Here is a 56,752-nt window from a genome sequence, read left to right as displayed (position 1 = left end):
ATATGGGTGGGAGGGGTGTTGTGCCCAGATGTGAGTGTATTTGTGCCTAGGTAGTCGGGGGCCTCCTTCTGCCCGCGCCGTCATACATCTGCCTGGCAGTCTGCCGCCTTAGCAAACAAGGGGGTTGAGTTTAAGAAGCTGGGGTGTGTAGGAGGAATGGATGGAAGTGTGTAGGCGGAGGGGTTGGGGCTGGAGGGGGAGGGGGGCGGAGGGAGCAGAGAGGGGGCGTGGTCCTCCTTGCAATATCCCCGCCCGCCCTGCCGAAGGCTTCCCCTGATTGGCTTCTCCACCGAAGGGCTCAGGTTACATTTGCGAGCGGAGCGGAGCGCGGGAGAGAGGACCCGAGAGCAGAGCGGCTGTTTCGACGCTGGTCAGCGGGCTCCCTAAGGTCCCAGAGTCCCCACCCAGCACCACCCAGACCCCACCCCTGCCCTGCGCCAGCCTGTGCCCCAGCCAAGGACCCCCAACACCAGCATGGACTGCTGCACCGTAAGTTAGAGGGCCGGCGGGACCGGCACTCACCTTGATCTGGGGCAAGGGACCCCCAAACCCCCCCCCCAGAGGGAGAGTAAGGGATGGAAGTGCATTTGAGGGTGCAGAGGACCCAAGAGCAATAAGGGGTGCCTGTTGAGACGTGGATGGTGGGTGGTGGAAGGCGCCCGCCTGACTTGGAAGCCCTAGGAAAAATGCTCCCCAACTCGCGGGGGCGTCTGGGCGCCCAGCCGCCAGGCAGCCTGGGTTGGACTGGGAACCCGGCAGGGCTCTGCAGCAGGGAAGCTGCAGGTTAGACGAGAAGAGGAACTTCCCCCGGAGAGACGCTGTAAACTGTAGCGAAGCTGCGGCGGCTCCTTTCGGTCTCCTTTCCCCTTGGCTTTTGCCCTCACCCCATTCCCCATCCCACTGCCACCGCCGTGGGTGGGCAGACAGGATGATCTTTATGACCCTCGTGCACTGTATAGAGCAGGGTGCGACAGTCGGTCATATCGGTTAGCTCAGTAAGGATGATGGGCAACAGAGTGCCTAGTGAGTGTGGTTCTGGGAAGGGGTTGGCCCGTCGTCCCCCAACGCCTTCTAGCCCTGGAGGGGGCTCGGTGAAGTGACCGCGAGAGAGCCCTGCTGGCAAGGAAAGGAAGTGTCTGCAATTCGTCAGCGCCCACAGAGACCTGGATGTGCCTAATGAATGCCAAAGTAGGTTGCTGTTAAGGTGACTTGGGTACGCAGGTGCCTGGCATAGGACCTGGCCTCTTGCACGCTGGAATACAGTGATCATACATATATAAAATGTGTTTATTTATTTTTAAGTATTTATTTTTAGCCCCTATATATGGGGAAAGCCTACTCCAAAGTCCTTGCGTTCTCTGTCATTCAGTCAACCCAGCTAATGATGCAAGAGGTTATGACTTTGTCTGCCCCCCACCCTCCACTTCTCAGCTTACAAAAGAAAAAAAAAGTGAGGTTTGGAAGGAAAGAATAGCCCAGTTTATAAGAGGTGAGACTTCCCTATGTCTGGGTACCAAGAGGCAGAAAGAACTTAGGGACACATTGCTGTGATAGTTATTGTGATTTAATAATAACAATAATGTTTGTCAATTTGTGAATGCTTACTGTGTACCTGACTTTATATTTAATCATCACAACAACACTGGGAGACCCTGCCCTAGATCGGCAGAGCTGAAGGACTAAGCAGGGGGCAGCCCCCGCTGTCAGACTGTGCCAGAGGGTAAGAGAAGGGAGAAGAGGTGGCAGGAGCAGAGGGCTGGGACAGGGCTGAGACTCAGCATCTTCCCACCTCATCTCCGTTCTGTGGAGGTGGACTCCGAGCTGGAAGGGAGCTGGGACATGGAGAGAACAGAGTGCATCTGGGGTCTAGAGGCAGGGCCCTCTTTTTTTTTTTTTTTTTTTAAGTAAGCTCTACGCCCAGGTGGTGCTTGAACTCACAACCCCCTCAAGATCAAGAGTCGCATGCTCTACCGACCAGGCACCCCAAGGCAAGACCCTCTTCGTTTTTCATTCTGGGGCTCTCCTTGCTGACCACCTGACCTGGTGTTTGGGAAACACTTAGTCCTGCCTTATTTCCTTCTTACCCTTTGGTAGGGAGGCTCAGGCAGAAATGAGGAGAAAACCTGCCTCTTTTTTTAAGAGACAGAGCTGGGGCGCCTGGGTGGCTCAGTCGGTTAAGCCTCCGACTTTGGCTCAGGTCAGATCTCATATTCGTGGGTTCGAGCCCCGTGTCAGGCACTGTGCTGACAGCTAGCTCAGAGCCTGGAGCCTGCTTCCAGTTCTGTGTCTCCTTCTCTCTCTGCCCCTCCCCCTCTATGCTCTGTCTCTCTCTGTATCAAAAATAAGACATTAAAAAAAAAAGAGGCAAAGCTATGGATTCAAATGTACCAGTTGCTGATTTACATAGCCACATATATGGCTTTCCTACATTCACTTTATATGAAAAGACAAAGAAATTTTTTTTTGACTCCCACTCCTTTATTTTGCTTAGTTTAGTTGAACTTAGAGGTCTAGCCAACTATTTACCCATCCTGAGGCAGTCCTTAACAGTCAAGCTTCTGAATCCCATCAGGATGTGTTAGCTCTGCTGGCCTCGGGTAAGTTACAAAATGTCTCTGAGGCTGTTTTTGACCTCTGAAGTGGGGATTAAGTGAGGTGATGTGTGCGAAGCACTTAGAACAGGGGCTGGCATATAATAAGCATTAGGGAGGGATAATTCTTAAAGCTTTTAGGATTTGGGACCTAAAGAAGAATTTATTCATCTAGGCTAAATTCCAGTTGTGGCTGAAGAAACAGAGATCCTCAGGGGTGAAGGGACCCACTTGGGACCAGAAGTTCCTGTTTTAGCCACTGGTGCACTTTCTACCTCCAGGTCCTACAGACCACTCAGGCATACAACCCTCAAATCTTGGCTTTAGAAAGCACCATCCCAAGAACCATGACCCTTCCCGGATTCCTTTTGCTCTCTCAGCAGCTCTTCCCTGAGAATTCAGCTGGAGGGAGAGGAAGCTGATTGGGGGAGGAGCAGTGTGTTTGGTGTCTTTTCCTCTTGTTCCAGGTTTCCATTCTGTAACCAGCTGGGTTGGGTAGAGGCAGCAGGTTGGCCTTAGCTGCTGGCCACAGATAGGTGGGTCAGGAGTGGGTTTGTGTTGTTGTTGTCGGTTTAACCATTGCCCTCTGTTGAGGAGAAGCTTTACTGTTCCCTAAGGATATCCCAAGAGAGGCCTGAGCTCTAAGAATAAAGGAACCCAGAAGAGTTGTTTCTGATGACAGGTGCAGACTAAGATGTCAGAGAGAGCAGGCTAGACCTGCAGAAGACAAAAAGAGTATCAGTCCCCTCCACAACCACACTGGCTCCTTGATAACTCCTTTTAAATGCATTTAAATCAATCGTGAGCATCTTGAGCACAAATTGCAAAACTCTGAACCCAGGAAATGAAAACAGCATTGTGAAGCATGATAATCGGAAGCCATTTTTAAAACAGTAGAAATCCTTAGGGGAGGGGGAATCAAACCTAAAAAAAACTCGGACAATTCCTAGAAGCCAGAGGGTCAGATCAAAAGTGAATGCCTTTTTAACTCTGTAGTAACGATCTGCATCCCAATCCACACTAATGCTTTAATATTAAGCAACAAAGGGGCACAGGGACAGGACGGAGGCCCTCCCCATGCCAGAGCCTTCCCTCTAAACTCAACACCATCCCCTTTCTACTGTCAGTTAGGGCAGGTTAAGGGAGACAATAACTTGCTGTGTGGGGGTTAATGTGATTATTATAGGCCGAACCATATGAAATTGTTTTTGTATGACCACTTTCGGCCTACAAAACAACTATTTCACATCAACTTATTAAGTAAAAGAATCATAATAATAGATATTGTTTATTGAGTGACTAGACTAAGCCAGAAACTTTGTGTGTATCATGGGGTTTATTCTTTCTCACAACCCATAGAGGCAGATATTATATTAATGATTTCAGATGAAAGAGCTGATATAAGACATTAGAGAACTTGCCCCAAACCACGCAGGTAGCAAATGGTAGATAGAGCTTGGTTCATTTTCTTGACCGCCTCTGCTTATCCTACGGAATAGAGGTTAAACATATTCTCTGGACTATGACATACAAGGGTCTAAATCTTGGATACATTAGTAACCATCTGTATCACCTCATGTAAGGTTTATAAACACTTAAATCATCAGTTTTAGTTGGGGTAAACTAGGATACCAATTAAAGGTGCGTCATAGCTTTGCCAGGAGTAAATAAAATGTCTGTATAACACTGTGTTACTGAGCCTGAAACAAGGAAAGCGCTTAATGGGTAGCTACTGTCCTAATCCCTTTCTTCTGGCGCACACAAGGCAAAGGGCTTCTTGCTCCTCCTCATCTCTCCTCTGTCCTTTTTTTGTGTAGCCTTCTCAGCTTCTTCTAGACCATCTCCTCTCTTCTGAGTTTGAGTACCTCCTGGGGAACATTAGAAAAGGAAGAGTTCATGGCAAAGCAGCCTCTAGGCCTCTAGCCCTAGGGAGAAGGAGGCTGACACCAGGGGCTAGCCCCACTCTCACCCTAATTCCAGCACTGAGCCCTTGTGTGATTTTACTCAGGGAAGGGACTGGCCTGATTCTTTTACACCCTGTCCCATGGAATCCTGGACTCCTGCAAGGAGACTTTCAGAGATGGAGGCACCCTCTAAGGACAGGGGGAGGGGCAGTCACGTCCATGAGTCCCTCTCGTCATTTATTTTGCTCCTCCCAGCCCACCAGCCCTCAGTTCTGCAGCTCCCCAGCGCCGCTGATGGTGAAGGGCCCATCGATCACTCTGGGCCATCTGGCTGTCTTGTACCCCGTTCCATCGTGCATGTCTCTTTCCAGAGTTGGGAACACAGCCATGGCCACCTGACCCCCTGACCTGGCCTTTTTGCTTGTCGCTCCCCTGGAGGGATGCGCACACACGCGCACGCACACACACACGCGCGCGCGCGCACACACACACACACACACACACCAGCGCGTGGCCTTTACTCAGCCCTTCTCCGCGCGATCGCAGCTCCCCGCTCTGCGCCTCCCACTCGCGCTTCTCCCTGGTCGCAGCCCCGCAAGGCTCTCCTCCTACCCCATCCTCGTGGGGTCTCGGCCCAGTCACCCCACAAGTACCCCCTGCCCCGCCCTCCAGGAGAGCGCGTGCTCCAAGCCAGACGACGACATTCTAGACATCCCGCTGGACGATCCTGGCGCCAACGCGGCCGCTGCCAAAATCCAGGCGAGTTTCCGGGGCCACATGGCGAGGAAGAAGATAAAGAGCGGAGAGCGCGGCCGGAAGGGCCCGGGCCACGGGGGAACGGGCGGAGCTGGGGGCGCCCGGGGAGGCGCGGGCGGCGGCCCCAGCGGAGACTAGGCCAGGTGAGGCGGGCGGGGCGCGGGGGGGCAGTAGGCTCCCCCCTTCCCAAACCTGGGACCTGTGGAGAGCGACCCCGGCCCTCCCCTCCGAAGGGGCGCGGACTAAGGGCGGGCTGTGGGTGGAGAGGGAGCGAAGGGTGGGAGACTAACCCCCGAGACGGGCGGTGGGTGGCTGGGAGGAGGCTGAGGGTGCTGCGGGTTCCGAGAGCTCACCTGTTCCTCTCTCTACTCCCTCCGGTCTGCCCCGCCCTGCACCGAAGAACTGAGCATTTTCAAAGGTAATGAATACGACTCCGAAGCGGGTGGGAGGCCTGATTGGGAGAAAAGGACCAAATCGTCCACCCTTACCTCTGCCTGCCCTCACCTCCTCCCAGCCTGAGGGCTTCCCGATACATCTGGAAGCCTGAGGCTGCGACAGGGACACACCTGGACCAACACAGATACGCAGCCACCCCCATTTGGCTGCACAAACCCGGCCTGAGGCTATAAACACACTGCGGCGCACACACGCACTGGCTTATTTTCAGCTCAGTGACTCGGGTTGGGGGTTCTGGGTGACTGGGGTCCCCTGGCCCTCCCCGCCCTTTTGTCCTGGTTCGGGAAGGGAGAAGGAAGAAGGAGAGGAAGTACCGGGGAGGGCAGGTGCTCAGACCTTCTCTGTCCTCAGTTGCCAGGAGAGACGGATGGCGCGTCCCCTTCGCAGTGATGAGACTTCCCTGCTGTGTTTGTGATCCTCTCCTTCCCACCAACCTGCCAGCTTCAGGAGCCCTCCTTGCGTCCCCAAAGACTCCCACTCCCAGGCAGGCTCCATCGAGAGTCGCTAAGTCTGTGCCCTTTTAGTTAGTCCTCCAGTCTAGAATGGTCCCCGTTCTCCCTTCCTTCCCACCCTAGCCCCAAACCCCGCGCTCCCTCGTCTTCCTTCTTTTGCTTCTCGCCCACCTCTGCCCAAACCCCGCATGCAGCTCTGCCTCCGCAGCCTCCGCGCACGTCCCTGCGCGCACTGCGGAGGGCGCCCTAAGCGTTGCCCAAGTATACTCACTTAAAAAAAAAAAAAGTCCTTTCGTTCTGTGCGCAGCCCAAGGGGGCGCTCTGCGTCTCTGCGCTGTTCGCGCCCCAACCTAGCCCCAGAATTTTGGCTCTGGGGTGAGGAGAGAGGAGAAGAGGGTTTTCATGAGGTAGGATGCCTCTTGCTCTGATCGTAAGGCAAGTACCTATTTCGCATCCTATAACCCCACGCCTGCCTGTAATCTGCTTCCCCTACCCCCAGCGCACCCGGAGAGCCGCCTCTCTAGCTCTCACCTTGTTTATGCAAACGCCGAGCTCCTGGGAGGCTCGGTAGGAGGAGTCTGCCGCGGCCCCGACCCCGCCCCTGCTAGCCCTGCCCCCGCTGGGCTCCTGGGGTTGTGGCCCGAAGGATTTTTATCTCCGTGTGTGCATGTGACCGTGCTGGGTTGGAATGTGAACAATAAAGAGGAATGTCCAAGTATTCAGAGGGTGCCAGAGGGGAGGGAATTTGGGTGCACAAGGCCACCACCACAAGCTTGGGCAAGTTTCACTTGATCAAACCAAAAAGTGGAGGTGAGAAGAGGGGACAGGGGAAAGAGGGCCTACGTTAAAACCTACTCTATTCGAGCCAAACTTCCCACCTACAGCATCACCTCTAGGACTCCCAGCCCATTCTTTCTTTTACTGGTAAAACAGGAATTTGCTATGCTGGCAGAAAGAAGAGGCAGACAATATGGTACCCAAAGGCTTTAATTCTTGATATTCCCCCCTCAAGGATAGGAGGAGAAATCAGACAACCATAGGGAGCTTGGACTTGGTGGTCGTCACACTGCTGGCAGAGGAGGGTTTCTCCAGGAGCCCTTTGCTAGAATCGGGCCTCATAGAAGTGTGCTCAGAAATCCCAGGAGCAATGGCATCCTCCCTGGTAGATATATGCAGATTTTTAGTGAAGGCTGGAGGCATCCTCAGAGATCTGCCCCCCCCCCAACCCATCCTCTAACCTGAGGACTTTAAATTTTTACTGGGCATGAGAATCATCTGTGAAATTTGGGTTGAAATGAAGATTCCAGGCCCATCACCCTCCCCTCCCCCAAGATTCTGCCTCAGGAGGGATAAGAAGCAGCCTGAGTCTGAATGTTTAACAAGCTCCTGGTATGTTCTATCCAGGTAATCTGAGGACCACACTTTGAGAAAGATCGCTCTGATCCCTATTCTGGACCCAAAGGTTGGCCAACTACTGCAGTTGACACAGGCAGCTTTTGCCACTCCTTTCCTTACAGGAGAACTGAGCTCAGCTGAGGGCTTAAGCCAAATCCAATTCCTGGCATCTACATCCTGTACATGGAAAGGCCTTAAAAACTGAAAATTCTATGAAGCAGAGGGTAAGGGAAGCTGTGAGCCAAGTCCCCCACCCTGCAAACCGCTCACACACAAATACACTTGCTGTTCTGCCCCCCACACCAAATCCCAGAGCTGAACAGCACTCCTTACCCCCAAACACCCCTAAAGATGTCAGAGTTTGAGGGCTGAAGTCACCCACTCCTAACCCAAGCCCTTTTCTCCCTTTCTGTACCCTACCCCAGCCCTCCAGCTCACCGAATGTCACTGCCCCCATATGTCTCCTTGGGCCTTTTCCTCCTGTCTTTCTGGAACCTTATCAGGCAGAACGCAGCAACTGACAGCAACAGCACGCCCAGGAGCACCCCAATCAGAGCCCCAGCCACTCGGCCTTTGGATGGGTCTATGGAGACATAGGAAGCTCAGAGCAGCAGACCTTCCTTGGCCTCTCCCCGGATAGTTCCATGCAGCCTCTCCAACCCGGGTCTGCCAGCTAGGCCTCTGCCCAGTGTCCCCTACCAGTCACAGAGAGGGTCAGCTCACAGGATGCACTGCCCATCTGGTTGGTGGCCACACAGCGGTAGGTGCCCGAATAGGTCAGGGAGAGATTGGTGAGAATCAGCTGGCCAGACACCTCATCTAGAGAGTAAGGAGGAAGCGTTCCATCATTCATTCAACTCACAGTGAGCACTTACTATGATGAAAGCATATTTTACTACATCCTTAAACAATCCTGTGAAGAAGGGACTAACCTCATTTATTAAAAGTGGAGAAACTGGCTCAAAGAAGGAAAGTAACTGTCTAAGGTGACTCAGAAAGAAAGTGCCAAAGCCACTGACACTTCTGTGTTCTTTCCACCCCCCACATCTGCCTTTTCAGGGGAAGAAGAGATGGCAAGGAATTGGGGAGGGAGGCTTACTAGCTGATATCAGGTTCCTGGTTAGAGGGGGAAACCTTGATTGTTAGAAACTATAGCCTCTGGGGTGACTCAGAGCTCACCCAAATGGCTTCCTAAGCTTCTTACTTTCCCTTTAGAAGGCAGAGCATACACCAGATGATCTGGAAGTTTCTCTGGATTGATAAAGGAGTTGGCTGGGGCAAGGGACAGGGTTCTAGAGGAAGCACAAGGAGGCTGAGAAGCCAAGGCTCTTACCCAATTATATGGTTCCTCCAAAGAAACTGACTGTGATTCAAGTTAGTCCATGCTACTCTGCCTCAGTTTCCGCTCTAGGTAGTTTGGAAATGATTCACAACCCTTAGGAAATCCTTAAAAGTGGGAATCATAGAGTGCCCCCTGCCTTCCACTCTCTTCCAAGATATCAGGAATACAGTTAACTTAAGAGTGCTCCCTGGACCACAGAGCCACAGACTGCAGGAAGACAGACAGGAGGAAACAACTGGGGACACTGAGAAAGATGGGGGGAAAGGCATAGCAGTTTGTCTCATGCCCACAGTGTGGGGATATGCAGTCTAGAGACCAGATTTGCTGGGGTCTTGAGTCCCCTCTTCCCGGATGTCCTGGGCACTTACCTTGCACCATGCTGCCAGGAGAAGGTGTAGGGGAAGATCCAAGCCGGACCCAGTTGTAGACTGGCCTGGGGGCTCCCTGGGAAGAACTGCATTTCAGTGCAGCAGAACCCCCCACAGAGGTCTGACCACTCTTACTGCACAAGGGACTACTGGGGGGCACTGCAAAAATCACAGAAAGTACTTTAGCAATCTGTTAGCCTCACTCCCATGAAATGCCAGAATTCCTGCTCCAACACTCCTACCAAATAGTAGCCCACTTCTGTTCACATTCCACTGCATCCCCAGGAAATGATTTCCACTATTGGAAATTCTGATTGTTAGAAAATTCTTCCTCATGTTGAGCCAAAATCTGTGTTAATATAACATCTACCCCTTTGGTCCCAATTTCTGCCCTCTAGGCCCACAAAGAGAAATGAGAAATCTCTCCTCCACAGGACAACCCTTCAGATATTTGAATGCCATTGTTAAACACCTAAACCTTCACTTTTCCTTCTAGACGTCCCCAGCCTCTTTAATAGTTTGTTTGCTCATCCACGAGCACAGCACGCTCTAGGTTGGAGTAAGATAGAAACTCTGAGCACAAAGTTGCTGCTTTGTGATAGGGGCCCTTGTTTCTTTAAAGGCCACTCTTCTCTGCCACCGACCTAGGGAGAGACGGAACCTAGGCTACAAATGAGACATTCCCTCAAAGACAGAGATGTTGGGGCCATGACTCAGATCGCTATGTATGGGAAGGGCTTTCTCTCTCATGAACATTTTTGTATCTGGGGACTGAGGGAGGAGTCATTCTTCATGGAGGGTGGGGCAGGAATATGACCACCTAGATTAGAAGACTTTGGGAAGGAGGCATTTTCCCTTGGGGTCCCCAGTGCAATTGTGTGCTTGGGCTGGAAATCAGGATATGGGGGGAGGGGAGAGAAGGTTCAGCAGATTTAGCAGGGCCAGTGCAATCTTTCACCAAACGTGGGTGGCTGGTGGGTCCCCAGCCGGGCTTACCCAGCACAGTAAGGTTGATTAGCCCCAACCCATTTGTGTAGAAATCTGGCGGGTTATTAACTTGGCAGAGGTAGGTTCCAGTATCCGAAGGGTGGGCATCAATCAGTTTCAGGGTGGCTACCCCTCTTGTGGGGGGGTTCTGAAGCAGGCTGGCCCTCTTTGCCTGAGAACCAGTTGGATACACGCGGCCATTGGTGAAGTACAGGATCTGGGGAGGAGCAAAAGATGCACATCTGTGCCTTTTTCTGCCTGGTGTCAACTCTACAGTCCTTTCTCCAAAGCAAGTATAAGAGGCCCCTCCTTTAGGGGCGCCTGGGTGGCTCAGTCAGTTGAGCTTCTGACTCCATCTCAGCTCAGGTCATGATCTTGAGGTTGGTGGGATTGAGCCCCCCACATCCAGCTCTGCGCTGACAGCCTGGGATTCTTTCTCTCCCTCTCTCTACCCCTCCCCACCTCTGAAAATAAATAAATAACCTTAAAAAAAAAAAAAAGAGGTCTCTCCTTTACACCAGATAGGGAAGCTGATGCTCTGGAGACCAGACCAAGGAGGTCTATCTTTCCCCAAATACCGTCCATCCCAGGTGTTACTTGAGCTAGATTTATTGCTTCCAGCTAAGCATGGCTCTTGATGGTGGTGACAGGGTTGGGGGAATTAATGCAAATATTCCTGGAAGGGGCATCATTTGATCCTAGGAACAGTCACCAGAGCTTAGCCTCGATGGATTTATGAACGGAAACTGGGACTGCGCTAGAACAGGGGACGTCGGAGGTAGGAGAGAGGAGGCTGGGATCCACAGAGCCATGTATGATACAGGGTCGTGCAGGCTGTGGTCCTAAGAAGAGCTAGAAAGAGTCCACTCAGGTTTTCATCCGTGCATAGTGATCCCCAAACACACCCTCTCTGGCCCCCGCATCCTCATCCTGGGTGGGCCCTCTGTGCCAGCCCCTCCCAGCCAACCCCACCAAGGGGCAGGAGGGCCGCTGCCCCGCTCCGCTTGAGCGCAATAGCTCTCGACTCACCGGGTGGGACGCAGAGAGGGGCTTCCCCGGCGGCACAAAGCTCCACTCCAGAGCGAAGCTGTCTCCCACCGACGTGCTGTAGCTGCAGGGCAGCTCGGCGTTCTTACCCACAGGGGTGCTCAGGGGCTCAGCGGGCACCTTGACCTCCACGGCTATCCCGAGGTCTGGGGGACACGGAGGGAGGCCGGCGGGAGGAGTGCTCGGATGGCGCCAGGCCCGGGGCTGGGGTAGGGCGGAGGCCCAGCCCCAAATCCCTGAGGTCTGAGGGTCGGGCCCAGCCTTGGACTCCCAAGGCGAAGGCTGGGAGCTCCCTCCCTCCTGCAGAGCTCACCTACCTCCCCTCAATCCATCCCTTCTCGAAACCTGAGGTTTCTGGGAGGGAGGAGCACACACCCCAGCTGGGCTGTTTTGTGGGTAAAAGGACCGAGCCTGGGCCAGGTATGCGGGTGTGTTTGTCAGGGAAAGGAAAACAATAGTCGGGTGGTGGTTAAACCCTCCCGGGAAGGCCCAACTTGCCTGCCGGCTCGCGTGTGCCTGTGTCCCTCGCCCACCTGGCCTCGATGCCCTCTCCCAGCCTTGCCCCTGCCCCTGCTGCTCCGAGACACCCCCAGCCCGCCAGGCGGAACTGAGCAGGCCCCTGTAGCCTGCTGCGGGGGCGGGCAGCTGTAACCCAGGTCTCTCAGGGCCTCTTCCTCACCCTGGCAAGCGAAGCTCAGCAGGGCCCCACAAAGGAACAGCCCAGAAAGCCGGGCCATGGCGAAGTCCTGCAGTGCAGCCGTCTATGGGTCGATCTGGGTGGTCTGGGTGTCTGGGTGTCTGGGTCTGGGGGGAGGGAAGGCAGCACCCACAGGGCAGCCTCCTCGAGCTGGGCAGGAGCGAGACTGGCTATCTCAGAGCAAACAAGGGGAGAGGCCCGTGCCCTCAGGTAAGGAAATGCTCCTCCCTCTTCGCGGGCCAGTACTGGAATCGTTCTAACCCTGCTTCCTTCTTCTGTCCTTTCCCCCCAACTTCTGAAGCTGTCAGGCCCTGGGGCAAGGGCTGGGCTTGGGTGGGCACCCGATGGGGAAGGGGTCAGACCTGGGGCTCTCTGTAGGCAAAGGGTGTCCCTGGAATAAGAGGGGGGCATTCTGATAACCTGAGTTGGCAAAGGACATCATAGCTTTGGGGCCTCACCCCAAGCATGAGCCCCAGGCAGAACAGAAGATCCTTTCTGACCCCTTCAGAGATTCTTATTTCTTCCAAGCCCTTCTTCTTTTCTCTGAGATCCCTTCTTGGCATCTGTGTCACCACTTGCTGAGAGGAAAACTAGAGCCACCTCCCCACTCCCAGAGCCACTCTATTTCAGGGGCAAAGAAACTGAGTCATGGAGGAGACCCCATTCTTGATAGAAATGGGTGTGGCAGAATTAGGGCCTACACCATGTCCAGCTTTCCCGCACTAAAAAAAGGTCACTGTCAGATCAGCAAGATGCTTTTGTTAAGGACTCAGTGGTCTGGGAGAGGGAGGCACAAGTCAGGTGGCTCTTCCACAGCCCTTAAGAGGAAGCAGGAGGGTAAGAGCACCCCCACCCCACGCTGGGAGAACTCAAGTCCTAGCAGACAACTGGGCACCAAATTTCATCCCCTTACTGCTCTGACTGGATTAGGATCTTCCCAGCCTCAGGCTCCAGGAGCCTTCCCCATGCCACCTGATTGCAAATGACCCTTTCAAAGACTCTCTAGAAGAGCTGTTCTGGGCAGCTGCATAAAGAAGCGCTCCTGGGTTTGAAATGGTGATTTAACTGTCACTTTCCATACAAACACAATGCATCTTTATTAAAAGTTGTAAAATATAAACAAAAAACAGACATTTCAAGTTAGTTTAAAAAATACCTTCCCTATCCCCTGCCCCGACAAAACTCAGCCAAGCCAGTGGGACAGGTTATCTGAATGCAGGGAGCTGGCTCTGGAGGGAAGGAAGATGTTAGATGGGGTGGAGTACAGATGGAGGGGCCTGGGGGGCTCCCTGACCGGCAGGCCCCTCCGGGCCCCCTGAGGGCAGGTAGCCAGCCTGAAGCATTCACTAGTGCCCCTGGGAGGACTGGGCAAGGGGGTGGACGCTCTTCCTAATGTTAAGGGTCCACTTCCCCTTCTACCTCCTGAAAGTTTGGGTCTTAACTGAGACTCAGTTTTCCCATAGTAAAGAAAGGTGGAGGCAGAGGACTGGAGGTCTGGAAGGTGGTCTCCTGAGACTCTGTGCTAGGCCTCCGTGCTAGGGGATGGCCGCTAGAGGAAGGAGAGGAGCCAGATGGCTTAGCTAACAAGGGGCTGAGCCATCACACCAGAGACCCGGCCTGATTCTGGGCAGGCACCATTATGGGGACAGCGCCCATGCGGCTCAGAGCGGAGGAAGAGACCCCACCAGGGCTGGGGGATGTTGGCTGCGGGTGGGCCCCATCTGTCCTGGGCAGCTTGGGTGAGGACCGGACCTGACTGGAGAGGCTGGGTGTGGGGGTCAGCACATCAGGCGTGGGAGGACCTCGGGGTTGCCGGAGGGCTCGTGCTGAGGTGACAGACGAAAGGGTCCCATTCTTGGAGATTGTGTCTGAGCCCTTGGGCCAGGGCAGGGTCCGGGGAGCCACAGCGTCCTCCCTAGTCATCAAAGAAATAATAAGAGGTCAGAAGCTGGACAGGGTGGGAGAGAAAGAGGGGAGTATTTCCACCTGCTCTGTCTTACTCCTCCCTCACATACCAGTTCAGTCTCTTCTCCCTTAAAATCCACCCCCTGGAATGATGTTTCAGTCACTGCCCACCTTTTCTTGGATGGCAGTTGCCTGCACTCCCAGCGGAGAGAAGCTAGGGGGACCCCATTGGGACAGAGACTGGGGACACTTACTTGATGTCATTGGCTGGCTCCTCTAGGGCCTTGCTCCGGCGATGGTACAAGAGGACTAGCCCAGCCAGCAGTCCTAGTCCAACCAGAGTGCCTACAACAGCTCCAGCAACCACCGCAGGCTCCGGCCCTGGGGAAGCCTTGGTGTCAGAGGGAGACCCCCAGCCAGTCCCCACTCCCTCCAATACCACTACCCCACTGCCACCATTAATAGCTTTTCTCTTTTTCCATGTTAAGAAGAGGGGTGACTGTCAGCAGGAAATGGTCAGCCAGCCAGTGACCAAATATTTGGACAAACATTTGACCAGGACAAGCAGACAGGCCTCCTCTCCTCTTACAAGCCCACCCCCACCAGTGCCCAATATTCTCCTTAACCACACTTACCCCTCACTGACCTGTGCTCACTTTCAAGGTCATATTGCACCGGGCACTGCCCACTTCGTTCTGGGCCATGCAGATGTAGACCCCAGACATGGAACTGGAAAGGTTTGTGAGGCGTAAAGACCCCCGGATGGCATCTGTGGACACAATTGGGCCATCAGTCCAGGGACCTTCTTTCCCACTGAAAAAATTCTGTCCCTTCCAGAATGTCCTCTTTGACTCTCTGGGAGACTCATCAGTCTGTTCCCTTGTGGTAGGAAAAGTTGTGACCACTAGCATGCTAAGTTCTATCCCCCTCCCCAGGTACAGAGCTGGGGCTAGCTCCATGCTCCTTTCCATTTCTACTGCTCAGTGGCCCCAACTGATCATCTAAAAAGATTTAAGGAGGATCTGATGCCCAGAGAAACCCAAACATCAGTTTTACTTCTGTTCCAGATTGGCGGTGTGGTGAAAAAGAAAACATTAGGCTAGGAATCAGAAAACCTGAGCTCCTGAATAAGCCATGTGACTTTAAACAAGTTCCTTCCTCTCCCTTGGGCCCAGTGTCTTCATCTGTAAAATGGGGTAATGTGACCTTCTTGATGGCATTGAAAGAATGATATGAAATAATCATTATAATAAAGTTTATCAGTTGCTTACGTTATGCCAAAGACTAAGTCCTTTACATGTGCAAACTTATAAAATATTCACAACAAACCTATGATATAAGCCCTGTTTAAAAAAATAACTTTTGGGGTGCCTGGGTGGCTCAGTCAGTATATGTCTGACCTCTTGCTTTTGGTTCAGGTCTTGATCCCAGGGTCTGGGATTGAGACTGCTCAGTGTGGAGCCTGCTTAAGATTCTCTCTCTCCCTTTGCCCCTCCTCCCCCTCTGTAAATAAAAAAGTAGCCTAAAAAATAAATAAATTTTATTATAAAATTGGTCAAATGAAAAGTAGAAAAAAGGACAAATTGAAAATCCATATACCTACTACTTAGATTCAACAATTGCTAATATTTCGCTATACTTAATTCATTTCTCTCTCTTTTCATGAGATGCTCTTAAAATTTTTTTAATGTTTATTTTCTAGAGAGAGAGCATGAGCGGGGTTGGGACGGAGAAAGAAGGTGACAGAGAATCCTAAGCAGGCTCCAGGCTCTGAGGTGTCAGCACGGAGTCCAAAGACATGAGGCTCCAACTCAAAAACCATGAGATCATGATCTGAGCTGGAGTCAGATGCTTAAATGACAGAGCCACCCAGGTGCCCCACCAAGTTTTTGTGAGACATTTAAAAATAAGTACTCCAGCATGAATCTCTAAAAAATAAAGACCCTGACCACATAACTACAATCCCATTGCCACACCTGATAAATTAATAGTTCTCTAAAAGAATGACCTAATATCTAACGATAACTATCTAGTTATCCAATAGTCCCTAAACATCTTTTGTAGCTAATGTGTTCAAATCAGGGCTGTGATATTCCTGTTTTACAAATGAGAAAACGGAGAGGTGCCTGGATGACTCAGTCAGTTAAGCATCTGACTTTGGCTTGGGTCATGATCTCAAGATTTGTGCGTTGGAGCCCTGCCTCGGGCTCTGTGCTGACTGCTCAGAGCCTGGAGCCCGCTTCGGATTCTGTGTGTGTGTCTCTCTCTGCTCCTTCCCCAGCTCACACACTCTCTCTCTCAAAATAAACGTTAAAATTTTTTTAAACAAAAAAAATAAATAAACAAATGAGGACATGGGAGCCCAGTGTCACACAGCGAGTCAGCAAGTCAGCGGCAGGGCTGGAATTCGAATGCAGATAATCTGGCTCCAGACCCTCTTCAGTAACCTAAGTACACAGCATGTAGAAGCCCCCAACACGGTGCAGTGTGGGCACCTGGTGGGCCATCTTTTTCCACCCTTCTCCCCACATCCTCCTCCACCCCCATACGTGGCAGCCTTGCCTCCCCTTGTCACCCCCGTCCCTCTGGTACCTCTCATCCTTCCCTACCCCAGCCGCACACTCATTTGTCTCCAGAAGTTGCCTCACCTAAAACTGGTGCAAAGAAAACCTGGGAGGATGGAGGTGCCCGCAACCACTGGTATTGGGCAGCTGGCTTACTCCTTGGGGACTGGCAGCTCAGGGTCACATTGTTCCCCACACGGGGCACACCCAGGAGTCGGCAGGATGGAGGAGCTGGAGGAACTGAAGCAGGGAGACAGGGTAAAAATTCAAACCCAAAGAACCAACAGACTCCCACCTGCACCACCCCCTCCCTCCCCACCTCCCTCTTCTGTCACTCCACTCGCCCTCCTCCAACCTTTACACGCAGCCTTTTGGGAGAGAGACCAGCCTGGCCTCCCTGGGGGCTGGGGAGCTATTGCAAAGTCTGTGCTTCTCACTTACCCAGCACACTGAGTTCTAAAGTTTTGCTGCTGTGGCTCATATTTATGCCTTGATGGTCTTGCACATTCACAGAGCAGCGGTAGGACCCAGAGTCTTTCTCCCGGAGATCCTGCAGCCGCAGTGACACATTGTGGGAGGGCATGGAGTAGACCAGGGACACCCCAGGTTTGCTTGACGTAATCCCGCTGATGTAGGCCAACACCTGGTGTGGGGCACAACGCCTCCTGGTTATTACATGTGTGCACTGTGCCTGAGGGCTCAGCTGATCCCCTCCCCCACGCTGGCAGTCTTCAAGTGTCCCTCCCCTGTACTCATCCCCTCTCACCTGTACCTGCTCCCCATTCAGCCCGTTCTCCCTAGCCACCCTCACTGTCCCTGGGTCCTCTTTACCACAACACTCCTTGATCCCTTGTGCATTGTCCCTTCATCTCCCACTTGGGGTGTTTAGGAAGATGGTATAGTGGATGAGGGATAGTGTAAACAGGGGCTATTTATGAAAGAAACTTAGAATGCAGGGATAGATCCAGGATTTTTAAAGTATCTTTTTTAAATCTTCTTTTTCTTGAAGATGTCCCACCTTCCCTTCCCTGTGTATAAGTTCAGGCCCTGCAAAACTTACATCTACCCCTGTAATCTCGATTTCTGTCACACATATCCTCTATTTATCAAGTGACTTCCAGGACATACTTTCCCTCTGGAGGAGCCCGTGCAAATAAGGGGCTCTGAACATGAAGTTTCATTGGCTTCTGGGTAAATCTGCCCCTGGGAGTCAGTCTGACAGTCAGGAGGTGGGGCGGGGGGGGGGGGGGGGGGGGCAGGAGACTGCCCCTTGTCTCTCAAAGGAATGTATAAAGGGGCAGCGGGACAGATAATCATGTGGGAAGAGAAGTGGCCTGGGACAGTGTCCAAAGCACAGAGAAGGTGAAAATAAGAAGATGATCAGCTTTTTAAAGTTGTGTGATACGTGCCCTAACTCTTCCCTCCTCCTCAAACCCCAGCCCTCACTGCCTCTCCCCCAAAGCAAAGCAAAATGCCTTCCCACTTTCCTGTGTTTCATGTGCTGGATTTCTAGGGAAAGCTGGGGACAAGCAAATTCTCTGGGGCAGCCTCCAAGCTCTGAACAAACACTGAGCCCGAGAAGGACCTTAAGTCTTCCTGAAACTCCTTCCCCATTCCCATTCCCCATTCCCCATTCCCTGGCCACCCCTCCTGCGCTCAGCCACAGGGTGTAGCCAGCCTCTGGCTGAGATGCTTTCCTCCCTCACCTGGTTCAGATCCTTCCCTTTTTGTTCCAAGAACCACATCACGGTGAGCAACTCCCAAGGCTGGGGCCTGGCCAAAGACGCCTGTCCTTGCAGGGTGTACCACACTGGCAGCACTACTTCCGCTCCCTCTACTGCCTTCAGCTGGGTGAGGCCAGGGGGCACGTGAAGCTCCAGCTGGGCCCTCGAGGGGGACACTGGGGAGAAGAGCAACGAGGCGTGAGCTCCGTGAGCTGGCTCCCCGCTCCACCCGCGGACCCTACCCACAGTGGCAGAGCAGAGCAGAGCGCGAACCTCACAGGGTCCCACACTGCCCAGGGACTGCAGACCTCGGGTCCTGCTTTGGGATTTTATCAGACCTTATTCTCTGCAGTCTCAGATCGTGGGTTCCTAACAGGGTTAGGGACACGTTTCTGTGCATTTATTTGCATCCAGAGGAGATTTCAGAACCCTCAAGAAGAGTGGGCAGGTTTCCTGTGGGGAGGGGAAGACATCTGAGAGGAAGGGCAGGTTTAATACTTTTCATCTACACTCTATATAGTCCCCTTGCTCCCACAATTTCCCTGGACAAAAGGGATCTGGTCAGGATCTCCAGGGTTTTCTCATTCCTGATTCTCAACCTGATGGGCAGAAAGGGTTGGAAGGCCTCCTGGTTACGGATTAACTGATTAACCTGCGAGACTGCTTCTCATCTAGCCCTCCACCTGGCCGGCTATCGCGGTGCTCCCCCGCCCCTGGCCGGGTCCAAACCCAGGGGCTTCCCCAGGACAGTGGAGAGTTGAGAACCCAGAAAGGGGCCCCTTTTGGGGTCAGGCGATCTGGATGGGTCCTGTGAGGTCGCGGGAAATCTTGGGAAAGTTGGAACACGAATGAAGTTCCCCTTGATAATCAAGTACAAATCTTAGGTCTGCGAGCGTTTGGCATTCAGGAGGTGGACTGGGGTGTTGGTTTCACGGAGAGGACAATCATTCGGCATCGAGCTTGCACGATGGCGCCCAGAAACATTCGCGTTTTGCCCTTCAGGCAGGCCATGGAGCAAACCAAATCCTAGACTCTTGGGGGATGGGGAGGTGCTGGTGGTGAATAATCTTGGGCTTGTACCTGGCCAGGCCTGAGGATGCTGGCCACCGTAGTCCTTGGCCTCTCAGCACTCAGGCGGACAGAGACCTCACGCGGGGCCGGCTTTCCGCCCTCCAGGAGCCCAGCTGAAGGCCTCTAAGAGCCCAGACGCGGATCCGGCCAGGATGCGCGCCACTCCCACGGCTTTCCGGCTGTGCGTCTTTACAGAAGCCCCGGCCCTATTCCTTGGCCTTCGCAGCAACCCCCTAATCCATTTCCTGGTGGGTCCCCGCGGGCTGGGCAGGAAACTTGTGCCCGGTGATAAGCCAGAAGACAATGATGGGGGAGCAGCTAGACCGGAGACTCTGGAGGCGAAAACAATCTCTGCTTCAAGGATCCCGACCCCCCTAGGGACCCGGCCCCGCTCGACATTCTCCCGAGGCCTGGGACGCCTGGAGGCCTGGGGGCGGTGCCCGATCTTCCCTGGCCTTTTGGAGCACACTCCTGAGAGGCCAAAAAGGGTTCCCATCGGGAACCCTGCCTGGGTCCCGGGAGAGGCACTAGCTTCTTCCCCACAGGAGCCCCCGAACACTTCCCCCACGTCCTGCATTCATTCTACCACTTTGCAAAAGGTAGGGTTGGTAAAAGAGATAGTGATGGACACACTGGGGTGTGGGCATAGGCTCCCTGTCCTGCGCCCCAGTCAGGAACCAATGGCTGAAGGGGGGCCGGAGGCTTCCCCGCCCTTGGGCCTGGGTGCCCGCTGCAGCAGAAGCCCCTTGTGATCTCAGGGTACATGGTTCGGTGGGGAGAGAAGAACCGAGTGGCTGGGTCTGAGTGAAGGAGGCAGGGGGGCCCCAAGAAAGGGACCCTTCTGGCCCACTCTGAGACCAGAGTGAGGGAGCAGGCAAGGGCCTAAGGAGCACAAAAATGGGCCCGCTCCCGGGGCTACTATTTTTAGTCTCCCTTTCTCTGAGAAACTCCCCCCTCCGGCTTCTCACGCTCCAGGGGCAGCAGCACAGGCCCGAGGAGCGCGGAGCAGACGGGCCTCCGTGAGAGCCCAGTCCAGCCTAGCCCAGCAGAGCGGGAGCCTGCCCGAAGCACCGCGGGCCCGGAGTGCCATTTAACTCTAGAGTGGCGGGGAGAGGTCAGGACCCCCTGGAGCGGCCTGGTAGGGACGTTGGGCCTGGGTGGTGTAAAAACTGGGATCCAGAGTTAGGATAGAAAAAGAAGAGGTTACAGGAGAGATGCAGGCGGGGCCCAAGCAATGAGCTTGAATTTTTCTCCTTCTTTTGCTTCCTAAATGCCCAGCAGGAAGATGGGGGAAACAGAAGGGAAAGGGCCGCTGAGGTTGGCCTTGGGAGAAGGGACTTGAGAAGGTAAGGGATCCTGGAGCCTAGAGGGGCTTGACACTCCATGCCCCCACACCCTTGCAGGCAACAGACAAAGGTAAAGGGGGCACGGGTGAGAGTTTGGTGTTCCCCATCTCGGTCCCCACCACTGTGACTGAATTGCACCCTACAGCTCTTTGCATCTGGGGACCTCCAATCTGAGAGAAATGAGGGGTTAAAGTTGACCTTGACAAACTCACCCTTCACCCTATTCGGGATCCTAAAAAAGAGATGACAAGAAAGCCTTGGAGGAAGTGAGACAAGGTATAGGGGCTTAGTTCTTAATGGGTCCTTTTCTCCCCATCATAGGAATGGGCCACCCCCAGCTCCTGGGAGCTCTGGAAGCCTTCAACTCTCCTTAGGCACTTGCTCCAAGGAGGCACCCTTCCTCTCTGACTCTTTGAGGAACCTCCTTACTCTTTCCTTTGTCCCTTTGCCTCTGGGAACCAATGGGGGTGGTGGACCTCATGGGGGGGAATGTCACTATTCTGCTCCTCTAGGCATTCAAACCCCTCCCCCATTTCCTGTGTCCCAAGTGACCTCACGGTCATGCTTTTGGGGCACCTCCCTTTATTCCCAGGGCAGGAAGCAGGAGGGGGCTAGAGGGAGGATCTGGGCTGGGGAGTTGACAGCAAAGTGGGTGAAGTGCGTTCGTTAAGACTGGGATCCAGAGAATTCCTGGGGGTTCTTGCACATCAGCTTGTGTGTGGGGTGGGGAATATGAGGGGGGCTGGAGTTAAGTCCTTAAGCTCTTTAGCCGGTGTCTCATCTAGTAGCTCAGCTCATCCGCTCTGCTGGGTGGAGGTGGGGAGTGGGCATGAGGAATGTTCCCACACCTTGCTGCAGAGGTCTACCCAGACAGATGCCCTGCCCCTCTCCCCTACTACACACACCCGACAGTGGTGGCTGTTGGGTACACCGGGACAGAAGTCAACACCAGTCAGTGATGCCCTCCCTGGGTGCGGAGAAAGGGAGGGAGTGTGGGGGGAGGAGAAGGAGAGTCAGAGGCGGGAGTCCCCTTCCATCCAGTTCCTCACCAGTGCCCCAAACCACCTCCCTCGGGGCTTAATTCATCTCACTTCCCATCTCAAGTCCAGTCCTCCCTTCCCCCCACTCCCCCGTCGGGTGGCACTCACCGAGGGTACTCAGCCCCAGTAACAAAAACCGCAGCAAGTCGGTCGCTGGGGACCTGGACAGGGAAACCATGGCCCCCCCGGCCCCGACGGAGTCAGGGAAGACGGCTCCGGGACACACCAACCGACAGGTGCTGAGGCGGCTCCTCGGCTAGGGCAGACGCGGGAGCCAGGCCACTGACACCAAGGGCGGCTCTAGCCGGAGTCTATGCGCGCGTGTCCCGCCGGCGGGGTGGGGACCGACAGGGACCTGGGGGCGGGGCGTCCGAAGGGGGCGGAGAGGTCGCGGTCTCTCCGGGCGGGGCGTGCGGCTGACCCGCCGCGGGTGGAGTGGTTGGGGGAGGGCTCCAGTGCTCCGACTGCAAGACCTCGCGGCCTCCACCCGGGCAGAACGCAGGGTGGGGTCGGGTGAGTGGCGGTGCCCTACAGGCGGCCGGGGGCCAGGGGAAAAGGGAAGGGCTCCGAACTGCCACACTGGGGCCATGCCCTTCCCCCTCCGCCCGGGGTGGGAAGGAAGACGGAGAAGGGAGGGAGGTCCGGGGATCCTCCGACGTCCAGGAGCCACCTGCACGCCTGACACCGTGGCCTGGTCTCTGGCACAGAGCTTGGGGGTACCGCGTCCTCAGCCTAAGCGGGGCGGCCTTCCTGGAGGAGGAAGAGCGGAGCCGCGTTGTCCCGGAGCCACTGCGTTTCGGAAGTGTGTGGGGCAGAGCGGCGGGAAGGGGCGCGGTTCTTCGGCCCGCAACAGCGGCTTTCCTCCGAGCCTGGCGGGGAAGAGATAATACCACCCCGCCTCCGCCCGGCACCGCGGGGGCCCCCGCGGCTGCTCCGGGGGAGGCCCAGGGCAGCGCCCGCAGGTGCTCGCGGGGACCGTCTGCACCTGCGGGCGGCGAAGAGAGGGGCTCTCAGGTCCTCGGAGACTCCCTAAAACCCAGCCAAGGTCACCGGGTCTTGTGCCTCATACCCCGAACAGGGAAAGGACTGGAGCAAGGAAGCCTCAGGAGGTGAGCAGGAAACTGAGGAAACAGGTGTCCGTCTCCCAGATCCTCACCTCCAGCCAGAATGGCTTATAGGCCTTATACTGACTGGGGAGGAGGGAGCAGCTGTGGGAAGGTAAACTGGACAAAGTCCCCCCATTTCTTTATCCCCGTATCTTCACTGCCTCCCCCCCCATCCGTCCCCGGGCCCGCTCTGATCCTTTAATTCCCGGGACTAGATCTTGTTCGCTGCGAATTTAATTTAACGGTTCCGCCCCCCCATCCCCGCCCCTCCGCGGGGTCGGTCCAGCGGCACCTCTGCGCCCTCTAGCGGCCGCAACTCCCTTACAGAAGGGGACGCACCTGTTCTCGCTTCGCTGTCCAACAGCCAAAATACAGATGCTTCGGAACATCCTGGTACAGCTTAACCGCCAAGCAGAGGTCATCGGGGGCAGAAAGCATAACAACGAATCCTTTGCGCTGCCTGCCCTGAATGGCAGTGGACTGGGAAGAAAAGCAGCCAGAACTCCGATTCCATTTACTCCACATACAGTTCTGCATTGTGTGTGTGTGTGTGTATGTGTGTGTGTGTGTTTAACACCGAGTGCGGTTCTTGTGCCTGCGTGGCACGAGCTCTTTTTGTACAGTGCCCCGCAGACCCTCTTGGATACCTCTTCTTAGTGTGACTTTGCTGGCTGCTCTTCAAATACCTGCCATGCAGTGGCTTTGAGCAATGCCTATGCAAACACTAGACCGCTCACATAACCCCTGGAATCTAATACTTGGCAGCTCAGCGGTAGCAGAGGCAACAGAAATAGACAACTGACAGTCTCACACCCTTATGCAAGGACCTGTAAGCGTGGTGTGTGTGTGTGTGTGTGTGTGTGTGTCTTCCGGGGAGGGGGGTGTTGGTTCGGTTTTTCTATTCTATCACACTCAAAATTTCCTTTAGTTTACACTGCAAACCAGGTCCTGTCAACCTCCCTTCTTCATTTCCAGACCAGGGTTATGGTACCCCAAATAAGCAACTCTTTCCAACAAAGGGCAGAGTCCCTTGGCTGTATCCCAGGAACACCAAAGCAACTAGTTTCGCAGGCTGTGCTCATCCCTCTCAAGTGCTATACTAGAGCCTCAATATACACTCTGAAGCTAACTTTTCCTTTGGAATTTAGACCCCGAATAACTTGCAACATCAGAAGGAAAGTTGCAACCAAAGATGTGTAGGCAGTGAAAATCTCCACGAGACATATGTAAGTCCTGTGAAGACTCTTCCACTGCATTTCACCTCAATCAAAACATTTCCCACTCGGACACCTATTCCAACTACTTCTGCTGATCCCAAGTCAGTCAAAGTGACAGAAGTTAGCAGAGCAGCTCCATTCCTTTCTGAAAGCGCCAAGATGCATTTTAGGATGAACCCTGCTCTCTACCTTTGTGTAAAGTGAGAATGCTGGCAGATAACCCGTAGGTGACCTGGAGGCTGCTTCCATTAACCTGTTGCATCCAAGAGCTAAGTTCATAGTTTCATATGTTAAGAGACGTGCAGGTCACTAGTATTTCTTCCAGTCATGCTTCCTCTCATATCTCAAAAAATCTTCTCATGCTGATTCTTATGTTTGAACATAGGCTCTCCAACCCCCTTGACTCATTATAAGCCTTTATTAAAGCCCCTCCCTCTTTCTTTTTGCAAAGCTCATATAGTTATCTGATTCCTTGCTATCCTCTCTTCTATATTGTTCTGGCCAAAGAAACTAGATATTCGGTTATTAGCAAGTTGCTTTCTTTCCAAGCATCCGTTTCCCAGCAGTTTCGTCCTCTGCTGCTACCGCTCATCCCTCCCAAGCCAGATGGTGAAAACACACCGGATCCTGGATCTAGTCTTGGCCATCTTCTTCGTGCAGCTCACCGTGGCGTAGTGATGCCCCATTCTCAGTAAGGTTAGATCAGTCTAAAACATCCTCACTAAATGTTCCCAAAGTGATCTGCCTCAACTAAGTAACTAAACAGCAGCAGGAAGTGGGATGGGGGAAAAATGCACGAAGCACATTGGTTTGGAGGGTTGTCAGTGGCAAAGTTTGGGGGATGCCGTGTGGTACTCCTGGTAATGTGCTTTCCTGTGCACATAGCACTGAATATTAAGAAATTACTGCTATAACGTGGTCAGTGCAGCCTTAGCCTTTAGGTCTGTAATTCCAAGTCTCGAAGAACTTCCAAAGCAAACTCATGAGAATTTCATAAGGCCCATACCTACAGACTGTACCCAGGGAGAAGAGGTGCTACACTGAAATTCCAAGAATATGCATACTCTTCCTTAACTAGCATCCATTAAAAAGCTATTTTAAGTAAGTCCTACGCCCAAGGTGGGGGACTGAACTCATGACCCTGAGATCAAGAGTTGCATGCTCTACCAACTGAGAGAGCCAGGCACCCCAACTAACATCCCTGGGTAACAACTTATATCAGAAAACAGTCAGCTCCTAGACATTAAATGACATTCATAAGAGTCATCCCACTGATCATAAGCCCTCTAGCCATTTGAAACATAAGCATCAACCAACCAAGAGGTATGAGGGTGAGAAAAGTCACTGATTTGACACCAGGTTGCAGGAAGGAAATAAATATCTTTTATCAATATTCAATTTTATCTTCAATAGTATAAAAAATGGGGAAAATTACAGCTCTTACCTGGATTTGCAGTCTGTCTAAAGTAGAGTACGTGAGAGAGGTTGAGGGAATCATTAAAGCTAAATCATCAATCTAACAAGTCCCAGCCCTAAGACCAAAGTGATCCTTGACCGCCCTTCTAGAAAGCTATTTGTTAGCGAAGAGCACTAACCTCTAAGTAGACTGCTAGCTGATGCAAAGAAATCCCTGAGATCTCTAAATGTGATAACTACTTTCCTAATGGACTGTTTCCTTATAACTTCCTACCCTGTGGATCACTTTCAAAAACGTTTTGGATGTTTCTATTGGATCGTCTCTCCTTTTTTATAAACATCATGATAATTCTCCATTTGTACTCTTTGAGAGAGTTGCCCCTGACCACTGAATTTAAAGACAAGGAATGAGGGGCGCCTGGGTGGCTCAGTCAGTTGAGCATCCGACTTTGGCTCTGGTCTTGATCTCACAGTCCGTGGGTTCAAGCCCTGCATCGGGCTCTGTGCTGACAGCTCCTGTTTCAGATTCTGTGTCTCCCTCTCTCTCCGCCCCTCCCCCACTTGCTCTCTGCTCTGTCACTCAAAGTAAAATAAAGACATTAAAAAAAAAACATTTAAAGATGAGGAATGAAAATCTCTTACTTAGGGTCAGAAGGAATATCCAAGTCATTTAAAAAAGAAAAGAAAGAAATATAAAATGAAACTCTCCATTTGTTCCATACACATTCTCAGCTCTGCTACAAAAAGCTCAACTAGTACTCCAAGAGGCCAAGAATTACTTTAATAATTTTTTTGTTAAAAAGTTTAAACGGCAACACAGCCGTAAAGTTGGTACATCACAGAAACAAAGGTTTTTGCAGGCAACACTGATTGGGAATAGCAAAACACTTGGTTGGTGAAAAAAATGAAACTCTAAAATTATATACAATATAGCTAAGGGTGATATTGAAAAACAATCTTATTTACGGTGACTCAAGATTTAACTTGCCATTATCTATTGCTTATTTATTCAGGGTTGTAAATAACACTTACATAGAGACATAGAGATGTGTAAAAATGAAACATTGTGAAAAAAATACAATTTTTCAATTTCATATGAAACTCAAAGTGTAAGTTTTGTCCAATATGGAATGTACCTACATTTGTTTATATTAGGGCTCTAAAATCCATTTAAAAATTGTTTTTTGTGTTTAAAAAAGAAACAGCTGACCCACCACGCAAGTTCGCTGTAAATCTTGCTTGCTCAAAATGAGCATTTTCAGGTGAGGTCTGTGTTTTCTGCCCAAAGTCTCGTATGATTCCGTAGAAGTTGTACTGGCCCGATTGTGGAAAGAATTCCCGTGAAGAGTCTGATGGCAGCATCTGGATGAAGGGACAGTCTGGGTAATGGAAAGGGAGTAGAGAAGAGGGAGGTAAGAGCCCAAATCCTTATGAAGGATGACATTCAGTTGTTAAATTTTAAGGGGTATCCAATGGCTTTTTCCAGGCACTCAACTAAAGAGCCAGCGGAAAGAAAATCCCTCTCTACTTCTACGAATTTGATGTAGATGGATTTGGGGGAAACTCCAGGATCCACAATACAGTTCTGAGACAAAAACCCATTGATACCAACCCAATCTTTGCTGAAGGTTTTGGTATTTGCTTGGAAATGTAAAAATAAGCATTGCTGGAGAGTCCTGACCTCAGCAATCCCGAGGTAGCAATAGGTTATTCGGGTGGGTTCGATTTCCACCTGTAATGAGGCTTGTGCTGACAGGGTCTCCAAGTCAACCCGGCCCTCCTTTCCTGCGTCCAGGGAACGTCGCTCCACGTGGGGTGAGGGGGGCCTCTCAATACATTCTTCATAGCCAATGGCATAAAGGCCCGGACTTTTGGGAATGCCTCCTGGTAATAAATACTGAACAACGTTCCCACCAGTTGGCTTGGAATGGGCAATGGGTATCCAGTCAATTTCCATGTGCAGCTCCAGGCACCGGGCTTCACTAATGGTGATCTCTAAAAATTTGTAGTAAACATTTTTCCAGTTCATTTTCTGCACACGGGTCATGATGACGCGTCCCTCGGGCTTCTCGGAGTTGAAGTACTCCCGGAGTCGCTTGCCAAGGGGCACCTGGGAGCTGATCTCAGCATAATGGTAACGGATATCCTCTTTCCAACGGGTGTTATAACCAATTCCAAAAATGGCCAGTTTATTAGAAAGATGAAGCCTTGAAAAGTCCGTCCAGCTCTGAAACAGTTCCCATTTCAATTGTACTGATTCCAAAATTTGTACAATATTTTGCATGATGTCTCTCTTCCTAGAAAAAGAAACACAAGTCAAGTTCTTCAGATGTCTAGATCAGCAATGTCCAACAGAACCTTCTGTAATGAAGCAAATGTTCTGTGTCTGTGCTGCCCGATAGGGTAGCCATTAGCATCTAAATTGCGGCTAGTGTGAGTGAACTATTAAATTTTTAATCATAATTTGAAATTAAGTTTAAGAGCCACATGTGACCTTATCAACGGTGCAGGTCTAGATAATCACAGTATTAAAATCTGAGAAACACTCTTTCCTAGGAAATTTCTAGGAATTAATGATAAACTGCTTTCCATTACCTCTATAGTCTGGCTGTATTTAACCTAGTAACTATTGATACGTTAAGACCATAGGGTTTTAGAAACCCAAGAATCAAGAATCCTTAAAAATTATTTATTAGTAGTAGTATTAAGTCCAGTATTGTTAACAGTGTCATATTAGTTTCAGGGGTACAATATAGTGATTCAACAATTCTACCCATCACCCAGTGCTCATCAGTGCGCTCCTTAATCCCCCTCACCTATTTCACCCTACCCACCACCCCTCTGGTAACCCTTCCCTTCACTTGTATGTTTCTTAAATTCCACATATGAGCGAAATCATATGGTATTTGTCTTTCTCTGAGTCACTTATAAAATGGCTGTAATAATGCATATGGTGGCCTTCAAATCTAAGTACCAAAAGCAGATGATTCAAAAGGTATTCAGTATCACTTGAAATAGTGAATTTCTAACCTGGAAATTCTTAAAGTTCATTAACTTTGGCCCATATATATTTGCTATAGAAAAATATCCAATTGATTAGGACTAGTGACCTGATGCAAAAACAAAATGACATTTTCTTCTATTTGTCTGAAATTCATCACTACTCCCAAATTTAGAAGAATTGTCAGTTAAGCATAGAATTAAGATCAGAGAATTCAGATGTCTACGTCTACCTTTTGTCTACATCAAGCTTAGGTTTTAAGAGGGGGAAGTGAATGAATCAAAACTATTCTAGAAAATATTTTCGGAGTGTGTGGGTGGCTCAGTTAGTCAGACTGAGTTAAATTTCCGTCTTCAGCTCAGGTCACGATCTCTTGGTTCATGGGTTTGAGCTCCGCATCAGGCTTTGTGCTGACACCTAGGGGCCTGGACCCTGCTTTGGATTCTGTGTCTCCCTCTCACTCTGCCCCTCTCCCACTCAAGCTTGCTTGCGCTCTCTGTCTCTCAAAAATACAAATGTTAAAAACATTCTTTAAAGAAAATATTTTCTAAAGGGAAACAAAAGCATAGAAATTATTTCAATTTTGATTTGAAGAGCTAACAGAGTAAGTCAGAAAATGTTGGGAAATTCTTGTTTTACTTGCTGTTTAACTCCTATAATTGTAACTGACACTTCAATAACTCATGTACTATAATGAGGACACGTAATTGTTTGTTTCTCAGGTATGGCAAACTTTGATACTGGAAGACTGAAGTCTGTTAAATATTAACTTAGCAACAAACTACTACAGTCTACATCGGTTATAGGTTTAAACTGCAAAAATACTTATGTACAATCAAACCGGCCAGAGAAGAGGGTGTACACTGAGCACATTGAAGTCTCCTCCTTCTCGGAAGGAGCCAGATGCTTGGCGGCTTCCTATTCAATTCTTGCATCTTCTAGAGGAAAAGCTTTTGGAACAAAATGGGGAATCTTCCAAACAGCCCTTCTCAGTCTGTCCTCTACTCGCTTTGGCCTTCTTTGCAAGATGACAAAATGCCAATATTTTGTTATCAGCTGCTTCTTGGAGCCAAAGACTGCCCTGGACTTGTCACATTCTTTAGTTTGTTGTGGAAGTTTTGAGTAGCAGAGTACCACTTAGGTGATGACACAGGACCGCATTTCTGCATGGGTCAGTGCTTTCAAAAAGAAGCTCTTTCACAGCTACATCCTCCCTTGTCCTCTTTTGAAATGTGACACTGATCTCAAGGACTAGGCTAAGGAATTGGGATGGAGGGCAGAGACGTTTGTCTATTCTGTTCACTGACGTGTCCCAGTGCCTGGCATAAAGGAGGCACTTGACAAATAAATGTGGACTGAGTGAGCAGGTGAGGGGACGCTTCTTTATGGATGAAGGATGAGATATGTTAACTGCAGCCTATGTCAGCCAGTTCAGGCTAATCCCTCCTATACTTAGAGGGAAAAAAATAATAATCCAATGGCCAAACGAAGTTATTTTATTTGGCACTGTCATTGCCCTAAATCATCAATAAGAAACAGTTCTGGGGAAACTTGTACTGGAAAATAAATGACCTACTAGGAATCACTCTAATATTTTTTTCCTCTGTGAGCTAGAATATGGAGAAGAGGCAGCGAAGCTGTCTATTTCTATACAGCCTGTCAGTTTCTTGCCCTGCTGATGTGATCTCAGCCTGAAGTTCCTTGGGCCTAAGACTCCTCAAATTTGCAAAACTAGGGAGCACAGTGAAAATGAGACCCGTTTACTTAGCTGGGTCCAGAGAATTGTCTATTCTATTTCCTGATTTCTGAAGTTCCAAACACAAGAAAAGTATGGATGGTTTGAAGTTCTGTGAAGTTTCAGTTCATCTCCAGTTACATCAACTGGGTCTCCTCTGCAGACCCCAGTGGTGAAAGGGAGAGATGGGACATTTTAGCGAAGGAGAAACCGTGGCCTTTTTGGAGAAGAGGGGTCTGAAGATATGGACTTGTAATAATTCATGTTTTAAAATACTCATCAAAGTTACCTTCCTTTGGGACATTCCCATGTCACAATCTGAAAACAGACCTACTTCCCAACAAGCGACAGATTTGAATTTATTGACTTGAGCCATAAACTTCTTTTTTAAGGAGTGGGAAGTGGTGACAATTTTAAGGAACAATTCTTGATCCCTAAACTTTCGCCCTCTCCCCAGTCATGGAAACAGCTGATATGGGGAATTCTTTAGTTCCACAGATGCTCTGAAAAAGGCAGGAGCATCTGCAAAGGGTGGTAGTGGTGGTTTGCTAAATGAAAACATGTTTCTTTTTTATATTGCTTGTTGCCTATCACACCTCTTTCCATCTTGCCTGTTCCCCCTTTCTCCACCATCCCTCAAACATCAAGATCGCACGTGTGGAATGAAGTACAGAAGAAAAAAGTGGATGAATTAATGCTTTGAGGTTAAAAAAAATGGTGTTCCTCCACTTTCCCACTAAATTTATCTTTTGATATATTTGTTTCACAGATATAATCAGGGACTTCCCTCACAAACAGGGGCACATGGGTGGCTCAGTCGGTGAAGCGTCTGCCTTTGGCTTGGTCATGATCTCATGGTTTGGGAGTTTGAGCCCCAAAGAGGGCTCACTGCTGTCAGCACAGAGCCTGCTTTGGATCCTGTCCCCCCTACCCCTCTGCCCCTGCCCCACTCACACTCTCTCTCTCAATAAATAAAAAACAAACAGACAAAACCACAAACATAGTATCCCAGAAACTCAAGAGAGCTGGGATATCCTTACAGAAGAGATATGCTGAACTCAGGGGAAGACCATGTGAAGGACGCTGGTCCAGGTTAATCTTCCCTCTAGCAACTGCTTTCTTTTCCAGATGTATAAAAAGGCCGTCTAAGGTTTGCTTTTTGATCCCCACAGTGAATATCATAGGGAATGCAAGTGTCTTTCTGGCCTTTATGTCCCCTCACCTAAGCCCAGATAAACTCAGGGCCCCGTGAATCATCTGTGCACCCTAACTGAGCATCCATAGATCCACATTCATGTCCAGGGAAACACCATCAACACACTTCTTTCTGTGTCATACATTTATTTCTCTGTCTTGTACACAGAATTCTCAACGTTTTTGGTTAGCCACTGGCAAACTTAAGCTAAGATGTGAAACAATGACTGCATGTGCTTCCTTGGTGGCTTGGCTATGACACACCCATGACTTTTTGGATCTTCCCAATGGTCATTCAATTTAAGTAAATACACTGTATAGAAAGAAGCATCTACTTACTGTGCTTCCTCAGAAGACTCTTGTTTTATTTTTAATGTTCTCTTTGTGACAGGTATTTCATCTGAAAAGCAAGGTTTTTGAAAAAATATTATATTTTTCTAAGTAGCAGACATTTAGGTACATAGGTCACTGTGTTTATTACTGTGTTCCATACTTTCCAACGCGAGGCTGTAATTCTAGTGTCAAACACTGTCCACTGCCAGATTTATAAATATAACGCTTGTATAATGAGATGCATACATTTATATGCAAGATCAGAAACCAGCTCTACAAGTATAAAATTCTTCAAGGTCACGAGTGGATTTCTAGCTAGCAGCTTAAAGCTTAATTTCACTGCAAACATGATTTTTAAAGGAACAAGAATGAAAAATGATTCTCTTCTATTTAGGCTTTCTATGTAGGTTTTACAGGGCAATTATTCCTCCAATATCAGAATCAGCAGACTCTGCATGCTATTTTATTTTATTTCCCAAAGGTTTGGGTGACTTTACTCTCCACGGCAAAACCAGAGTTATAGGAGGCCAAAGTAATTTAGACCTACTACTTCTTGGAAATTGAAAGGTAGGGATCAGTTGGCCTCTGCCCTTTTTATTCTCCCAGTCCTGAAGTCTCACTTTCACACTGCATTAGTTTTACAGTTTAAGAGTTTTCTTCTCTCCCTCAGTCACCAATATTTGAGAGATTTAAAAAAATAGCATTTGTAAGAAACATTAGCATTTAGTCCTTTTTCTTTTGCACTAGCATTTCTCTATCATTAGGAATTCTGTAAAACAATGCCCGTGGACGTTAAGTCAGGCAAGCACGTTCATAGTGCCAATCCTACTTATACGTCTGTGGAACTTGCCTGAGTAGCTCACTGGGGAGAAAAACATTTCCTTGTAAGTGAACATGCATCACACAACTCACTACTAAAACCCAGTGGCTGCAGCAGAAATGATTAGTACTTCCAAATTATGGAAATCCAAACTGGAGCGTTTGTTGCAAAAAGAAGCAAAAACCAACTCCATATCCCCTAATTAGGCCACCCATTTTAGATTTGACGGCCAGGAGTTTTATTTTCCATTTTTAATGCTAAGTCTAAATCATTCCAGGATGGGATCCTTAGTGAATTCTGAAAGAGTATGACCACTGACAAAATTCAAACATCAGCTCTTTTTAAGATAAATGGAGGCTTCTCTTCTTCTTCTTTTTTTTGGTTCAGACTAAAGTGTGAGTGGGGACCTTTCCCAAATCACAAACAGAAAAGAAAAAGCATTTGGGATAAAGCAAGGAAAAGATAGTCATGTCTATAGCTGTTTTGAGCCAAGAGTTAACCTTCTCGGCAGCTATCTAGAATGAGGAGGTGCGGGAGATTTCAAATGGCACAGGATTCTACCTGTCACCGATTAGGAATTGTGTGTCTTTAAGGACTTTTGCTGGTCCCCAGATCTGAATGACCAACACCAGGCACTAGCTGGCAGTTGAGGGCTAAGCCAGCAAGGCTCAAATTGCCCCAAATGGGCTGGCTGTGTGTTGGGTGCTGACAGCGGGAACTGAACCAGAAGATCTGACGGATACTAAGTACCAGTACACATCTAAAGGCTTACACACACACACACACACACACACACACACACACACACGCACGCACACACACACACAAGTATCATATATATTGGCTTTCTTACCCAATTCCTGATCTGTTGGGTAGCCGTGGAGATCCTGACTGTGGTTTCCCCAGTCCTCCTGTGAATACTCCTCCATAGTGCTGCCATCTGACTCCAGCTCCTGGTACAAGCCACTACTGTTAATAAGTACAGGCTGGCAGGGCTGAGCATCCCATCCTCCCTGACCAAACACCTGTTCCAACTGTTCAAATGTGTAACTGCTCTTTCTTTTCCCAACACCATGTTCTTTCACCCGACTGTAACACCTGCGAAGGGTCTAAGACACAAAGTCTTTTGTTATTCCTTTAAAGCTGTACTTCCTCTTCCAGGTACGGACCACAGATATTAATTACTATTAGACAGACACAGACAGACAAACACAGACACATTGTTACAGGAATGCTAGATTTCAAATTCATTATTATATTAGAAAAAAAAACTAATTTAGCATTTACTCAAACATGTTATAATTCAAACAATTATTTTTGCAATTAATCATCCATTAAACAACAAGAAACATTACAACATTATTTCATGTACCCCATAACACATATTTCATACCCCCACCCCCATTTAAAAAGAAGTAGGGGGGGAAAAAAAAGAAAACAAGAAATACCAGCCAGCCAATAGGATGCACACCTGCCACAGAAGAGAAAGAGCTGCTATTGTGCCCAGAATTTGGAAAAAGTGAGGGAAGGGAAGAACAGAAAGAAGAATTTCCCAAAGCAAAGAATATAACCTTCCTTACTCTTCAGAAGGAAATCAGGTAAAAACAACTACCTAAGCGAATCAGCTAGTAAAACATACTGCCTTCCAAGTCTGCAATCCTTACTAAATTACTGTCTTTAGGGAAATTGCTAAAATTTTAAAAGAGGTCAAATCAATTATGCTACACAGCCCCGGTCTCAAACATCAACTTTCAAGAAACAATGCATAAATTCCTACATCGGAAGATTAGCCAATTCTAATCGATTCTACTAACTCAAACTGCCAGCCAAACAATCCAATAATCTCCCTTTTGGGGGGAAGTGAGGTGAGGTGGAGGGGTATCATTGCACTCCTTTTTCTGCCTCGTGCTACTCAGCAAATAAAAACCACTATGCAAGTCCACAGGGAAAACCTGGATAATCTTAATGTCTTTGCACAACCCATTTTCTTCATCGTCCTCCAACGCATACCCCAGTTTCCTTAATTGATGGCGTCTCTTACTCTGTCTTACGTGGTATTTCAAAAGATAAGTCAAGGACTTAGTCCCAGCCTCCAAATTTAGTTTACTGACATCCAGTCTCTATCTAACCTCTGCTCCCTCTGTTCCTTATAATCTCCCTTCTACTTTACTGAATTTCACTCAGAATTTTCTTGAGAGGTAAGAGCCTTATTCCCTGGTGGCTCTCAAATACTTTCAGACTCAACTGTGCAAAACCGGTTCACCTCAGACTTAATTTATATGCATTAATCAGACTGAACACTTCTCCTAAATGTGAGATTACTTTCCATAGGCCAATATATCACATGTTCTCTGTGAACTAAAACAACTCTTAATAATCTTTACAGAGCCTCCATGAAAGTTTAAATCACAGGTGACAAACGACAAGAAGACACTCTGTCAAATACTTTGCAGATCCGTACCTTGAGGCCAGGAATCCAGATGGGCAAAAGCAATAATAAAAGCACGACACACTGGAGGAGCTTCCTCAGACATACACAGAGCGCTGACTAGTCACCCCGTCCAAAAACCAGCCAGCCTACCCCCTGCATGAGCATCCGCCTTTCTCCCTTGCTTGAGATCTCTGCCGGTCCTCAAATGATGCCTTAAGGGGCCGAGGTTTCTGACTTAAAAGTGTTCCCTCTTTCTCTTTGTAAAAGATAGTCACAGCTGCAGAACACAAAACTTTATAGAAAAAAGTCAGAAATGAACTTGGGGAATGTGTCACAGGGTCACTTTTCCAATGGAAGGAGACAAACGCCTGCAGCAGATCTCATTTAACTTTCTATATATTCCCCTTTCCCAGTGCCCTCTGCCCTCCTTGCAGGGATTGGAATTTGAATTGCAAACATCTCCTGCCAACTTATTTTTATCTCACAGTGTCTAGTTTCTGCCTCCAAGAACACCCCAACCGCTCTTTTCAACTCCTCCAAGGACCGTACTTGGAGAGTCCCAGCCGTCCCTTTCACCCTTTCAAGGCCATAAATGGAGATGTCACTGCTCACTTCTGGGTGCCTCGAGAAATGCATGCAGCACACAAGAGTCCAGTCGCATCTGTCACTGGGGGTCATTTCAGAAGTCAAGGAATAAAATTCCTACTCCTTTGAAGGAATGTGCCACACTTACTGGAACATGACACTGGCATCGGAAGCAAGGCCACCAATCTTTTCACAGTATACATGGTGGGAAACAACAGGTTTCTTTGAAACCACCAAATGGACCTTACAATTTCACTTGGCTTGTGTAATTGTGAATAAGGAAATTAGCAATATCTAATGGTTTAGATACAGAAGAACAGTCAGGTGATATAGTTTATATTTCATCAAAAAAGGCTATGAGATCTTGACACTTCTCTCCTTGTAGTGTACTTTTGTGACACACTTTAATAGTGTGATGTGTTGGGATGAAAAATATCTATTAGGGGTCTGGAGGGAAAATGCTTGGTAATTCCTAAATCCATACGATAGGAATTTGATATATTGAAATAATGTTAAAAAGACTTCCAAATTGATTTTAAAGATCTCAAGACATAAAATACACGTAAGAGGTACCTTCTGGGTTCAGTAAAGGATCCACAGATCCAAGGAGAGACTGTTTGAATAGGACACATCAACTAAGATAGAAAACAAAAGTGAGAACTCAAACCCGAGCGAGACCACCACTAATGGGAGACAGAGAAGCTGCAGGGACTTTAGAAATGGATAAAGAAAACAGATGGGCCTTCCAATCAGGAAAGGTTACACTTCCCACACTCTGAATGATGAACCAAAGCACGCAATTAAATGACTGTGTGTCTGTGTCAACAGTCATAAATAAGCCAACTTAAAAATCTACTCTAAATCAGAGATTACAATAATGCTCCAAAACCTAGGAAAAGCTAAGTCTCACCTCCCACTTCAAACCCAACAAGAACCTCAAGTTTAAAAACGCTTTCTTGAAGGGCCATTTCCTGCCCAAAACAAATATCTTACTTCCCTTCCTTCTTTCCTTACCTCACTCAGTACCTTAGAAATGTATGGTAATTTAACCACTAGCATTTTCTTTTAAAAATTAAGATTTCAGAGGGAGTAGGGGAAAGTAGTTGCTCAAAATTATTAAAAGACCAGTCTATTCACAATTAGGAAGAATAACACTTTCCTTATTGCTAGAAGTTTTCATGGTAAATCAATATTATAGTCTCCTCCCTGGGGAAGAGCAGTGAGGTAATACTGTATTCTTGAAGGAAGTCAGAGGGATAGAGGTCAGGAGGAGTCAAGAGAATCTAGAAAGAACTAAAGGGTAGGTAACAACTTGATCAGGTGGTCAAATCAGAGGAGTTGGTAGGTACTTGATTTGGAAGAAATGTCAAGTGTTTAATCACCACAACAGGAAAAGAACCAGAGAAAAGGCTTAAAAGATGTCCCAGTACCAAAGCAGGAAGGAAAACAAGATGGCTGACAACTGATAATTTATAGACGGAGGGAAAGTTTTGCCAAAGTTTAAGATTGGAGGGAAAGGAAATGAGAGAGTAAAGAAGACATTCATTGTGGATGAATGTGGGGGAGGGGGTGTGTGGGGAAGGGGGCAGGTAAACAAAGGTGGGAGTTTTAGTTTGGCAGGATTGGGGTTTAACGGCAGCAATGCAGAGAAAGACCCAGGTTACAGTACACGTAACATTGAATACAGTGCACAATGCAGCTATCTTGCCAAAGTAAGTAAATCCAGTATTGGGTTGTATAAGCAGAGGAATCACATGTAAGCTATGAAGGTGGCTCTTCCTCTCTATTCAGCACCGGTGAGGCCACAGCTGGAGCACAGCATTCAGTTCTGGGCATCGAACCAGCTACAAGAGAGGGAAATTGTAGAGTTCAGAAAAGGGCAAATAAAATAATGAAAGGCTTGGAAAATAAGATCTGTAAGTAGGGCCAGTGGTTTCGTCAGCCCTTCCTGACAATATATAAGCTACTATGGGGGTAAAAATAAGGTTCCTTTCACTTCAATGTCCTTCAATCCCCCCTTAGACTTTCGGGAAGTGGGAGGAATTGAATCTTTCCCTGGTATGGCAAAGCAGGAAGCAAACTAAATAAATCATATGGGCACATGCCAACCAATTCTGCTACTGGCTCATTTTCTCAAAATTTGCCCCATTTCATACAATCATAACATAATCGCCACAACAAAACCACCGTTCTAACAGAACTGATTGCAGGTGGAACAGGGTCTATAATAAGGAGGAATGGAAGTACATAGCAAAACAGCTACCAAAATGTGTTGTCTAGAAAACACTCGCATGATCAGCCTAAGATGTCAGATGAAAAAGTCCAACTGCAGGACAGACAGCTTAGTTATAACAGCAGGAAACAATGTTATAGGAAAAAACAAGCAGTGAAACAGGTTTTCAAATGTAGTTGTCAAACTGGCCATACTCAAAATAGATTACATAGATGATCTTCACCCTCTGCAAACTAGATATGATTAATTTAAGCTTTTTTTTAACGCAAATGATTCCATAAAGAATATACTTATTTGCAGTCAAAGTCTTAACAATCACATATTTATTATATTCTACAAGAGACAGAGGAAATTACATTGGGGGCAAATCTCCGATGACTAGCTGTTTATAAAAGAGTTAAAAATAATACCTCAACCGAAGCAGATGTGGATTTTGAAGCAAGTCTTTGAGAAATACATCTATCTTCTTCCTTTAAAGTTACCACTTTATTTTAACTGTTACAACTAGCTGTTCTTAGTTAATGAGGCAACAACAAAAAAAGCCACTGAGTTTATTTCACTATTTTTTAGAGACTCAAAATTTCTTTAATTAGTTTTAGTTTCTTACTGTGAGCACAAAAGGTAGAAAATAAAATTAAAAAAAAAACCTCTAGGGGCGCCTGGGTGGCTCAGTTGGTTGAGCGACCAGCTTCGGCTCAGGTCATGATCTCACGGTTCGTGGGTTCGAGCCACATGTCAAGCTCTGTGCTGACAGTTAGCTCAGACCCTGGAGCCTGTCTTCGAATTCTATGTCCCCCTCTCTCTCTGACCCTCCCCTGCTCACACTGTCTCTCTCTCTCTCTCTCTCTGAAAAATAAAAAATTAAAAAAAAAACATTTTAAAAAATTTAAAAAATCTCTAAGTAGGAGAATAAGTAAACACATTTGTACACGTAGTAAGAGGGATATTATGAATACAGCATAAATTCCTACGTAGAGATGTATATTACACCAAGCTAGAACTAATGATTAGGAAGTCACGTAAGGCAAAATCTATCTATCAGCAGAAGTTTTACTACCTATTTACTACCTATTTTCTATACATCAAACTCTGGCAAACTGATTTGCCAATCACTTACATCCTTCAAAACCAGTCAACTCTAAACCCCAACAAAAGAAAACCCAAACCAAAAATATAGCACTTGCCTCACACTCCCCCAGTTCTTAGCGCTACAGGGGAGGTTTTGGCAAGCGAGAGAGCTTTTTATTCTTAAATATTCCTTTTCCTTTTCCTCTCCAGAATAGAAGTTCTTTACTTTTTTGGGTCATGGATCCCCTCCCCAGAAAAACACATACATACAAAACTGTTCTATACAATTTCAAGGAGAACACAGACTCTGAAGAGCCCGTGCCAGAATCTTGGGTTGAAAACTGCTCTATACCATGTGGCTGTTTTCTTCCATAAGAGTATCACAGGTATTAGTCATAAGCCCTAAAATAAGGTAGACTTAATTTCTGTATTAGGTTTGACAAGAGACTATAAAGATTGGGAAAACCATTTTAAGTAAAATTTATCCAGTTTGCTCCATATCCTGCTCATTCAGATAAAGCATTAATATTTTAAGAGGGAAACTAGCCATATTCCCCTGCTTCTTGAAAGAAACAATTCCTAGCAGTAAAAACATACAAGGATATCAATTTACTCTTCACAATAATATAGCAGGTTTTCTTCCACCTGCTGGGGAAGAAGTCTTCCTGAAGTGGAAACTGAGCAATATTAAATGACTCATAAATTATGCTGATTATCTGTTCCAACTGAATCACATAATACTTGACCATTCATTATGTGAGTCACTTATCAATATAGATGCTACATAAATTATCTAAGGGAGATTTACACATCTAGAAACAAGCATAGGAAAGGAAGTCTCGACTACTTTCCTTAGTAGTCACAATGGCTAAGCTCTGGCATCTTCCCATTTTAATACTGCCTAAAGACCAAAGGGTCTCGAAGGAATACGCAATGCCTACACTAATTCAATCCTTAACCCAATGGGCTAAGTCTGATCTATTATTCTGCCAAAATTGTTCATATCGTGGTCAGCAATGTCTTCATTACTGAAAAAAATAACCCTCAAACTTTGTCCTTAACTCATTTGACTTTCCTGCAGCACCAATACTATGCCTATCTGTCTAGGGCACTATCCTTGCCAAATATCTCTCTTACATAATCTACTCATTGACCGGGGTGGGGGGATGGAGCTGCCTAAGACTCTAAGAGCAAACTGGGTTCCAAACTTCCAAAATATTATGGATGTTTTGAATGGAAAAGAACCTCAGAGATCATAGAGTCAACCTTCCTCACTTAACAAATGAGGAGGCAAGGCCCTGAGACAAGTATTTCTTCAAAGGGGATTTGGCAAAACAAACAAAACAACCCCCTAAAACCAAATGCCACTCATATATAAAGTGAATGCTTTGTAAGAGAACTACTCCACTAGATCATCAACTCTATGAGGTAGGAACTAGGTATGTCTGCCTAGTTCTCTGTTTCTCTGAGCCCAAAAGAGTGCCTATCCCATAAGGGTTCAATATACATTTATTAAATAAATAAATAAATTAAGGTAATTTTCACATTGTAAAATCACTAGCAAGAAGATCAATTTTTTTCTTAGCAAAGAAAATCAGGAAACTCATTGTTTAACCACAATGGTGGATTATATTTACAGAATCAATAAATCTAAGGTAGGTAAGGCTCCTACTCGAAAAAACCAGGCACAGAAAATGGCATCAAACATAGATACAGCTCTAATTAGCAAAGCAAATTCCCTTTGTGACAAAGGGAATAACTGCAGAAGGCCAGGCTACTTTAAAAAGATCTACCATTCTTGTGATATTTTTCTTGGGGCCACCTGCCAACCAGAGCTCTGTTGCTCTGTCCAGATTTTATTATTTCTTATGCCTTACACATTAAATAAATTAAGATATTCAAGGATATAGAGTTCTGTCAGAGATAGAAAAGGAAAAAGACTCAATTGTTTCCTGGATTCCGATAGGGTCAAACAGAAGGATGACCACCAGAAACCAAGAGATCTTACCTCTCTGGAGCCCCAGTCTCTGGGGAACTGTCCAGGACTGAATTCTATCAGCTCACACTGCATTCCGAATCTGGCTATGAACGACTCACTTTCGTGTCTACAACTGGTCAGTACTGTCTTCATGAGGGAGAGATTCTTGCGTGGAACAAAGAATTCAGGAAATTTTGATTCTCAGTGAGGATCAACTCCTCCAAGTTTTCTAGGCTCCTCCAGTGCTAGCTGGTGAGGGTCTTGTCCATTCAGATTATGATGAAAAAAAAAAACCCTCCAAGAGGACAACACTCATTGTCAAGAACAAACACCTTCCATTGCTCAAGGAGCTATATTCATATGACCATAAAGTTTTTAACCCTATGCTGTAGGTAAACCATTATCTCCTCTTGGCAGGAACACCATAAAAGCCATACCTAGTAAGCGGAGTCATGTTTAAGGACTTCTTTGGGATACAAGAATCCTTCCAGGCATGAAGACAGCCAAAACATTAGGGCTTTAGCAAACTATTTAACTATTTCAGACAAACCAACAACAGATAGTTAGTTACAGTTATCAAAGACAGTCAGATAGCACTATTTGTCTACAACCTCTCCCCATCTAAATGGGGGGAAAATCAGTTGTCTGGTAAAGAATTATCCTGGATTCGACAGGTTATTCTCATCTGACCTCCTACATCACCTCTGAAGTTGCTGTATTAGCATTTCTGTTGAATTTTCCTCAGTACTTCACACCCTGGGCACCATCTCAAAGTGCTATTCAGATAATATTTATTTAAAATGTTAACTTTTACTAAAATAGGAGAACTAAAAAAAAAAAAAATGTATTTGAGAATTACCTAAAATATTTCTAGGACAGCAGGGGAGAATCATTCACCTTTAAAGGCCTCCCACACAAATATCCTGAATTGTACACTAATCGGTCCATAATCAACCATGTCTAAAATTAAAGGACTACGCATGCAGATACATACATGCACACGCACATTACAATAACATCTCACACAGCTTTACCATTACATCGTATTCCTTCCCAAACACAGTACTTCCTACTGGTGATAAGACCAGTGTTTAAAAGGGAAATGGTGCAGAGCACTTACCCCACCCCCTCCAAAACAGGAGGTCACTTTATTCCTTTTATGGAAACCACGAAAGCTTTGTGTCTTTTTCTTTTTTTTTTTAGTAAAAACTACCATCTATAATGAAAAGATCATCATAAAAATTTCTTCCATTAGTAATTTTTACATATGTGACTGTGACATCTGGGTAAAATCATCTAAAAAGTAAGGTTATTAGAAATCCTCCATCAAGGTATCTGGGTACGAACATTAGTCTTGCCTGAATATGGGTCAAGACTCAGTCAGTCAGTTGTTTTTAAAAAAGGTAAATATTGACCTAAAGTTGACCCCTGAACACCCACAGATTTGAACTACAAGGGTCCACTTACACGTGGATTTTTTTTTGATAAATACATTACTGTAAATGTTTTCTCCTTATGATCGTCTTAACGTTTTCTTTTCTCTAGCATATTCTAAGAACACATTATAGAATACATATAAATACAAAATATGTTAATCCACTGCTCATGTTATCAGTGGGCTTTTTTCGCATTTACATGCTATAAACTACAGATCATAAATGCATGAAAAGAACTCGTCTTCATATACTGACAAATACCCTTTCTATGAAAAACCTGAAAATAAGCATGTTTTAAGTGTATGCATCTGCCTGTCGGTAACCTGAACTTATTTAGAAAGTGGTTAGAAAAAAATTCAGGCAATCGTTAACACTTTTATAGCTCATTAAGTAACAGTTTTGTATTTTACTCTTACCTTTACGAGGACTGCTAAAAGCAATAGCCATATGAAAAATGCACTGTCTACAAAAATCAAATATTTTCCATATGTGGCTTAATGTCCTGCGCAACGAAGGTAAAAACCGTAACTACCTTGTGCGGAGATGGGCTAAGCAGTTTATATTTATTATTCCTAAGTTTTACTTTAATGCTAAAAGACGGAGTCCCAGGAAAGTCTGAGGAGTGTGTGAGGCAGGCTTACTGGGAACGGCTCTCAAGAACGAACACCTGTGAGAGACTGACCTGAACAGGGTTGGGCAGGCGAAGACGTTGAAGGAAGACACAGTTGCAGCAAAGGCCTCAGCTAACCCAAAGTGAGGTGTGGAAACTGGATGAAACTTCAGAGCTGTCCTGACCTGGCGCAAGGACCAGTCACTGGATTCAGGCTGCCCCTGGAGAGGGAGCCTGACCTCGGGGGAGACAGCTTCCTTGGGCAAAGGTATTCAACTGGAAGCTGTCACCAATCATTGCTGCAAACAGCTGGGGGAGGAGGTGGGTACTGACTGGTGTCTCACTCCCGGAGGAGGGGCCTGGGGACTGTATCACATGTATGCGGAAGACAGTGATGGATCCCGATTTAACTGAATAGAGAGCTAAGGAAAGGTAAGAGCTTACTTATTATCCAAGGTCACTATCAGAACTTCTTTAATGTAAATTTAGGTTTCAAAACTAGGATCTGGTACTCCTCTCTTCAACAAACACTGAAAAGCATAGAAAGTCACTGTATTTACCTTTTTGCCATTGTCACCAGGAAGTTCACAGCTCATTTTAATATTTAGCGAATGTAATTATATTTACCTGGGTTACTCACTGCACTTTCCGATTTCTTATTTTCTGATTCTATTTTTAGCTTTCTTCATATGCATATACCTTTTTTGGGGTATGTTTACATTATACATTATAAACAGCCCATCTCATCTTCCGTCATCTCTAAGAACACCTAGGCATAGGTAATGGATGCTCTATGGCCTCCTTTTGGTAAGCAAGCCACTTCCTTAACCTGCTTTTACTGCCAAAAAAGTACTTCTACTTTGTAAATTCCTTCTGTAATTCAAACGTACTTGAAGAGGAGTTGGTAGTTCAATAAATACCATCATTTATATAAAGATTTGAGTGAAGTGAATCTTGGACAATAAAAGCCTTATTCATGTTTTGATGCCTGTTGTCAACTCTTCCTTGGGACTTCATGTGTTTATAATTTCAGGACACCATGAATTATCTGCAAGAATTTTTAAAACCTGTGTTTTTCCTTCTAGGAGAAGTAACATGTATGAGCATAATAACATCCATCTATGTTGCTCTGTTTTTGCTATTGCACTGGACTGTTTATATTCACATTGTTGCCAAAATCTTACTTCAATTGTCAACATTTTTCAAAGGTGGGTTGATGGTTCAAAAAGGGGCAATATAAACAAGAGATCAAGAGCATGAAGACAGACTGCTCAATCCAACTTCACCACCTGCTAGCTTGTGACATTATATGAGTTAATCTCACTGTGCCTCAATTTCTCCATCTGTTAAATGGGGTTTATAGCAGTGCCTCCATCACAGATTTGCTCAGTGTTTAATGAAAAAAATACAAACAAAGCACGTAAAACAGTGTCTGCCTAACAGCTTGTACTCAATAAATGTTAGCCATTTTGACTGTTACAAAAATAATAGTCAAGCCACATGGAGACCATTTATGAATGAAGGTTAGTTCAAGTAGGGAATGGTGAACCCCAAATTTTATCACAAAGCCCATGGCAGGAATAACAAACTGGAGCAGTCAGTACCGGAATCTCGTTTGGAAAGCAAGTTTCAGCTAAACCACATCATCTCATGTTAAAAGAATGCTAGCTTGGGGCGCCTGGGTGGCTCAGTCGGTTAAGCCTCCGGCTTCAGCTCAGGTCAGATCTCACGTTCGTGGGTTCGAGCCCCGCGTCAGGCTCTGTGCTGACAGCCAGCTCAGAGCCTGGAGCCTGCTTCCGGTTCTGTGTCTCCTTCTCTCTCTGCCCCTCCCTCTCTCATGCTCTGTCTCTCTCTGTATCAAAAATAAATAAAACATTAAAAAAAAAAAGTTAAAAAAAAAAAGAATGCTAGCTTGATTTTTTTAGTTTTATTAGTATGTAAAAGTATTTTACAGTTATTTTTGTTTGATAACACATGAGATCTATAAGCGTAAACCTAGATTTAGGTTTGTTACATATCAGGTAACATTGTTGTATGAACATGCTTTAGATTACTCAAGTTTCAGAAAAACCTGGCTATACTAGCATAGCTTCTTCAACTTTTTGCTCTTATTTCCTCTTTATAAAAGCCAATCATCTAACCATTTAAAAAGGTTTGTAGTCCTAGCAAGAATATGATGACTAACACTGTCATATAAACGAAAGGGGAAACAACGAATCTTAACTAACAGGCCTCACACATGGGGCAGTCTGCTTATAAGAAGCCATAGGCAGACAAACAGTGAAGTATGAATGACCCATATATTTTTATGGAGTTCAATGGAATAAAAAACATGTAGTAGACCTCTCATTCCTTTTTTGGTACATGGAAATTTACTGGAAGTAAAATCAGATTCACCACCACTTCTTGAAAATTAGGGTTTCAAAGATACATAGTTACGCTCCTATGAAGTTAAAATTTCTCCCTTGATTTTTCCTCTTAATTTTATAATGTGGTTTATATTACTTATATAAAGGAAAAAGCACTATTTTATACTGTTCTAAAACCATGCAACTTTGAGGCTTCAAAGTCCAACTATTAACCATGTCTCCTAATTTGCAAAAGAGAGAAGGGACATTACCTGGTTATGCAGAACAGGGGTGCTCATAATCTAATGACTGAATGAATATTAACAACGTTGCACTTTGCTGCTTGCTGGGGCAAACCCCAGTGACAATTGGACATACCACAATAAAGAGATATAAAGTCATATAAATCATTCTTAATAAAGAAAAGGCAAATGGAATCTCTAACATATAATGAAAGATAAGAGCTCTAGTGTTCTAAGGTCAGTGAAGGCTGACAGCGTATGTGAGGATTTCCTTCCATTGTACTGTTCTGAACTGCATATTCTCAAATATCCTCTTGCTTCCTCCCAGAACATAAGCTCCTTGAAGGCTGGGGTTTTGTTCGACTTTGTTCACTGCTGTCTCTCCAGCACCTACATCAACGCCCAGCCCGCAGAAGCAGCTCAGTGGATTTCTGCTAAACAAACCAACGAATGAATGAATAAATGAATGAATAAAAATTCCTTAAGATTTTATATGGCAGTTGAGAGACCAAATGTAAGGCTGAGGTACTTTTTGACCTATCACACTCTTCTTTCTGAATCATAAACCAGCTCTTCCCATTTAGAGAAAGTATCTATAAATTTAAAATAATAATAATAAAAGCAGTTTTTGATAGATATGAACTTTATTCTGGTTTTATTAATATCAATTACAAACATAATTGACTTATTTGAATAAATGATATCTGAAGGTAGATCGTAGAGAAACAATAATATTGTGAGTTTCAAAAGTTTAGGCTATTACAACAAAATAGTCTTACAGAGGCTCAGCAAAGGCAACTAGAAAGCATATCGAAGTAAATAACTTCCATTCTATTGTATCAATTTATATTGAATGAAATATTATTTGGTAGCTCAAAATATGTAATTTATGAATACAGCCAAGAGCACATATATAAAAAGAAAATGATGGCTGTTATTCCTAAAATGTCTGAGAATAAACACAGGTTTGTATTCTATACCAAGGAATAACAACACATCCCACTAAGTGACAAGAGAACAGTCACTTGATTAGTGCCAAGAAAAAAAAGTATTCCCACTGGCACTCAAGGACTCTCTCAACTACAACAGGTAAGAATTAAAACAGATTTAGACACATGCCTCTTTCCAATTTGCAGACATTTTCCAATGATTTGGAACGGCAGGGGGAAGATTCCGCATAGTTTACAAACTCCAGATAATTTGTAACATATGCATACTAGGCCCAAATTTGTTAAGCATTCATCCTGAACGCTGAATGAAGTTTTTACAATGGTCAACAGCAGGCAGAGAAGAACACGATACACGAACACCCCAAAAGCACCCCCCCCAACCAGGATTAAAGAGTACCTAATTATCAAAACAATCCTAACCATCAACTGTTTAAAAGCGAAAGCTCTTTGTGGCACTTTGTTTTTGAAACTCAAGACATTCTTCCTCCCATTTTTAAACCTTTTTTAAACATTACATAGATATAACCTCCCAAAAAGGGCAGGAAACTGCTATTCTACCTCAGCCTAGCGATATGAACAACTTCAGATTGCCTGTATGACAATTAATTAGTATCTAAAATCGGAGATGTGAATTTTAGTTCTTGCCCTGTGGTACTGTTAGAAAAAAAAGAGAGAGAAAAAAAAGAAGGCAGGATCATTACTTCTGAAGTATAGGGAGAAGAATCCAAGAGTCCAGAGTACATCCTAGAAGTTCCACAGACCAAGCAGTGCCAAAATAGTATTTTAGTTGGATCTCGTTGGGTTCTAGAACCAGCTCTAAGCTCACAGGCTATGAAGCACCGTGATGATCTTTGAGGCCTACAACAAAGAATCCTATGTAAACTGGTGGAAGATTTAACACATTTTCAGATTCCCCAAACAGCCCTGCTGATTTTAGTGTATCTGAAGTTTGTCTTCTCTGTTTTCATGGCCACTGTTTTATTATACCTCTTGTCTGACTTACTGCAAGCAAGAAGCCTCTGAGTGATCTTTGTCCTTACAGTCTTACCCTTTCCAATTCATATTCCACATTACAGCCAGCCCTAGGACCTAAGACTATGTCCACTCCCCAGCTTACAGCTCTTAGATGGTTAGCGTAAAGTCTACACTCCTTAGTACCTCATCTCACCGCTTGTGTAGGTCTCCAGTCTCACTTCTTATCACTTCTCCCCTCCTTTCACCCTCTTCCCTCTAACCCCAGGCTCCAGCTATCTAGAACTACACCATATAAAACATTTCGCCAGAATACTGGGGACATGACCTGCTCCAAATTAATTATGTTTCTGAAGTTTTGATGCCTTAAACCTAAAAGAGCACAACGACTGAAAAAAACTTATGTCACCTCAGTATCAATTTTCTTTTATCTAACTGCAGGTTATGGCCCACTAGTGGGCTGTGCTGGGAAGTCAATTTTAGTAGGTTGTGACCACCTTTCTAAGTACCCAAGTGAGAGATGAAGGGACAATGCACAAGGGATCAAGGAGTGTTGTGGTAAAGAGGACCCAGGGACAGTGAGGGTGGCTAGGGAGAACGGGCTGAATGGGGAGCAGGTACAGGTGAGAGGGGATGAGTACAGGGGAGGGACACTTGAAGACTGCCAGCGTGGGGGAGGGGATCAGCTGAGCCCTCAGGCACAGCGCACACATGTAATAACCGGGAGGCGCTGTGCCCCACACCAGGTGTTGGCCTACATCAGCGGGATTACGTCAAGCAAACCTGGGGTGTCCCTGGTCTACTCCATGCCCTCCCACAATGTGTCACTGAGGCTGCAGGGCCTCTGGGAGAAAGACTCTGGGTCCTACCGCTGCTCTGTGAATGTGCAAGACCATCAAGGCATAAGCAGGAACCACAGCAGCATAACTTTAGAACTCAGTGTGCTGGGTAAGTGAGAAGCACACACTTTGCAATAGCTCCCCAGCCCCCAGGGAGCTCCTCCATCCAGCTGACTCCTGGGTGTGCTCCGTGTGGGGACCAATGTGACCCTGAGCTGCCAGTCCCCAAGGAGTAAGCCAGCTGCCCAATACCAGTGGGAGCAGGCACCCCCATCCGCCCAAGTTTTCTTTACATCAGTTTTAAGTGAGGGAACGCCTGGAGACAAATGAGGTAAGGCTGGTGTAGGGAAGGATGAGAGGTACCAGAGGGACAGAGGCAATGCTGCTAAGTCCTGGGGGGGCGGAGGTGGGGGAGCGGGGGGAAGAGGAAGATGTAGGGAGGAGGCTGGAGGAAGAGCCTACCAGGTACAGGCAATACGCTGGGTGCATTCATGTGCTGTATACTTATGATACTCAAGAGGACATATGACCTAGTGGTTCTAGACCTAGATTAGCTGTGCTCAAATATAATGGAACATACCAGAGTGTACTGCACATAGTTCAGTAGAGTATCATTTTTGTGAATTAAATAAATGAATACCTGTAAAGCACTTAGAACAGTGCATGGCACATAATAAATGTTACAGAAGGGTTAGATACAATCATTACTATTTTGTGAAAATGTTTCAGTCACACATATATACTATGTAAGTATTAGGCCACAGGGTGAAATATATTTCTTCTTAGTGTATGGTCAAAAGATGCATTGTTTTGGTTTTTCATTCCAGTATATAAGAATGAGATATGTAACAGATATTTGCACAACTACAATCCAACACTATAAAAAGGTTATTTATGAAAACATATCAATTGTCTAGAATTGGTACACCCACGATACTGTTGTTCCAGAACTATTTGCTCCACCTTTTCTTGCTTCCTTAAGACACTTCTAATGAATCACTTGTAGATCCTAAGCCAGACCTTCACCAAATGCCATGCATTACAGCAAATTGTTCTTCAACTGAAAGGCATGACTTCTTGATTAATTAATTTTAAGTAGGCTTCATACCCAGTTCAGAGCCCAACATGAGGTTTGAACTCATGACGCTGAGATCCAGACCTGAGCTGATAGCAGGAAATTAGACACTTAACTGACTGAGCCACCCAGTTGCCCCAAAGGGATGTCTTTTTAAATAGCTTACCTCTTATAAATTTTCTGTGAGTGAAATAAGTCAGTCAGAGAAAGCCAGATATCATGTTTTCACTCCTATGTGGATCTTGAGAAACTTAACTGAAGACCATGGGGGAATAGAAGGGGGAAAAGAATAGTCACTTATAAATTTTCTGGAACTGCAGTATTTGGATGTTTCCAGTTTAAGATTCTTGAACAAAATTGATTTTACTATACTGGCAGTTTGCACTGTTCTAGGTTATGCTGCCTCCGGTCTTTTACCCCAACTGCTCATCTCTCTCTACCCTCTTCTACTCAGGTAAGTCCCACTTTACCTTCAGGATCCACCTCCTGAAAGCCCATGATGACGTGCCTTTCCTGTGTGCGCCTGAAGCACCATGAGCTTAATGTCAACATGTCACACACAGACCTTGCTCACACTACTGTAATCAATGGTTTTGTAGTCTGACTCTTTCACTGGAAGGTGGACACCCTGAAGGTAAACGGTACACTGCTGCATTTCTAGGACCTACTGCACAAGGCACTCAAATATCTGGGTGAACCAAAAAAAAAAAAAAAAAAGCACATCCCTGTATCAGACCTTAGAATTTGCAGAAACCCTGTGATGAATCTGTCAGCTGAGTCTGATGAAAGGGAATGGGTAAGATCTCCAAATCCTCCCACGGATTCTTGCACTTTAGCCAAGAGTTAAGCTCCACATCTTTCTCCTGCTTCCTAAGGGCACTGGAATTCAAGGGTCCAGTCCCACTACGCCCGCCAAGAAAGATATCAGAAAGATGCTCAGAGTTCTAAAGCAGTGGCCTTCCACGGGGGTATTCCTACTCTTTCATGATTAATCAAGGCATCATAAAACCGTAGGGATTCCTGGCACTTGTAGCTGGCATGTATTTCTTATGTGTAAAGCTTGGCCCCTGAATTTAGAATAACCAAAGCAATATAGGTTAGGGATATTATGGTTTTTTTTTTTCTTTTTTAATGTAAGTGGAATATTGTCTGATCATGATAAAATCTACAGATAGGAATTTTACATGGATTTTTCAGATTCACAGTACATCACTAAGTACATTTTTATAGCCAATCCTCATTTTATTTATCCCATACTAGATCTAATATTTCCTATATCCTATTAACTTCCTGTAAACTTTTACATGTAATGAAAAAATTTTAATGTCCATTTTAAAATGTTCAAGAGAGTACAAAAAGTCTTTTGGGGGCACATAAACAAAAAAGTTTGAATATTATTCCAAAGCTGTTCTGGCCAATTCAATAGCGACCGGCTACACACATATGACTATTTAAATTAAAATTAATTAAAATTAAATAAAGTTAAATAAAATTAAAAATTCAGTTTCACAGTCATACTAGCCACAGTTGACGTGTTCAATAACCACCTGTGGCTAGTGGCTATTGTTCAGCGGCTGACAGGAAGTGGAGGCAACAGGGCACTCGTATCACAGAAAGTTCTATCAGACAGCATTGTCCTAGAAAATCAAGAACATCACACTGTTTGCCCTAGCTAACTGAGATTATAACACTTTATTCTTTGCACTTAAAAGCCCTTCCTCCCTAGTAGGGTGGACCATTTTTCTTGACTTTTATCAAGGTTCATCCTATTCAGGGGTAAAGAGACAGGCAGAGCAAGAAAAAGGAACTTTGAGCTTCCCCTAAAGGTTTGACGATGTAGCTAAGAGAAACAGACTTCTTTAACACTCCAAATAACAACTTTTTACCTGCACTGTTCAATATGGTGGCCACTAACCACATAAGGCATTTATAATTTAAAATTAAATTAATTAAAATGAAACATAATTTAAAATTCAGTCCCTTGGTCACACTAGTCACATTCCAAGGTTTCAACAGCCACAAGTGACTGGTGGCCATCACACTGAATTGTGTTAGATACAGAACATGTCCATCGTCACAGAAAGTTTTATTACACAACATTGTTGGTCCCACGTGCTTTCTAAATTCCTTTTTCCTTTCATGTATCCTCTTAGCTAAGGATCCATAATAATTTCATTCCACTCTTCACTAGATTGCCCAAAATGCCAAGAAATAAACTCAGAAGACTATTTATCCAAAATTTTAACACATGCTTAATAGACCCTTACCTCCTAAACTGAAAGACTGTAAGTGTATGGTCGGTAGTCCGAGATGGTCTATTCCTTTAAGATACACATCAAGCCTCTATCAGACTCACAAGCAGGCAAGCATTCTGGAACACACAAGCCTCTGGATGACAGTGGCATGGGAACAACAGAAACAGAATATGTAAAAGATGGAAGCAAATCAATCTGGCCAAATCTTTCTTGCAAACGATTTGAGTGGTATACTGTATTTCTCAGAAATCTTTCAATGACAGTACAGAGGGCATGTCTTGTCCACAGGGACACAGGTATCTGCTGGCTTCAGGCCATCTTTACCTTATTGGTTCTCACAAATGACAAAGCTTGAGAGCTAGAATGAAAGACCAAATGGGACTATACGTAATTTGTCTGCTAAAGCATGAAATTTGTTCTAAAGATTATAGCAATTACTGATGAATAAATCTAAGCATTATCCCTAAAACACTGATCATTTTGGTTGCTAGGCAGAAGACTCCCTACCACTTTTAAATTTGTCTGATGAGCCACCAGTACTGATCCAGCAAAGACAAGCTTTTTAGGTCATACAATCACCTTGCATTTAATCTCGAGGCAGAGCTAGAAGCACACATCTGTTTCAAAGACATAAAGCCAACTCTCAAGAGGCAAATTTTTGGAGAACACCCAAAAATATGGGACTTGAGAATGAGTTTTGCAGTGCATCAGATTAACTGACTAAAGTGTGAATACAGCATCTGGCTCAGAAGTGAATGCTTTCATGAATGCCAAGTCTGGATAGATCTTTCAACTACTACAGTATGGACTGTGATGAGATCTCTCCTTCCTTTGAAGTCATCACACTTCTTGTCTGCTGTAGTCATATGACACTTAATCAAATACTGCATCACATACCATCCCCTGTGCTGTCCAGCTTTTAACTCTTTGATGTGTGTATACGGACTTCTGCTCCACTGTAAGCTCTTGGACTGTGTATTACAATCCTTTTATTTATCCTAACATCTAGCATGCAGCCCTGCACACAGTAAGCACTCAAGTTATTTGGTGAATGGAGATATGATGAAAAGGCCTACAGAATAAGAAAAATCATGCAATGACCAGACAGAAAACCACCCATGTGTTTATCTGGCTCCAAAATTAGGCTGGAATTGTTAGTGGATGAATTGTCTTCTGGCAAACAAAGAAAGCAACAAAACTTCAGAACCAAACAGTAATCTGTGCAGTACGGCAGTCTCAAACACATCCATTTCATCCAAATGACTGACAAATACCAATTAAAGGACATGTCGGACTTCAAAATGAAACTCTTTGCAGCAATGAACAAATGTTTATATCTGACTTTAAGCTAAAATCTTGTGCACTTAGACACATACATATTCACTTGGATAGCATTCAAAAAGAGTACTTTGGTAGCAAAATCCAAGAGCTATTAATTTCAAAATTTACAATTTCAATAGATAAGAAGTCTAAAACACAGTCCAGAAAAAGGAAGGGATGTGTTTTCAGGTTATTCAGGAAGGCAGCCAGGGAAGAGGTTGGGATGGGACTCCTCAGTTTCCTGATGCCTTCTTGTGATGAGATGAAGGCTTCTACTGCAACATGCTGCAACTATGATTAAAGGAATGTTTCCGGAAAAACCGAAGTTCTTATATAGGTCTTCCCTCCTTTCAACCTTAGAAGAAAAAACTATTTATTGAGTTTTCACAATTGCATTTAATAACTATTTCAAATGCACTGAGCCAAAAATTTAATGGACACACATGATTGATGTTCCTTCCCTGTGACCCTCTGACATGAGTTAACATTTAAGTGAGCACATCAGTCTGTACGAGAAGTTCTTCATGGTCCGTATCTTACTGTACTTTTTCTATTCTGTAAAATTCAAAGCACAAAAGATAGTTGAATTTCTTTTTGCAGTGCTCACAATAAAGTAAAAGAAGAGTTTTCTGGTTGTGCCTGGATGGCTCAGTTGGGGAGCGTCCAACTCTTGATATTGGCTCAGGTCAAGATCTCACAGTTTATGAGAGTGAGCCCTGAGCTGGGCTCCAGGCTGACAACATGGAGGCTGCTTGGGATTCTCTCTCTCCTTCCTTTCTCTCAAAAGTAAATAAATAAACTTTTAAAAAAGGAAGAAGAGATTTCTGAATTACTCATTCTTAATAGGCAATTCTGAAACTGGGATCTAAAGATTTATTTTCAGGTACCTGAGACTCTCTGAGAATTTTTTAAAGTTGTGTTTTCATTTTCATAAACATATTCCAGATTACTTGGACATCCACCTCATTACTGTGTAAGGTTATGATCTCATTGACGACATTTGCTTCTGTGCTTGAATTTACATTCACAAGAAGTCTTCCAGAGGGACAAAGCTTAGTTTTCAATGCAAAATTTTTCAAACTGGGTTTTAAAGTCTATGTCTTTTGATTAAAGTTTGAGTAACACTACTCAAGATCTCTATACTTTCCAAAGTTCTCCTTCTAGACTTTATTTGGTAAATTTAATAAATATGTACCCAGTGTCTACAATGTGCTAGGCACTGGAAATATAGCAGTGAATAAGAGAAACCAGAACCTGTCCTTATAGAGCTTATAATTCAGGCCGGAAAGACCAACATTGTTAATGAAGAAATCTGGTTCCTTGGTTGAAATCACTTAACAACTAGAGAAAAAAACATGTACACAGTTACATGCCCTCCTTGTCACCTACAACTGTTGATCAGAGAATCCACTGTCATCAACATGTTCTCAAAATATTCTAAGAGCTTGAGGTCAATTTGGTCTTATCTGTTGGAAAATGGGCAAACGATCCTCTTTTAAAAATTCTTCAGAGGAGGCGCCTGGGTGGCTCCGTCGGTTAAGCATCTGACTGACTCTTGATTTCGGCTCAGGTCATGATCTCTCATAGTTTGTGAGTTTGAGCCCTGCTTCAGGCTCTGCTCTGACAGCATGAAGCTTGCTTGGGATTCTCTCTCTCTGCCCCTCCTCTGCTCATGCTCTCTCTCAAAATAAATAAACATTTAAAAAATTTCAAAAAAAATTCTTCAGAGCAGCTCAATCTCCTTTCCTTGCTTTGTTATGCTTCTCATAAGTGGACAAAGATGCAACCCAACCAGATATTTCTGGTTGTTTGAGAAACAGTTTCATGGAGATTTATATTCAGTGAGGTTTTGATTGCACAACACTTTTCCCTTCTGATTAGGAAATTTCTATGGACAAAAATCAATCAAGCCATAAAACAGTTACAAATGCCTAAGTACACTTCTAACCTCACGAAAAATTCTTGGGTGGATGCTAACCAGCCTGGAGCAAAAGTTCCCAGAAATTTAACCTTAATGACCTTGAAATTGAATTTATAACTCTATTCTTTAACGGAACAATGAATGAGATTCAGAACACAGTGGCTACTATTAGCTACTACTTTAACACTGTCTATAAACTACTACTTTAATGACACCCTTGTTAAGGGAGTAAAAAAAAGAGAGGACCATCAGAAGACCTAAAGGTAAACATTATCAAGTAAACCAATTCAATTTTATAATTGAGAAATGGGTGCTAAATTCCCTGAATGACAGTCAAGAAGTTTGAAACAGCTTAGTTTCTGGACCAAATTTTCTAACCAACAATGTCCGGGGATGAACACTACTTGAGCCAAGACCTCTCCAGCTTTGGAACAATCTCCTCTGTTAGTGTAATTGCGACTGTTCTCACTGGGTTTTTACCCCTCAAGGAGCTCAGGGGTAAAAAGTACCATCCCTAACACTGAAGAAGTACACATATACTATGACTATAAACAAGAAGTAGTTCATTGAAAACTGGGAGAAAGATTCCTACCAGAATCTTTCAGCAGACGCTATGACAGCGGTACTAGCCTACCTAAAAGACAACTCCCTATCTGCCAATAGTACAAATCTGAAAGCCCAGATTAAAATCAAAACAAACAACGAAAAGATAACCTGGCTGGTGATGAAAATTTCTACCCCAAATTAATCTCTAAACACTCAGATCCACAAAGACAGCCAGCTGCACACTGAGAGCTTTACTTTTCACCACATCCGGCACAATAACTAAAGGAGGGAAAAACTGGCTTTCGTGAAGGAGCTTAGTCAGAAGCATAGAAGGGCCTCAAGCCAACCTAACTCTGGAGGCATCAACACTCCACAAATTCCAGACCAACTCTCAGCCAGGCTAACTTTAATTGCGCCCCTAACTCCATGATAACAATACACTATCTGACTACAATCAAGCCTCTTCAATTCTCCAAAGCATCTCAAGTCTTATCCTTCGAAGCTCAACTTAAAAAAGCCAGGCGACTGACACAAAGGCCAGTCGTCCAAAGGCGCTTTTTGCGTGGCTCTGCACTGCCACTCATTTGAAAAATTCCTAAACTGAGGGCTCACCGGCCCCCCTCTTCTATCCTTCCTTAATTCCGCCCCGGCTGGTAAGCCTCGGCCTGGGAGCCCTTCAGCCTGGAACAAAGCGAGGGGCCCCGGCGGTGGGGGCGAGAGGCGCCAGTGACACGGTAACTGCCGCACAGCGCACAATGAGAAACTACCAACTTCAGAGCGTAAGAACATCAATTGGCAAGAAAGAGGGGCGGCGGCAGGCACGCCCAACTTCAAACTCAGGAAACCTACGGGCTGGCGGCCATCTGGGAAAAAGCCCCCTTCCCAGGGAAAGAAGAAAAAGGCGGAGGAGATGCGAATCGCCCACCGGGCCCCGGAGGGGAGCCCTGCGCTCGGACCGGCCCCCGCCCCCGAGGCCCGATCCCCCGCCTTCTCTCTGCCTCTGGTTCGCTGCCCCAGGCCGGGCGGCCGGTTACCTTGATGCGCTCCCGGCACTGGGAAGGGGTCCGCTCGTAGCCCAGCTCGGCCAGGGCCCGGGACACGCGCTCGTACATGGCTGGCCCAGGGGCCTTGCTGCCGAACACCGTGCCGGCTCCCTCCAGCTGCTGGTACCGCGCCTCCACCAGCCGCTCGTTGCCCCATACTGCGATGAGCGCGTTCGTCTCGGCCGGCGTCCACGACATGCCCCGGCAGGCGGCGGCAGCGGCTGCCGCAGCCCCGCCACCGCCGCCACCAGGGGAGAAGGAGACCGAGGACGAGGCGGCGCTGCGGCCCCCCAGCCCCAGCCCGAGACCCCCAGACGCCGCTGCCCCCGAGCCCGCGGCACTGCCCGGCCCGAGCGGGGAGGCACCCCGAGGCGTGGAAGGGTCGGACAGAGATGGATTTCCGTCGCTCAGGCCACCAGGAGAAGCCGGGGAG

General features: G+C 46.3%; 5 protein-coding genes and 1 long non-coding RNA gene across 6 annotated transcripts; 1 reads left to right on the top strand and 5 right to left on the bottom strand.

Moving 5' to 3' along the window:
* Positions 1–284: 284 nt before the first annotated feature.
* On the top strand, positions 285–6,877 carry NRGN (neurogranin). Its single transcript, XM_029957645.1, has 4 exons — positions 285–489; positions 5,168–5,394; positions 5,652–5,669; positions 6,059–6,877. The coding sequence occupies exons 1-2, from the start codon at positions 475–477 to the stop codon at positions 5,387–5,389; spliced, it is 237 nt and encodes a 78-aa protein (XP_029813505.1). The 5' UTR covers positions 285–474; the 3' UTR covers positions 5,390–5,394; positions 5,652–5,669; positions 6,059–6,877.
* LOC115307023 lies at positions 3,909–6,130 on the bottom strand. Its single transcript, XR_003915526.1, has 3 exons — positions 6,022–6,130; positions 5,605–5,702; positions 3,909–4,459 (listed from the first exon to the last, which is right to left on the bottom strand). It is a non-coding gene; the product is annotated as an uncharacterized LOC115307023 (long non-coding RNA).
* A 251-nt stretch (positions 6,878–7,128) lies between the features above and the next one.
* VSIG2 (V-set and immunoglobulin domain containing 2) lies at positions 7,129–12,270 on the bottom strand. The gene is made up of 7 exons (XM_029957644.1): positions 11,978–12,270; positions 11,281–11,444; positions 10,261–10,468; positions 9,265–9,423; positions 8,254–8,373; positions 7,993–8,137; positions 7,129–7,318 (listed from the first exon to the last, which is right to left on the bottom strand). Exons 1-7 carry the CDS (start codon positions 12,033–12,035, stop codon positions 7,186–7,188), a joined length of 987 nt encoding a protein of 328 aa, XP_029813504.1. The 5' UTR covers positions 12,036–12,270; the 3' UTR covers positions 7,129–7,185.
* A 797-nt stretch (positions 12,271–13,067) lies between these two features.
* Positions 13,068–21,965, bottom strand: ESAM (endothelial cell adhesion molecule). The gene is made up of 7 exons (XM_029957009.1): positions 21,754–21,965; positions 18,171–18,364; positions 16,906–17,107; positions 16,549–16,704; positions 14,547–14,669; positions 14,155–14,281; positions 13,068–13,910 (listed from the first exon to the last, which is right to left on the bottom strand). The coding sequence occupies exons 1-7, from the start codon at positions 21,821–21,823 to the stop codon at positions 13,595–13,597; spliced, it is 1,188 nt and encodes a 395-aa protein (XP_029812869.1). The 5' UTR covers positions 21,824–21,965; the 3' UTR covers positions 13,068–13,594.
* Positions 21,966–26,143: 4,178 nt separating this feature from the next.
* Positions 26,144–34,935, bottom strand: LOC115306532 (myb/SANT-like DNA-binding domain-containing protein 2). Its single transcript, XM_029956996.1, has 4 exons — positions 34,929–34,935; positions 33,321–33,420; positions 31,654–31,714; positions 26,144–27,681 (listed from the first exon to the last, which is right to left on the bottom strand). Exons 2-4 carry the CDS (start codon positions 33,394–33,396, stop codon positions 26,829–26,831), a joined length of 990 nt encoding a protein of 329 aa, XP_029812856.1. The 5' UTR covers positions 33,397–33,420; positions 34,929–34,935; the 3' UTR covers positions 26,144–26,828.
* Positions 34,936–37,194: 2,259 nt separating this feature from the next.
* Positions 37,195–56,606, bottom strand: LOC115306533 (myb/SANT-like DNA-binding domain-containing protein 2). Its single transcript, XM_029956998.1, has 2 exons — positions 56,311–56,606; positions 37,195–37,327 (listed from the first exon to the last, which is right to left on the bottom strand). The coding sequence occupies exons 1-2, from the start codon at positions 56,515–56,517 to the stop codon at positions 37,271–37,273; spliced, it is 264 nt and encodes an 87-aa protein (XP_029812858.1). The 5' UTR covers positions 56,518–56,606; the 3' UTR covers positions 37,195–37,270.
* Between the last annotated feature and the right edge of the window lie 146 nt (positions 56,607–56,752).

The sequence above is a fragment of the Suricata suricatta genome, chromosome 11, assembly GCF_006229205.1.
Source record: "Suricata suricatta isolate VVHF042 chromosome 11, meerkat_22Aug2017_6uvM2_HiC, whole genome shotgun sequence".
In the NCBI taxonomy this organism is placed as follows: Eukaryota; Metazoa; Chordata; class Mammalia; order Carnivora; family Herpestidae; genus Suricata; species Suricata suricatta.
The sequence above is the reverse complement of the archived record's forward strand: the minus strand, read 5'-3'. Positions and strand labels throughout refer to the sequence as shown.

Coding starts and splice junctions, on each gene's coding strand:
- VSIG2 (XM_029957644.1), bottom strand. CDS start 12,035: ATGGCCCGGCTTTCTGGGCTGTTCCTTTGTGGGGCCCTGCTGAGCTTC. Junction 11,445..11,977: donor GCTGAGCTTCGCTTGCCAGG/GTGAGGAAGAGG, acceptor CGTGTCCCCCAG/ACCTCGGGATAGCCGTGGAG. Junction 8,374..9,264: donor TCCTGGCAGCATGGTGCAAG/GTAAGTGCCCAG, acceptor CTTACTCTCTAG/ATGAGGTGTCTGGCCAGCTG.
- ESAM (XM_029957009.1), bottom strand. CDS start 21,823: ATGGTTTCCCTGTCCAGGTCCCCAGCGACCGACTTGCTGCGGTTTTTG. Junction 14,282..14,546: donor GACCTTGAAAGTGAGCACAG/GTCAGTGAGGGG, acceptor AGGCTTCCCCAG/GGCCGGAGCCTGCGGTGGTT. Junction 13,911..14,154: donor GAGCCAGCCAATGACATCAA/GTAAGTGTCCCC, acceptor TTTGATGACTAG/GGAGGACGCTGTGGCTCCCC.
- LOC115306532 (XM_029956996.1), bottom strand. CDS start 33,396: ATGGAGGAGTATTCACAGGAGGACTGGGGAAACCACAGTCAGGATCTC. Junction 31,715..33,320: donor CCCAACAGATCAGGAATTGG/GTAAGAAAGCCA, acceptor CTTGCTTTTCAG/ATGAAATACCTGTCACAAAG. Junction 27,682..31,653: donor GAGTCTTCTGAGGAAGCACA/GTAAGTAGATGC, acceptor TTCTTTTTCTAG/GAAGAGAGACATCATGCAAA.
- LOC115306533 (XM_029956998.1), bottom strand. CDS start 56,517: ATGTCGTGGACGCCGGCCGAGACGAACGCGCTCATCGCAGTATGGGGC. Junction 37,328..56,310: donor AGTGCCGGGAGCGCATCAAG/GTAACCGGCCGC, acceptor CCTCTCTTGTAG/CTGGTTCGATGCCCAGAACT.